This window comes from Mustelus asterias, chromosome 21 (genome assembly GCF_964213995.1).
Source record: "Mustelus asterias chromosome 21, sMusAst1.hap1.1, whole genome shotgun sequence".
NCBI classification, from domain to species: Eukaryota; Metazoa; Chordata; class Chondrichthyes; order Carcharhiniformes; family Triakidae; genus Mustelus; species Mustelus asterias.
In genome coordinates, this window is record NC_135821.1 from 47,467,072 (window position 1) to 47,539,160 (window position 72,089).

Genomic DNA, 72,089 nt, shown 5'->3' on the forward strand with positions numbered 1-72,089 from the left:
AACGGATGCTTGCAAGAATCTGAGCTGCACAGCCATGGTCACCCCCCCTTCCCTCAGTAAAGACTTTGTACCATGGGGACCAAGGCTTTAAATCAGATCACAGAAAGTCAGCAATAGCCTCCTCTGTGAAATACATCACAAGTCCTCAGAAATCTCCTGGGAGGTCCATCAAGGCTACTTCACCCACTCATCCAGGTACCTGCCACCTGAGTGATATCTCAGGAGGTGGAGTGTACCGCTCAGGAATTTGAGTAATCAGATATTGTGAATATATTAACCAATCATTTGGGCCTTCTGTTTCCTTCTTTGCCTTCCTACTCCTCCATTATAACATAAGCAAAGGGAGAGCTGGATGGAGAGCTATCTTTTTATGTTATATTATAATTGAGTATAAAATGGCTCTCTGCTGCAAATATGGTGCTGATGCCTTCAGTGTTTCCTACCTCAGGTGGTTGTGGCTGCACATAGACCTCAAGTATCTGAGTGCAATTTATGGAGATCCTAAATTAGTTACAATTGCAGGATACTCAGTTTTTGCAAGTTTGGAGTGCAGCCAGTTTTATGGGCGGTGATGCATTTAGACTAAGGAAGTGATAGACCACTGTAGATTGCGGAGATTTGGACGTACTGTACCCAAATATCTGTTATCTGTTAGGCAGCCTAATTGATTTGCACACCAGTTACACATCTTTGGGTGCAAATTCAGAGGGGGTGCAATGAAGGCCCCATATTTCTGTCAATAATACGTTTATCTGATGGCCATAAAAACCATCCTAAGATGTTTCACAAGGAAACAGAAAGCAAACAAGAGCTTGAATTTATCTAAAACCTTACATGACCTCAGGAAATCCTAAAAAGTTTTATAGTTATGGTTATAGGAAACATCTCAGCTGAATCGTACGCACAGGACCCCAAATAGCAATGACAATATAATCTAATTTTGTGATTTTAATTGGAGAATAAATATTGGTCAGCATTCCAGGCAGAACTCCCTACTCTTCTTCCAAATAACATCATGGCATATTTTATGCCTAAGAGGACAGATGGAGCCATAGGGGAGGTGATGGCCCAGTGGTATTATCGCTAGGCTATTAGTCCAGAAACTCAGCTAATGTTCTGGGCACCCGGGTTCAAATCCCACCACGGCTGATGATGGAATTTGAATTCAATCAAAAATATCTGGAATTAAGAATCTACTGATGACCATGAAACCATTGTCTCTTGTTTGAAAAATCTATTTGGTTCACTAATGTCCTTTAGGGAAGGAAATCTGCCGTCCTTACCTGGCTTGGTCTATATGTGACTCCAGAGCCACAGCAATGTGGTTGACTCTCAACTGCCCTCCAAGGGCAACTAGGGATGGGCAATAAATGCTGGCCAGCCAGCGACACCTATGTCCCATGAATGAATTAAGAAAAAGATTAATGTCTCATCCGAAAGACATCTGAAATAAATATCAAAGCGGGGAAGAAGCATTTGAGTGGTGGTCAAAAGCTAGGTCAAAGAAATGGGGAAGACTGATAGAAGATGATTATAGAGATTCAAATGGAGAACGGTTCAGGGAGAGTGTTCCGAAAGGAGCTTAGGCTTTCCCACCAAGAGTGGAAAATAAACAGAAGGTTGGAAATAGAGGATGGATTTGAGAATGGATATTAAGTTTGAGGAGATGGAAGAGATAGAATGAAGCCAAGCCATAAAGGAATGAGGACATGGATTGAGAATCGAATCTGCTTTCAGAGTCAGAGGTATTAATCACTGACAGGAGGTGTTGGGTGAAGCCTATTACAGGACAGAATATTGAACAGGTTAGAGTTTACTTGGAGGATGTAGGATAGGAGCTGAGCAAAGAAGAGCAAATATGAGTGTTGAAAGCAAAAACCAAAAAATCATACTAAACCCTGGTTAGGCCTCAGCCTGATTGACGTGTATGATCCTGGGTACCATGCATGAGGAAGGATGTCAGGGCCTTGGGGAGGGTACAGAGGGGATTTACCTTGATAGTAGGGGTTATGTAGAGAGATTGAAGAAGTTGTCCTCAGAAGCACATGAGGGGAAATTATTTCTTTGGGCAAGTTACCAGCAACCAAAGTTCATTTTAAATAATTGGCCAAAAACAAGTAGGGAACTCAGGATAAATTTCCTCACACAGAGCGACATTACGATCTTGAATGCACAACCTGAAAGAATGGTGGAATCAAATTCCACAGGAATTTCAGTACATATTTGATGGGGGTTAATCTAATCGTGAGGCAAACTCTGGACGTAGGGCTTACAAGCTGACAACAAAGCACCTTCTGAGCTATAAGATTTTATGGGCACTATAACAGAATAAGAGTATTTGGATCCGGAGGTGACATCAGCCCGTTGAAGGGTCACAGCAGTGGAGGGGTTAAGGAAGAGCTTGCTGCAGAATTAGACGACATGATCTTGATGACAGGCAGGACATAAGAAGTTCAGTACAGGGTTGAAAGGATGCAAATTCCGTGAGCGATCTTGAGCAGCCTGAGGGAGAGTTCAAGACCAGTGTAAAGCTCTGAGTGTGCTGAAAAGAAAGCCCTCAAGGGACTTTAAAAATGGGAACTGGAGAACTGGAGCAGCTTCCATAAAGCGTCTAAAGCTATTCCAATCTCTGTCACAGGTGAACACTCATGCATTTTACTTACAACTCAGCAATAGGTGATTCATAAATGGCCAGTCAGCCCCAGCTACATTTTTCAAGAGTGATACAGGCGTGGGATATTTGAACCACTCTCATGTGCACTGGAACACAAAAATATAAATTTTCTAACATAGCTTATCACCATTTTGACCACACACAGGAGACACATTTACTGTTTGCTGTAAAATCATCAACAATCTTTGCATGCACATTTAAATTTTCTGTAAAATTAGTATATGATCTCCATCCCCTTAGTTAGGCTTTAGTGGGGATCGCTGTGTACCACTATATATAACAACCTTATCCAGTCTCAGCACACATTTCATCATCCCTATCCACTTCCTGACTTTAGTCCTACCCCTTACTCATAGTAACTTATATAGTCCTACCCATATTTGACATTTATGTAATTGACATTCCATTCTGAGCATTCAGATACTGAAGCACCATGTGTTAAGGAGGCATGCTGCAAATGATTTTTATTCCAATGTTCATTGGTATAAAGTTTAGCAGGCACAGAGCAGAGCTGTTAATCCTCACTGTTTGGTCTGCTGTCAGAGGGTTCCTGATTTCAATTGGGTAAAAATCAGGTGAATGCAACTTTGGGCTAGTCATTTGGATGGCCCCAAGCAGTGAAGTTGAAATTTACTCCTGTTGCTGACAGGACAGGAAACACAAGCAGAGTTAGCGTCACTCATAGCTACTCCTGGACAACAGTTTCAACAAAACAGCAGAAGAATTCCAGGACACATGATAGTCTCTGACCCCCCCCGTGACTCGAATAATGTGAGGCAAAGGAACCAAAAGAGTTTTAAAGATGTAACTCGTCTGATGGCCAACAGGGCAAATCTCAAGTGAAGCCATTTCAACGATAGCACTCCAAGATTCTATTCCTGCATTGGGTTAACCGAGCTCAGACTGGAAAGCAATAAAGCCCAAGCTTCTTCCTTCCACTATCACTGTCTCCTTAACCCTTTCTCTCCTGTCCTCGCCTCACTTGCAACAGCATATTTGAGGAGCTAATAGACCTAATTGTCAGAAAGATTAATTCCATCTATTCCACTTCTTTGGTTGCTCACCCATCTCTTTGCCCTCTATGTCAAACCTCCAGCCAGGCTCATCCCTACTCTAGCAAGTCTACATCTTTCTCTAGCCTTCACCTACCTCCACTCATGCCCACTCCATGTCCATCTTGTTCGTACTCCCATTATCCTTTGAACACCATTCCCACTAAACTAATGATCATCCATCTTTACCTCCTAACCCCATCTGGAAGTTTACCATCTTTACCTCCTAACCCCATCTGGAAGTTTATATTATAAATGATTCCTCCTCCTCAAGTTCCCCCTCCTTTGCAAAACCACTCATATCAGCATCTCTCCTTAAATAACCCACCCAGCAAACATTCAGTCTCTGCAATCAACCACCCCATTTCATACATTTCACCCTCTCCAAAGTTCTTGGACATTTGCTGCCTCTGTAATCCTTGAACCTGTTCTTTTGTGACTGCCCTGAAGAGTGTGCCCGCAGTCATGCAGCATGCCCTCGGCACTCCACTGGAGTGAACCCGCCACCTTCCGATTCTGAGGTAAGGGAGTTACCGACTGAGCCAAGTTGGCACAACTCAGATCATTAAACAAAGCCCTTGCATTTTTGTGCGGAAGTAAAAACCCTTTTGAGATATGTTCCTCTGGGAATGATTTGTTCAGGAGCTGCCTTTGTGCCCTGGCTACGAGCAGCAAGTAACCATATTTCATTAGTATCTGATCAAAAAGACGCAGGGCTCACGGCTGTGAATGGGGCAGGAAATGGGAGCACAATGTAATCTGTGACAGCTCTGACTGTTCCTGCCGTGTGAATTCCAATTTCTGTCCACTTTCACAGCCCACAAGACATCCGCTTAACCCAGTAAGCCCTGAGTCACATCTCTATCTCGGTTTCCCCCCCATTTCTTCTGGTTCATAATGTGCCTTTGACAGCCATTCATAACTTTGCACTTCATGATGGTTCTTTGCATGAGAGCCAAGGGGAGTGAACCACAGAAAGCTATTCGACTGTGGAAGGAATCCCTGATCTGCCTGAGTCTGTTCTCAGTCAATGGATATGCTGACACTTCTCAGCATTGGATTATGAGAACCTAGTGCGCTGTTCAATCCCTCAGGCCTTTTCCAGAATTCAGTTAGACCATGGTAGATCTGTATCTCTATTTATCCCACATGGTTCCATATCCTTTTCTATGGCCACCAAGCAAAGATCTATCAATCTCAGGTTTGAAATTTTCAATTATTCTGACCTCATCAACTGTTTGGGAAAAGAGTTCCAGATTTCCACAACGTTTGTGTGAAAAAATGTTTCCTAACATCGCTCCTGAAGGGTCAAGCTCTACTTTTAACATTATTCCCCTCGTTCCAGGCCCCTCCATCAGAGGAAGTAATTTTGCTCTATCTACCCTATCAAATCCTTTCATCATCGTAACCATCTCAATTAAACCAGCCTTTAATTTTCTATACACAAGGGAATGCAATTCTTGCAAGCTTTACTCATAGCTTAACCCATTGAGACCTCGTATCTGAAATAACCCCTCCGAGGCCGGTGTCCCGTCACCAAATTTAAATGTATTTATATGGTCGGCAACTCTCAGACTGCTACTGCCTCATACAGAGTATAAGCCAGTAACCCTGACACATTATATACATGATGTGGAGATTATATACATGGGCAGGACTCCCTGATTAGACAAACTATTAAGATCTTAATCAGGGAGCTCGTATTCTAAGAGGTCCACATCATGAGCCTCGTTAATGTCATTACAGTATCATTCTGATTAATCAAAATTGCTCCTCCTCCAAGGTCAGTATATCCTCCTGAGACATGCTGCCCGGAACTGACCAAATGAGGCCTAGCAAGAGTTTTATACACCTGTGTGGAGCCCCAAGCTGATCTTGTTGAATTCTGAAACATTGGAATGACCACACTAAGAGCTGGCTGGTAGTGCCAGACTTGAGGGTGTGCCAGTGGACAATGGCACAAATCTCTACAGCTTGGGTTTCTGATCGCAATCTGACTCCAGTGAGGAAAGCATGGGGAGAGGAGGAGGAGCAAAGTGTGTTTTTTTTTTATTCATTCGTGGGACATGGGCATTGCTGGCTGGCCAGCATTTATTGCCCATCCCTAGTTGCACTTGAGGGCAGCTGAGAGTCAACCACATTGCTGTGGCTTTGGAGTCACATGAAGGCCAGATCAGGTAAGGATCTCCTTCCCTAAAGGACATTAGTGAACCAAATGCTTTTTTCCGACAATGGTTTCATAGTCACCAGTAGATTCTTAATTCCAGATTTTTTTTAATTGAATTTAAATTTCACCATCTTCCCTGGCGGGATTCGAACCTGGGTCCCCAGAACATTAGCTGAATTTCTGGATTAATAGTCTAGTGATAATACCACTAGGCCATTACCTCCTGTTTTCCAATAGAACAAAAGAAAACGGAGTCAAAATGAACCAGCAACCTGAAGTAGCAAACCAGTGACTATCCTTTAGGTGCTGCAATGTCATGTACAACTTCAACAAGATGTCCCAACTCCTGTATTCAATGTTCTGACTGATGAAACCAAGCATGCTGAATGCCTTTTTCACCACTCTGTCCACCTGTGACTCCACTTTCAAGGAGCTATGAACCTGTACTCCTGGATCTTTTTGTTCTGTAACTCTCCCCAACGCCCTCCCACTAACTCAGTAAGTCCTGCCCTGGTTCAATCTACAAAAATGCATCACCTCGCATTTATCTAAATTAAACTCCATCTGCCATTTGTCGGCCCACTGGCCATATATATGGCCAGTGGGCTGACGAATAGATCTTCCCAAAGTCTACAGTAAGCAGAATGAAACATGATCAACGTGCGGATTTGTGGATTTATTTTTCTTGTTGAATGTGATTTCATGTAACCAAATGGGATATGAGCACTGATGACAACACGTCAAATCAGGATTCTCTGTTGAAATAAATGTTTCCACCCAAGGGAAGCATCCCTTGATATAGACACCATACAGATTAAGCAATGTGACACAAATGGTGCACAATTGACCACCTCAAGGTTTCCACCAGGGTGCCTTCTGAATCCATGCAGTGTGTTCCACTTCCCAGAGTCACCCCAGCAAAACAAGATAGCATCTAATGGGCTTCTCCTAACAATACAAGCCAAGGAAAATGTCATGCCTTGTTCATTTTTAAACTGTAAAGAGCATCCTGAGTCACCAATATGGTGGACATGCGCAGTTCCAGCTTGCAATATCCCTTTGACTGATTCCGGTTTCTCCATTGAGATCGGAATCATAAAATCATAGAATCAGAAGAAGAGGCCATTCAGCCCATCGAGTCTGCACCAACACATTAGAAACATCTGAACTCCCACATAGTCCCATCTACCAGCACTTGACCCATAGCCCTGAATGTTATGATGTGCCAAGTGCTCATCCAGGTACTTTTTAAAGGATGTGAGGCAACCCGCCTCTACCACCCTCCCAGGCAGTGCATTCCAGACTGTCACCACCCTCGTGGTGAACAAGCTTTTTGCCGCATCCCCCCCTAAACCTCCTGCTCCTCACCTTTAACCTATGCCTCCTCATGACTGATCCTTCAGCTAAGGGGAACAACTGCTCCTTATCCACTCTGTTCATGCCCCTCATAATCTTGTACACCTCAATCAGGTCACCCCTCAGTCTTCTCTGCTCCGACAAAAACAGCCCAAGCTTACCCAACCTCTCTTCATAACTTAAATGTTCCATCCAAGGAAGAGCTGCCAGAAGACTCAGAGGGGCAAGTAACTTACTTTGGTAACAAAACTGGGCGAGAACTATTTAGCCTGGTTATCCACCTTAAATTAATTCCTAGCCTGAATCCCTGAAATCCCTTTATGTTTTTTGGACATCCCCACCAGCTGAGTCCATTGACAAATACCCATGGACACTGCAGCCCTACTTTTCCACTTAAAATGCATGAGGGATGGGCTGAACTATGAATTAAAAGGGAAACTGTTCCCTGGAGCCAACAGAAGAAGAGATCATGAGGGAATTTGAGCCTGAGGAGCTTTGCAGTCATTATTCTTGGTATTCTGCCATACAGTACATGGGCTTGTTTATAATTGGTTCAGGTCATGGGAGATCACAAGAACATTTCCAACCATAGACACTCCCTGAGGCTTCTCATCAAAGGGTTATGGTATTCCTCGTGTACGGATCTATCAATATCATGGATAGGAGGGTGAACAGCACAGGATGGAGCATTTAAAGATGAGGGTTGGCCCCTCTACTGGATTTATTTCTCCTCTTCATGTGGAAATGTGTATAAGAGCAGTGCAGAAACCAGGACGAAAAACAATTAAAATTAGAATATTAGAATATAGAATAAAATTAGAACGACAATGCAGAAGGAGGACATTCGGCCCATCAAGCCAACAATCCCACCCAGGCCCCATCTCCATAACCTCACGTATTTACCCTGCTAATCTTCCTGGCACTAAGGAGCAATTTAAAATGGCCAATCAACCTAACCTGCACATCTTTGGACTGTGGGAGGAAACCAGAGCACCTGGAGGAAACCTACACAGAAAACATGCAAACTCCTCACAGACAGAGACCCAAGGCAGGAATTGAACCCGGGCCCTTGGCACTGTGAGGCAGCAGTGCTAACTACTGTGCCACTGTGCTGCCCACGGTGAGGAGTTTGCTCACTCCTTTCCCATCCTGATCGGGCCTATCATCTTTGCCTTAAGATCACAGGCACAAAGGACACACTCCAAGCTGACGGTATCCACTTTAAATAAGCACATCAAGCTCCAATTGCATCATGACACGAATGCCTTTGGACTTAAAATAAAATTTATTATAATAAAACAGAATGTGCACGGATTGGGGAACTATCAGGGGAGCTCAAGCCTCAACCACTTCCCTTAGTGCTAAGGGTCACTCTTTTCCATTCCCAGAGACTGCCCCAGAGCAGGCTGGGTACGAGCTTCCCATTGACTTCCTCCGCACTTGGCAAGTAACCTACAAATGAGGTCTGGTTTTGGGCGTAGTGCCTGCTTCACTGCTGGTGGAGCACCATTGCTGCAGTCCTGCTCAAATTAGGGCGACATGGTGGCACGGTGGTTAGCACTGCTGCCTCCCAGTGCCAGGGACCCAGGTTCAATTCAACTCCCGGCTTGGGGTCACAGTCTGTGCAGAGTCTGCACGTTCTCCCCGTATCTGCGTGGGTTTCCTCCGGGTGCTCCGGTTTCCTTCCACAGTCCAAAAGACGTGCTGATTAGGTGTATTGGCCATGCTAAATTCTCCCTCAGTGTACCCGAACAGGCGCTGGAGTGTGGTGACTAGGGGATTTTCACAATAACTCCATTGCAGTGTTAATCTAAGCCTACTTGTGACACTAATAAGTAAACTTCAAACTTTAAAAAAACTTTCAGTGCAGTGCGGGTTGCAGAACGTGACAACTCATCAGCCTGCTTGCCCATTAATAATGAACAAGCAATTAAATAAGTCAGCACCAAATTATAAGAGTGATCCCAATCAAGTACAACAGAACATTGATAGGCTAGCAGAATAGACAGATAAGTGGCAGATGGAATTTAATAGAGAAGTATGAACTGATGCTTTTCGGTAGAGGTGATAAGAAGCTGCAATGTAGAATTAATGACACAGTAGTAAAGAGTGTGCAGCATCTGTAGGTTCAAGTGCCAGGTCATACTGAGAGAGTTGTTTGCAGTTGGGATGGCACGGTGGCACAGTGGTCAGCACTGCTGCCTCACAGCACCAGGGACCCAGGTTCAATTCCGACCTCGGGTCACTGTCTGTGTGCAGTTTGCACATTCTCCCCGTGTCTGCGTGGGTTTCCTCCGGGTGCTCCGGTTTCCTCCCACAGTCCAAAGATGTGCAGGTTAGGTGGATTGGCCATGCTAAATTAACCCGAGTGTCAGGGGGATTAACAGGGTAAGTATGAGGGTTTACGGGAATAGGGCCTGGGTGGGATTGTCGTCGGTGCAGACCTCGATGGGCTGAATGGCCTCCTTCTCCACTGTAGGGATCCTATGATTCAAAGCATATGGGACTTTGTTTCATAGATACAGACAATGGCTGAAATTCCCTGGCTGTTCATGCCGACTGGATTCTCTGTTCCTGCCGGAAGCGTACCCACTCCCTCTGGTTTCCCGGGTGGGGTAACATCATGGGAAATGCCATTGACAGCAGCAGAACTAAAGGATCCCACCACCTGCAAACAGCACGCCATTTCCCTCCAACAAGAAACACACGGAAACCAGGGAATCCTGCCCATTGAGTATAAAATAGGGAGGTTGTACTGAACCTTTATAAAACTCTGGTTAGGCCACAATTTTGTCTTTTAAAAAGCATTTAGATAGTTACATGGGTACGATGGGTATAGAGGGATATGGGCCAAATGCGGGCAATTGGGATTTAGCTTAGAGGTTTTTAAAAAAAAGGGCGGCATGGACAAGTTGGGCCGAAGGGCCTGTTTCTATGCTGTACACCTCTATAACTGGAGTACTGTGACCAGTTCTGATCACCATACTTTGGAAGAATGTCGGGGCTCTTGGAAGGTGTAGAGAAAATTTACCAGAATGGTTCCAGGGATAGAGATATTTAGCTCCAAAGTTACGTTGGAGAAGCTTTGGATATCCTCCTTGGAGGAAAAGAGATGGAGGGGATATCTGATGGAGATATACAAGATTAGATAAGTTTGGGTAAAGTAGATAAAGCTGTTCCCACTAGTTGGTAAGGCATGATCAAAGGGATATAAAGTTAAGGTTCTGGACAAGAGATGCAGGGGGGATTGTGAGAAAGAACTTTATCACACAATGAGTGGTAATGACCTCGAACTCACTGCCTATGAGGGTGGTGAAAGGAGAGGTGATAATTGATTTGATAGTCACTTGAGGGAAATAAAGTTGCAGTCCCAGGGGATGGAGCAGGGAATGAAACAGGCTACTTTCCTCCACAGAGAGGATGGCTGAATGAGCTCCTTCTGCGTGGTATTGACTCTATGTCAAAAAGAATTGCGCCTTTTTACTCCAACGACATGAATGGCAAAGGACAATGTCAGTGCACATTCAATTTTATGACAATAAAGGCCAAATTGAACACAAGCCAACCTATTCTTTCCTGACCCTGTATGTTCCCTCGGTGTCGACATGTGCCTTTCCTGCATTTATTCTAGTGCTTCCGCTGGGCACTTGGCTGTTCATATTGTACAGTTTGGGCACAAAGGATGTGGGGTAGGAGCTCACTGCAGAAATTGATTCCAATTTCATCTCCCTTTTCATCATCATCAATTTTCACAAGGAAATAATGGTGTCATTGTTTCTCCTCCTCCTCCTCACCATCACCTATGCCCTCCCTCCGCCGTTGTTATGGTGGGTTTTTAAGAAGGGAGACTCAAGTTCATTCCAGCCTGAATCGGCTAAATCTCTGTGTATTCAGCCCTAACTTGGGTGGACATCGTCCTTTGGGACTAATGGGGTAGGGAAGTGAGTTGATCTTTAAGGCTGAGGTGTTTCAGAGGAATGCTGTGACAGCAATGTTCGGTCACAAACAGAGCTGAGAACACCATGCCTCAAACTTATCATTTCTCACAGCAAGCGTAGAGTCTCTCCCCAGGAGCTTCATGGCTTTCTCCTCATAAGGTGTGACTTGGCAGCACGATGGCACAGTGGTTGGCACTGCTGCCTCACAGTGCAAGGGACCCGGGTTCGATTCCCGGCTTGGGTAACTGTCTGTGTGGAATTTGCACATTCTCCCCGTGTCTGTGTGGGTTTTCTCCGGGTGCTCCGATTTCCTCTCACAATCCAAAGATGTGCGGGTTAGGTGGACTTGCCATGCTAAATTGCACCTTACTGTTAGGGGGACCAGCTGGGGTTATGGGGATTGTGGTTAATGCAGACTCGATGGGCCGAATAGCCTCCTTCTGCACTGTAGGATTCTTTGATTCTATGATTGCACCTTAAGTCTTTGCTCATCTTTTGTCTATTCCTCTTGAAACCCTAAAAAAAATCCATCAATCTCGGTCTTGAAAGTTTCAATTGAGACTATTACCTCAGCCTTTGACGAAGAAAGTTCCGGATTTTCATGAACATTTGTGTGGAAAATGTGCTTCCTAATTTCACCCTTTAATGATCGAACTCTACATTCTTCAGGAGTTGCCCACCAGAGTAAATAGTCTGTCTGGGTGGAATATTCCATTTTGGAAAATTGGCATGTTTCCCACTGGGCAGTGGGGTGGGTTTGCACACCTAATTTTCTGCTTATCAGCTTACTAACTGTGCATCAGCAGGAGCTTGTCGAATCCCATGGCAGGGTGGACACGGAATTGCCCATCATGCCCTTAACTCGTGGGGTCGACAGCCCTGCCACTATGCTTACACTGTGCCTAAGCACACGTTCACTCTCCGCAGGCCAGGGGTTGCTTCCTCAACCATTAGAAGGGCCAAACCCTGTGCCCAACCGTTTAGCGAGGCCTCGCTGCTGATTCTCCTCCAGTCCAAGGAAAGGCGGGAGGTCCTCTTTCCAAGGGATGGGAGCAGGAGGGCCACCCACCTGACCACGGCCAGCTTGAAGGGTGTTGCCAGGGAGGTCTGTGCTTGTGACTCCCCCAAAAAAATGCCCTGCAGTGAAGGAAGAGGATGAATGATTGCATCCACTCCACCAGAAGAAATCAAACTTCCACTCACTATAAACTAACACTCTCTCGTAAGGACATCAGACAGTCTAAGGGGTACAATCCACAGGGATCTCTTGCATTAGAAAGATGGGACAGCAGCAACAAATGTCAGACACTTGAACATCAGCATCTCATGTAACATCCCGTTCAAACAATGTCTTCAGCCCTAACTTGGGAGGACTCAGCGCAGACAGCAGGCATGCTTCTGAACTCCTTTTCCATCTTTTCTGATGATAGTCCATCCAGCTGTCTTTCTGCAGACTCACAGCTACCCCACGAGAAGGGTGGCATGGTGGCACAATGGTTAGCACTGCCACCATGTTTGCACCAGGTGCATTGTCCATGCTAAATTCTCCTTCAGTGTACCCGAATAGGCACCAGAGTATGGTGATTTTCACAGTAACTTCACTGCAGTTAATGTAAGCCTACTTGTGACCAATAAATAAACTTTAAAAAAACAAGAAGAGGGAAGGATTCCAAACCAGAGGACGCAACCTGGAGTTACAGGATGTAGTTTGCTTCAAAGAGGAGGCTGTTCCTTGGGTTATTATTTTCCAGAGTCACTTTTCAACTGAATCATTCGACCTGGCTATCCAGGCAGTGGTGCTAATGTTCTACAATGAAACCAGCTTCCTACCTCCCCCTCCTACCCTCCAAGTCTCTCCTATAAGACCATAAGACCATAAGACATAGGAGCGGAAGTAAGGCCATTCGGCCCATCGAGTCCACTCCACCATTCAATCATGGTTGATTTCAACTCCATTTACCCGCTCTCTCCCCAATATCCTCCTCCATCCTCCAGAACTCCAAATTCCTATTCTTCCAATCACTCTCCTGCCTCCCATTTTGTTATTGGGAGGCAGGAGAGTGTTCCTGTTGATATTTGATGTTCCTGTTGTCCCATTGAACACTTCTCTGTGGATGTCCCCATGCCTCATGTTGACCTTACCCTCCCCCTTCTCAAGGCCACGTGCACTGTGACCTATAGAGAAAACCCCCCGGCCCCTCACCCCCCTCCCACTCCCTGCCACGGGATCATCTAATAGTCCACCCTTACCAGCTCCCAAATTAAAGACTGCAGATGCCTGACTATGACTGTGCCATCTGCCACCCAGTACCAAGGCAGCAACTCCAAAGGCCAAACCACTTAGACGACTGCCATGCTGTGCATTCTTTTAAAATTAATTTACGGGATGTGAGTGTCGCTGGCTGGGCCCAGCATTTATTACCCATCCCTAATTCCCTTCCATTTCAGAAGACAGTTGAGAGTCAATCACATTGCTGTGGCTCTGGATTCACATGTAGGCCAGACCGGGTAAGGACGACAGATTTCCTTTCCTAAAGACATGGATGATATTGGAATAGTGTAGATTAGAGGGGCTTTAGATTGGTACCACTGGTCGGCGCAACATCGAGGGCCGAAGGGCCTGTACTGCGCTGTAATATTCTATGTTCTATGTTTTAAAGGACACGAGTGAACCAGATGGATTTTTACGACAATCAACAATAGTTTCATGGCCGTCATTAGATTTTTAATTCCAGATTTTTATTGAATTCAAATTTCACCATCTGCCCTGGTGGGATTCAAATCCGGGTCCCCAGATCTTGGCCTGGGTCAATGGACAATACCGTTGACAATACCACTATGCCACTGCACTCCATAGACTGGGCATCAGCCTGCCAGGACAGGGACCAAGACACGCGTGCCATGCATTGACCAATCATGGTTCACATAGCCTCGGGACTGTCTTTTCATTCTGCCCTGTCATTGTGGCCTCAGACCCAGGACTGTCTTCACTCTCTCCCCCCCATTCTTTCAGCTCGCACATGCCCAATCATGTCTCTTCCTCCTCTGCCCTGCCCTGTGGTCTTGCCTGACAGTCAGCAGCCTTGGTGCTGAACCTGAGCTACAGTGAGACATGAAAGATAGACAAAAGCTGCATCTACCAACCTCAAAGTCATCGGTGAAGTGATGATCACCAGGTGCGTGCCACAAATTTCCAGTTGTGAATCAGACAGGGCGAATTATCTGCTGGTGGGGTGGGCAATTTAGTGAAAGAATCTGATTCCAGCGAGCTGAGCTTCAGTGAACATTCATGATATTGAAATGTATGCACATATAGTTCCTCACTTGGATCAGTGGGAAATTCAGCCCACCGTTAACCCACCATGCAAGTCAGGAAGGAAGAATTCTAACTTGTTTCCTGCCAGTGGGAAACTGACTTGCCATCATGACAAATTTTGTGACCATGGCACAGTGGCGCAGTGGTTAGCACTGCTGCCTCACAGTGCCAGGGATCCCGGTTCGATTCAGGCCTTGGGTGACTGTGTGGAGTTTGCACATTCTCCCCATGTCTGCATGTGTTTCCTCCGGGTGCTCCGGTTTCCTCCCACAGTACCGAAAATCATGCAGGTTAGGCGGATTGGCCATGATCAATGTGGAGGGTTACATAGAAACTAGAAGCAGGAATAGGCCATTCAGCCCTTTGAGCCTGCTTCGCCATTCATTATGATCATGGCTGATCATTAAATTCAGTATCTTAACTGCACCCTTCCCCATTGATTCCTTTAGCCCCTTCAGTTACAGGATTAGCGGGGAGGACTGGGCATAGCTGACTGCTCTTCCAGAGGGTTGGTACAGACTCAATGGGCTGAATGGTCTCTTCTGCACTATAGGGATTCTATGATTCTATGACCTCGTCCACCACAATTCCTGGCACTGATGGGAATTCTTCTCTCTATATCCACTTAACATAATTTTAAACAGATCACTCCTCAACCATCTAAACACAAGGGGAGAATTCTCCTATAAGCAGCTCTCTGGAGAATGCCATTTGTTTAATTTACCGAGAGAACTGTATCTATTCAGAGCGTGTGCTTCTTGCTGCCTGATTTTCCTGAATTCACCACACCCAGGTGACTGGAAGCCCATGTGCAGGTTGAAGAAAATCTCTCCCATAATATGCAAAATGCTCTTTGACTGCTTACACATCGGTTGTGCCCGTCTATCATGGTATCTGACTATATTTGATTCGATTTGATTTATTGTTGTCACATGTACCAAATTACAGTGAAAAGTATTGTTTCTTGGCGCTATACAGACAAAGCATACCGTACATAGAGCAGGAAAGGAGAGAGTGCAGAATGTAGTGTTACAGTCATAGCTAGGGTGTAGAGAAAGATCAACTTAATGCGAGGTAGATCCATTCAAAAGTCTGATGGTAGCAGGTAAGAAGCTGTTCTTGAGTCAGTTGTCATGTGATCTCAAACTTTTGTATTTTTTTCCCGATGGAAGAAGGTGGAAGAGAGAATGTCCAGGGTGTGTGGGCTCTTTGATTATGCTGACTGCTTTTCTGAGACAGTGGGTAGTGGAGACAGTGTCGATGGATGGAAGGCTGGGTTGAGTGATGGTCTGGGCTTCATTCATGACTCTTTGTGGTTTCATATCACTGAGTGCCTGTGTACATATATCAAGTTCAGAGGAGGGTGCTGCGCTGCTGCCTTCGCATATATACCGGGGTGTCAATCTAATAACACTCTGAAAGCCAGTTACCCTGCCCTCACTGTCTTATCACTGGCTTCAATTGGGGTCAAAACATTGTCAGTGGAGTTTCCTGTGAGGCATTGGGTCATTTTAAGAACTGTCCCGACCATTTAAAACTATTTACCATTCCTCTGTATTTACAAACAGATGCACAGCCTGTTGAATTAAAACTTATCAACAGGATGTCTTGCCAAATGGTTTGTTATATCAATGTGGAACCATGGGCGAGTCACGGAAGGGCCTTTTCGTTGAAATACTGGTCTGATTTCCCAAACCATCAGACTAAACAATAACCCATTACTGCCCTGATTAAAAAGACACAGCGGCACAGGAAAGCACAGCAAAGACTGCTGAGATTCCACGTCAGCCCTTCTATATCAAGGTTTAAATCACTGCAGCGCATCTCACTAATTAGGAGTCAGTGTTCCTGACTTTAGAAGATTGCAATCAATACAAGGCATAGTAGTGAGGAGGGAAATGAGACATGCAAAGATCATCCATTCCACTTTATCTGGCAACTCTCACCAATTTACCCTAGGTTTCAGCATTCTGTAAGATCCATGCATCGGTGCAGTGGGTCAGAGCTCCAATAAATTGTGCACAGGGTGACCGGGTGTCAATTTATAAACGCCATTTTCCACACAGCGAATTGTGCTTTCGGTACCTCTTAGGAGATGGTAGTAATCAGCTATTGAGCACCCCTCCAAAAGAAAGGGCAGCCTGGTGGCACAGTGGTTAGCACTGCTACCTCACAGTACCAGGGACCTGGGTTTGATTCTGACCTTTGGTGTTTCCAACTGTCTGTGTGGACTTTGCACATTTTTCCCGTGTCTGCGTGGGTTTCTTCCAGGTGCTCCAGTTTCCTCCCACAGTCCAAAGATGTGTGGTTAGGTGGCCATGCTAAATTGTCCCTTAATGTCCCAAGTTGTGTAAGTGAGGTGGACTAGGGGTTACAGGAATCGGGTGGGATGGGGTGGGCCTGGGTAAGATGCTGTGTCGGTGCAGACACGATGGGCCGAATGGCCTCCTTCTGCAGTGTAGGGATTCTGTGATTTTTCTATGAAGGAGAGTGACCTCCTCAAACACACTCCCACATTCATTGGAGGCAAAGTTATCTGCTTCAGTCACCAGCGCAGAAAGACCATAAAGAAAAGTAAAGTTAAAGTATATTTATTAGTCACAAGTAGGCTTGCATTAACACTGCAATGAGGTTACTGTGCAAATCCCCTAGTCGCCACACTCCAGCGCCTGTTCGGGTACACTGAGGGAGAATTTAGCATGGCTAATGCACCTAACCAGCACGTTTCGGACTGTGGGAGGAAACCGGAGCACCCGGAGGAAACCCACGCAGATACGGGGAGGATGTGCAAACTCCACACAGACAGTGAACCAAACCGGGAATCAAACATGGGTCCCTGGCACTGTGAGGCAGCAGTGCTGACCACTGTGCCAGAAGAAAATAAGGAAAATATCAAAGAAAAATGACAAGACACTTGCGTAAGTCCATACTGTCTTTACTCTTCTTACTCTCCACTCCCATTCATTCTGTTGTGCTGAGTTTACTGAAATGCATTCAAGTGCAGGACATGTGCATTTCAGGTAAAGGATAGGACTGAGTGGGGATGTGCTTCCCTCAGTGGTGAAAAACCTACTACATCAGCTTATGCCTTGAAGATTGACCCCTTGAGTAAGATGAGTTGTGGAAACTACCACTTTAGTTGGTGCCAACAGAAGAAAATTGGACAGGATGGGGGTGGACGGGCACATCGATGAATGTTTTGCAAAAGCAAATTGCAATGGCCGATTGAAGTACTTTAGTGTTGAAAGTTTCTTGCTTTATTTAATAGCAGCTCAGAGATTCTGTCAGTTAGTGCTGCCTAAGATTAGCCAAACCAACATAAAGGATCAAGCAGCCTGAGGGACAATTTCCAATGAGCATATATCCCGTTTCCGTGATCGTAATGCTGCTTTATAAACATCATGCTGAAAGATGGCTCTCGTCACTAAACTAGTCACACCCCCAAATCAAAATAATGAGCATGGCAAATCTCAGCTGATTGCAACCATTTAAGGAAACTCTTCAAATTGAGCTTGTTTACTCAGGCAACTAATAGACATATATCTTAAACATTTTACATGTCAAAACGTATTGGCCAGAATTTTACACTCGCCCCATCTCCACCACAGCCTCCCCCCCCTCCCTACCCTATCCCCCCACCCTCCAGGTGGGTTCTGCGGGATGAGCGTGAAATTGTATGGAGAGAACTTGCTCCAAGTTCCCACCCACCCTGACCTGGTAGACCCCTTCTGAGTAGGGGGCACCCTCCCCTTAAGGCCTGGTAACCTACAGACTTCCGTCCCCTCTCCCCCCTTCCACCCTGGGCTATTCCTGAAGGCTCAGTTTGCCCCCTCATTGCCCCCCATCTCTTCCCCGCTTGGACCCCTGACACTCAACCTTTCTCTCCGATTCCTGGGATTGAGGCTCAGGAAGCTTCTTGCAGGATCTCCTCTGACCACTGCAGCATTTTTCCTGGGGGAATTGGAGTCCTGCCAGACAATCAAGGTGGGACTTCCTCTCGAGTTGGGTGGGTGGGGTGCACAAGTCCCACCGACTGCCAATCAATGCTCATTAGAGTGTAAAGTGGGTAAAGAGGCTGGAGGGAGATGTTCCTCCACCAAGTCTTTGGATGAGGGAGTCTCAGCCATCCTAAAAATTCTGGCCATTTAATTTACTGGGAAACTTAACAGTGTACACCAGTAAATGAACCATAGAACTCAAAGAATCCCTACAGTGCAGAAGGAGGCCATTCGGCCGATCGAGTCTGCACTGACTCTCCAACAGAGCATCTTAACAAGACTCACCCAACCATTCCCCTTCCACCACCCCTGGCCTTATCCCCATAACTCTGCACATTTACCATGGCTAATCCACCTACTTACACATCTTTGGGCACTAAGGGGCAATTTAACATGGCCAATCCACCTAACTCAAATAACCTGTGGGAGGAAACTGGAACACCCGGAGAAAACCCATGGGGACACGGGGAGGACATGCAAACTCCACACGGACAGTCATCCGAGGCCGGAATTGAACCCGGGTCCCTGGTGCTGTGAGGCAGCAGTGCTAACCACTGTGCCACCACGCAGGGAGAAACTAGAATGCAAGAGCACACTAGCTAGAAATATAAAAGTAGGTGGTAAGAGTTTCTCCAGGGATTTAAAAAGGAAAAAAAGTAAGTAAAATGAGTGTTGGTTTTCTTGAGAGTAAGTCTGGGGAATTAATAATGGAAAAAAAGGAAATGCTGGATAAATTGAACATCTGTCTTCACTGCAGCAGACACAAGTAATCTTCCAGAAATAAGTATGAATCAGGAGGTGAATGGAAAGGAGGAGTCTAAACTATTGCAATCAACAAGGAAGCTATGAAGTTGATTACTCTCTGCATGCCTATCTCATCATGTGAAGTCAACACCACTGGAAAAGTGAATTATACAACATCCGTTGTCAGCCCACTAAATTCCGTGAAGGATTACCAAATTGAACTTTTATTCTGGACTCTGGAACTCACCTGAATCAATATTGATTTTCTCTGTGGTCGCTGTACCGTAAAACTTTATTTTCTCTCTCCCACTCTTTACTGTCTGAGTGTGGAAGTGATGTTCTGAATCCTCCTTCCCACGTTTTGAGTGTGTGAAAATAAACTAACCCTTGGAGTCCATTCTATCTCCAGTTTGTTGTGGGGTTATTAACAGAAGTATTAATATTTGCCACTCCAGGTGATGGGTAAACATTTGACAGATGAGGTATAAAGCAAACTTGTCCACTTTGGGTGGCACGGTGGCACAGTGGTTAGCACTGCTGCCTCACAGCACCAGGGAACCGGTTCAATTCCATCGTCGGGTGACTGTTTGGAGTTTGCACATTCTCCCCATGTTTGTGTGGGTTCCCTCCAGGTGCTCCAGTTTCCTCCCACATTCCAAAGATGTGCGGGTTAGGTGGATTGGCTGTGCTAAATTGCCCCTTAATGTCGGGGGAACTAGCTACGGTAAATATGTGGGGTTGTGGGGATAGGGCTTGGGTGGGATTGTTGTCAGTGCAGGATTGATGGGCCAAATGGCCTCCTTCTGCACTGTTATGACTCTATGATTTGGCAGGAAGAATGGAAACACAGCATATTATTTAAATAGAGAGAGACTACTGAACTCTGCGATAGGGAGAGATCTGGGTGTCGTGGTACATGAATCACAAAAAGTTAGGATGCAAGTACAGCAAGTGATTAGGGAGGCAATTGGAAAATTGTCATTTATCGCAATATATAATGCAGGATGTTTTGTTACAGTTCTACAGGGTGTAGGTGAGAACACATCTGGAGCAATGCGCACAATTTTGGTCTCCTTATTTAAGAAAGAGTATCAATGCATTAGAAGTAGTTCAGAGAAGGTTCACTCAATTGATACCTGGGATGGTGGATCTTATGAAGAAAGATTGGACTGGCTGTGCCTGTATCCATTGGAGTTTAGAATATTGAGAGGTGATCTTATTGAAACAAATAAGCTCCTGAGGGGTCTTGACAGGGTGGATGCTGAAAGGGTGCTTCCCCTTGTGGGAGAGACTAGAACTAGGTGGCCCAGTTTAAAATAAGGGGTCTTCCATTTAGTCATGATGTGGAGATGCCGGCGTTGGATTGGGGTAAACACAATAAGAGTTTTAACAACACCAGGTTAAGGTCCAACAGGTTTATTTGGTAGCAAATGCCATTAGCTTTCGGAGCGCTGCCCCTTCGTCGGATGGAGTGGATATCTGCTCCCAAACAGGGCACACAGTCACAAAAAATCAAGTTACAGAATACTGATTAGAATGCGAATCTTTACAGCTAATCAGGTCTTAAAGATACAGACAATGTGAGTGGAGGGAGCATTAGGCACAGGTTAAAGAAATGTGTATTGTCTCCAGACAGGACAGCCAGTGAGATTCTGCAAGTCCAGGAGGCAAGCTGTGGGGGTTAGTGATAGTGCGACATGAACCCAAGATCCCGGTTTAGGCCGTCCTCATGTGTGCGGAACTTGGCTATCAGTTTCTGCTCAGCGACTCTGCGCTGTCGTGTGTCGCGAAGGCCGTCTTGGGGAACACTTACCCGAAGATCAGAGGCTGAATGCCCGTGACTGCTGAAGTGCTCCCCCACAGGAAGAGAACAGTCTTGCCTGGTGATTGTCGAGCGGCGTTCATTCATCCGTTGTCGTAGCGTCTGCATGGTTTCCCCAATGTACCATGCCTCGGGACATCCTTTCCTGCAGCGTATCAGGTAGACAATGTTGGCCGAGTTGCAAGAGTAGGTACCGTGTACCTGGTAGATGGTGTTCTCACGTGAGATGATAGCATCCGTGTCGATGATCCGGCACATCTTGCAGAGGTTGCTGTGGCAGGGTTGTGTGGTGTCGTGGTCACTGTTTTCCTGAAGGCTGGGTAGTTTGCTGCGGACAATGGTCTGTTTGAGGTTGTGCGGTTGTTTGAAGGCAAGAAGTGGGGGTGTGGGGATGGCCTTGGCGAGATGTTCGTCTTCATCAATGACATGTTGAAGGCTCCGGAGGAGATGCTGTAGCTTCTCCGTCCAGGGAAGTACTGGACGACGAAGGGTACTCTGTCCACCGTGTCCCGTGTTTATCTTCTGAGGAGGTCGGTGCGGTTTTTCGCTGTGGCACGTCGGAACTGTCGATCGATGAGTCGAGCACCATATCCTGTTCTTATGAGGGCATCTTTCAGCATCTGGAGGTGTCTGTTGCGATCCTCCTCATCTGAGCAGATCCTGTGTATACGGAGGGCTTGCCCGTAGGGGATGGCTTCTTTAACGTGTTTTAGGGTGGAAGCTGGAGAAGTGGAGCATCGTGAGGTTATCCGTGGGCTTGACCTGATACGCTGCAGGAAAGGATGTCCCGAGGCATGGTGCATTGGGAAAACCATGCAGACGCTATGACAATGGATGAATGAACACCGCTCGACAATCACCAGGCAAGACTGTTCTCTTCCTGTGGGGGAGCACTTCAGCGGTCACGGGCATTCAGCCTCTGATCTTCGGGTAAGTGTTCTCCAAGGCGGCCTTCATGACACACGACCGCGCAGAGTCGCTGAGCAGAAACTGATAGCCAAGTTCCGCACACATGAGGACGGCCTAAACCGGGATCTTGGGTTCATGTTACACTATCGGTAACCCCCACAGCTTGCCTCCTGAACTTGCAGAATCTCACTGGCTGTCCTGTCTGCAGACAATATACATTTCTTTAACCTGTGCCTAATGCTTCCTCCACTCACATTGTCTGTATCTTTAAGACCTGATTAGCTGTAAAGATTCGCATTCTAATTAGTATTCTGTAACTTGATTTTTTGTCTCTGTGTGCCCTGTTTGGGAGCAGGTATCCACTCCATCCGACGAAGGGGCAGCGCTCCAAAAGCTAATGGCATTTGCTACCAAATAAACCTGTTGGACTTTAACCTGGTGTTGTTAAAACTCTTACTGTGTCTTCCATTTAGGACAGAGATGAGAAGAATTGATTTCTCTCAGAGGGCCATGTGTCTTTGGAACTCCCTTACCTGGAGAGCGGTGGAGGCAGGTTCATGGAATATTTTTAAGACAGAGGTAGATAGATTCCTAACTAACAGAGGAGTCAAAGCTGACCAGCGATAGCTGGGAATGTGGAGTTGAATTCACAATCAGATCAGTCATGATCTTATTGAATGCGGAGCAGTCTTGAGGAGTCAAATGACTTACTTCTCGTTCCTAATTGGTATGTGTAATGATGCATGCTCACAGACTCCGTCCGCCATATGAAGGGTATTTATTAATAAGGGAAAATTGTACAGAGGCTGACAGCCCCTGCCTATCCTGGAGCACCCCACCAGCTGCCCCAGTCCCTACATGTCTTCTACGTGTCTTCAGACTGTTTTCTGCCTAAGATAGGACTCCACCCCCTGGTGTGAATAGCCACTCTTGGTCCCAATTGGTCCCTCAAGCCGGGTGATCCTCTTCTGCTGTTTTGCCCTTAAAGGGACAATCACCACAATCACCACGGTCACTGGGATTTTGCCGCTCTGTCCGCCACAGGAATCAGAGCGGGTGAGGGGCGGACAATGGGAAGCTCCATTGACCTCACACAGGATTTTCCAATCTTGAGTCGAGCGAAACCATAAAATCCCGCCCAGTATGTTTGTATGGAAATATATTCTATTACGCCGCCTGCTTGGGCTAGTTCATTTTGCATCCGTGGTTACACAAAGAAGTTTGAATGGAATCTTGAACCATAACCTCACTTCAAAATACAAACATACTTTCAAGTGCACTTTGCACCCAGATTGCCAATTACTGCCCAAAGCAGAAACTCTACCAATAGGGTCTTAATGTAGCAAAATGTTTCAAACCCTTTGAACTGCATAAGGAGATATTAGGGTAGGTTACAAACTGCTTGGTCAATGGGATGTGTTTTAAAGATATTAAAGGAGGAGAGAGAGGCAGCAGGGGGAAAGATTTACGGGGTGCAGAGGCTAAATTCTAAAACTTTACAGGGAGCTATCATTTCAAGTTCATTTATTAGTGTCATTAGTTGCTCAGGAAAGAGTTTAAAGTTTATTTTTTAGTGGCACAAGTAGGCTTACATCAATACTGCAATGATGTTATTGTGAAAATCCCCTAGTCGCCACACTCCAGCACCTGTTTGGGTACACCGAGGATGAATTTCGCAAGGCCAATGCACCTAACCAGCACGTCTTTCAGACTGTGAGAGGAAACTGGAGCACCCGGGGGAAACCCACGCAGACATGGGGAGAACGTGCAGACTCCACACAGTGACCTAAGTCAGGAATCGAATCCGGGTCCCTGGCGCTGTGAGACAGCAGCCATTGTGCCACCATGTTAGCTTGGGCATGAAGACACTTCTGCAGATTGGGCTGTTCACCTCACATGCAAACCTGCATGTGTTCTCAGTCACTAACAAGAGCAACATCTGCACTCGAGGTTACCTTCTTTCAATACAAATAAAGCACTCACTTGGTTACCTCAGCAACAACAGCGAAACCTCAAAAATGACCTAATATGGTGGCACAGTGGTTAGCACTACTGCCTCACAGCGCCAGGGACCTAGGTTCAATTCCAGTCTTGGGTAACTGTCTGTGTGGAGTTTGCACATTCTCCCTGTGACTGCGTGGGTTTCCTCCGGGTGCTCCGGTTTCCTCCCACAATTCAAAGATGTGCAGGTTTGGTTGATTGGCCATGCTAATTTTCCCCTTAGTGTCTCAGGATGTGCGGGTTGGGTAGATTAGCCATGTTAAATTTCCCCTTAGTGTCAGGGTGATTAGCAGGGTAAATATGTGGGGTTAGAGGGATCGGGCCTGGGTGGCATTGTTGTCAGTGTAGGTTCCTGTGGCAGGCGCTCTGATTCCTGTGGCGGGCAGAGCGGTAAAATCCCAGTGACTGTGGTGATTGTGGTGATTGTCCCTTTAAGGGCAAAACAGCAGAAGAGGATCACCAGGCTTGAGGGACCAATAGGGACCAAGAGTGGCTAATCACACCAGGGGGTGGAGTCCTATCTTAGGCAAAAAACAGACTGAAGACACGAAGAAGACATGTAGGGACTGGGGCAGCTGGTGGGGTGCTCCAGGATAAGTGGGGGGTGTCAGCCTCCGTAGGGCCGAATGGCCTCCTTCTGCACTGTAGCGAGTTTATGAGTCTATGACCCCCCCACCCCCACCATTCCACATAAATACACCAATCAACAAGTAGCAAAGAGCACCCACTGAGTTACAAATGCATACACAGCCAATTAAGAACATAGATGCCAGGAGTGCTTTTGGGATCTTTGGTGCTGGAACTCAGATGTCACTTATGTGCTCAGACGGAGCAATCGACCCTCAGCAATTGGATGTTATTCTCGGATTATGACCACTCTCGTTGGTATTTTTTGAGTTTTGCCATCTACATCTGTTCCCACAACTTCACACATACAATCTAAAATCTCGGGCTATTTTAAGTCCTGCTATTTTTATGTCATGTGAGTGTAGCGTTGTGTCCATTAGTTTGAATGTTATATACAAACGTCAGCTAGCCATGCTTAGGAAGGCATGGGAAACTGTCCATCTGAGGAAGGGGTTAATTCCTTGCGAGTCCAAGGTAATATATAGCTGTGGATTTTATTTCCCTGCCATGGGGTTATGGCCAACTCTTCCTACGATAGTTTATGTTTTCCTGGCTGTATAAAAACCCAGGAAAAATCAAGAGTGAGAAAAGATCATTTGACCCTTCGACATTCAACAATCTGATTCCCCTACTTGTCCTAATCATGAACCTCTTCTTCCCACTGCATCAACTCCAGGTGACCCGAGTTAATCATCCCCACCTCAAATAACTTCCCAATCCTCTGAGATTTCTCTGGAGCACTTTGGTAAACTTTATCTCTTTCTCTGGATCTTCACCATTGGAAACTAGACCCTTGGGATTTTCACAATATCGGTGGTTAAATTTGGAAATCAAGAGGCTGCCTTATGATCGGACTGACCTTCCGCAACCCAGCAACTCCCTTCCCACCCCCAGTAAGCCCCTGAATAAGAAGTCCCCTCTCCGGCAATGAACCACTGGATTCGAGAACAAAGGGCGAAAAGGATCCATAGCATTTGCCATCAAACTTTTTGTTTCAGGAATTGCTTGCTCAGAGGCAGACAGCTGGAGCTACACAATTTACAGTTGGTGTTGCTGGAACTGTCATCCTGAGAGCAGTAGACAGAAGTTGTTAATGGTGGTGATTTCCTTCCTGTCGCTAGCAGCAGTCAGCCATACAGGACTCATACATTCCTGTCCAACTACATCTTCCGTTAAAAACAATATAACTTTTGATTTTGCAGCGGACATCAGTGGTGACGTTTGAAGGAGGTCTCCCTTTAAATGTTTCAACTCTGAGAAAGTGGAACATTACAATCCTGAAGGACGGGTGTCAAGTTACAGCGTCCTGTCTCTTTTTTTATACTTTCTGCTGGTAAGTTATTGAATTCTACTCTCTATTAAGTTAGTGGATGAAGGATGGTGTGCTCAGTAAGGCAGCACATTATTACAGTGTTACAGAACAACCTGAAAGAAATCCTCTGAGTAGGAAAAAAATGAATTATTTTATCTCCGCAGGGTTGAAAGTTCAAGTGCTCTTTTAGTTTTAAAAACTGGGTTTGCTTTGTCCAGTTAAATAGGTAAAGACTAACACCATGTGTGTTTTTTTACATTTGATTGATCGTTAAAGATAAGTTGAAGTTATAACACTGCTTTTCCAATTTATGTTTTCAATGCTGAAGTCTTTACCAACTATTTTGGAGCATTTGTCAATATTGCAGGATCCAAATTCATTATCAGGATTTTTCTTTTGTTTCTTGAACAGAATACAAAACAGGGAACACAGTTGTTTCGATTATCAGACCTTTGGGGAGGGGTTCTCCTACTTGTTCGGATTTCTACATTTTCTTCTCGTTTTGTTAATCGACTAATACATTATTTTTATTGATGTATAATATCTTAAAGAAAGTTTCTGCCCGTAATAACATCAGGTAGCCAGTTCTGTTTTTCAGTTGTTGGTTCTTTGGAGGATGTACATATTTACAAGTGATCCCTGAAAGTGTCAGGTGTGTGTGTGTGTGTGCGTGTCTGTTTGTGAAGGGGTGGGTGTCGATATCTGTAGGAATTCCCAGGGAATGAGCCAAGATCTAGAGGGGGGTCCGGAATTTCAAAAACAGACTTAAACCACTGTAAGTGTCAGGTGAACTACCCTTAGCAAAGGATAGTTCATCCAGACCCACTGTTATAGATACCTAACAGAACAGATATGGGGAGGATTGGATATATAATCACAGAGTTTACAGCATTCCTCTATTGCCAGGCTAACTCGGTCCAGCTGTCACCAGGCACCATGTTAGGCATCATTACGGCAAAGAAATATTAAATGGTCATTCTGATGTGCTGCTTTATTCACCCATGAGTCACACAGCAATGGCTTCTGACTCCACACAAAGGAAAAGTTGATAAGCAGGTTGGCAAATTTATCATTGCCATTTGTTCAGATAGAAATAATGCTTTTCCTGATAGCCATAGGGCTCTACGAATCCACCCGTTTTACAGCAGTGGCCTGGGAAGAGGAGATATTGAGTGGATAATATTCATCTAACGTAGTGAGTTGTGCACAAACCAACCTCATGCCATTTTACAAAGAAAGCTCAATTCATAATTCTTTCATCGCATAGCATATGACATGCTGGGAACAAAACTGGGTATTTAGGAATAGCTTAACATATACCAGCAATTATTAAAGGACTGTTAGTTGTCCTTACAGTTGGGTCTTTTTTTTTTGCCAGTTGCTCAATTCCAAGATCATATATTGCAAGCTATGAAGGAGGAGGTTCCAGCAATGAAGGCTAGCCCTCTGATAAGGAGAGAGCCATTCAACAGTAAAGTCTGACTATTTTTGACAATGCTTTCCATGAAGCAGAGACTGATCATCTGATCCGTTCATGCACATTGTTAGATAAGCTTCCCATCACCTCGAGGATGTTGGAACCTTTCTAAGCTTTACACACAAACTGTTATATGTGGGGCTCAGAGTACATCTCAAGCCTCCAATCCCCAAAAGCACAAGGCTTTTCATTAATGGGAAGCACGGTGGCACAGTGGTTAGCATTGCTGCCTCACAGTGCCAGGGACCCGGATTCAATTCCCGCCTTAAGTGACTGTCTATGCGGAGTTTGCGCATTCTCCCCATGTCTGCGTGGGTCTCCTCCAGGTGCTCCAGTTTCCTCCCACACTCCAAAAATGTGCGGGTTAGGTTGATTGGCCATGCTAAATTGCTCCTTAGTGTCAAGTGGATTAGCAGGGTAAATTGGTGGTGTTATGGGGATGAGGTCTGGGTGGGATTATTATCAGTGCAGGCTTGTTCTGCCAAATGGCCTCCTTCTGCACTGTGGGAATTCTATTCTATTCTAAATTATCCATAGTTCCAATCACAATCTTATTGCACCATGGGGTAAATCACAGTGCCATGTTTTAGCAACTTTTGTTGAAGACTTCATATTCCCTCATTAATCCTTTGAGAATAACAGTAAAATTCTTCAAAGCAGAAAGAGAACTAGAAGTACTTGTGTTTGTTCTGATAGCTCTGGGCTTTAGGACCTTCTGGTTCTCAGTTACATAGAGAGACTGGATAAGCTGAAGTAGATCTCCTTTTAGCAGAGAAGGTTAAGGGAAAATTTGATCGAGATGTTCAAAACCATGTATGTTTTGAGAGTGTAAATAAGGAGCAACTATTTTCAGTGACTAAAGTGTACTGAACAGTGCACATTTAAGGCAATTGATGAAAGAACCAGAGGCTTTATGGAACAGCAACTTGTTATTTCTGGAAAGCAGTCCCTGCAAAGGTCGTGGGAAGACATACACTAAAAACTCAAAAGGGAATTGGATAAACACTTGAAATGAAACCAGAAAATGTGCAGCGATGGGAAAGAGCTGACACAGACACAATGGGCTAAATGGCCTCCTGTTCGGTATCATTCCATGGTTGTATAATGATAACCTAATTTTATGGCTGTGTTGATTGAGTCATAGGCTACGCATCAGTCATGCATTAAGAGGGTTTACACAACAAAGATGTCTTTGAGAAACACCAGAGTCAAACTTTCACTGGAGGGAGCTGACTACGGATTATTATTGCTCCAACTCCGCCATCTAAATCTAAAGCATTTTACAAACTCAGACACAGCATGTAAGAACTTAATACTTACAGCCAAAAATCCCACCATAATGGGTGCTTGACACGAAAGCATCATCGCGATGAACAATTATGTGAGACAATAGTGCACAGAATGGAAGAGCAGAGAAACCCAAACGTTAGTTTTGAAAGTGTATTCAGCCTCGCTGACAGCAGAGTTCAAAGTTAGGTTCCACACTGCTTGGTCCACTTTCAATAGTGCATGGAAGTGATCAATTCACATTAATTAACATGGCTTTTTTGCCAGAAAGGGACTAAAGGCTATTTCTGGATGGTATGATCACTGTCAAATGCAGCACATTTCTTTGATAGTTGGATTGTATCTGATTTGATTTGATTCGATTTATTTGATTTGATTTATTTTTATCATATGTATTAGTATACAGTGAAAAGTATTGTTTCTTGCGCGCTATACAGACAAAGCATACCGTTCGTACAGAAGGAAAGGAGAGAGTGCAGAATGTAGTGTTACAGTGATAGCTAGGGTGTAGAGAAAGATCAACTTAATGCAAGATAGGTCAATTCAAAAGTCTGATGACAGCAGGGAAGAAGCTGTTCTTGAGTCGGGTGATACATGACCTCAGACTTTTATATCATTTTCCCAATGGAAGAAGGTGAAAGAGAGTATGTCCAGGGTGCGTGGGGTCCTTAATTATGCTGGCTGCTTTTCTGAGGCAGCGGGTAGAGTAGACAGTGTCAATGGATGGGAGGCTGATTTGTGTGATGGACCCTTTGTCGTTTCTTACGGTCTTGGGCCGAGCAAGAGCCATACCAAACTGTGCTACAACCAGAAAGAATGCTTTCTATGGTGCATCTGTAAAAATTGGTGAGAGTCGTAGCTGACACGCATTCTGATTACAGCAATGATTTTAAAAATGCAATTTAATGTGTAATTTCACTAGAACAACAGCTCGCATGGGTAAACAGGTAACTGCTAGAATTGGAGTTTTATTGGAGAGTTTTCTTTCAACTGTTTAGCAGTAGGTCCCATTTGCAAGCCTTATCCTTTAGAATAGACTGCATACTAACACTTTTGCCATTTGCTTTAAAGGTCCGTACCTGAAGGTATGTTGCAATTATAGTTGCAGCATTGTACTTGTTGGAGTTAAAGCATTCTCATGCTGTATAATCTTAGAAATTAAGCACAGGGCGCAGTGGTAAATTATTTATTTTAAGTAAAAATTGTGCTAAAATAATGAACATACGACCAGGTGAGGATATGTGGAAGGATTCCCCACTTTTGTCCCATGCCTTGGTTGATCATAGCAGGATTTAGTGAAATCTATAAGGAAGAATGTGCCAATTTAGTGAATGTACGTAACTATCTATGTGTTGATTGCAAAAAAACTCAGTCAGTCTCTCTTGAATGTAAACATGCAAAAAATTAATCCAGGTAAAGATATTAAAATATTGAAAATGGTAAAGGTAAACACACATTCCAAACATCGCAACACACACGCGCACACACACGGCACAAGGCAAAGGTATAAAGAGTTCACCGATTGTAAGTCCTTTGTTTATGTCCATGGCTGAGGCAATTCATAAGGATCAGAAGCATAAGACCCAGGAGTAGGAATAGGCAAGTTAACCCCTCGAGCCTGCTCTGCCATTTAATACGATTATGGCTGATCTTATCCCGACCTCAACTCCACTTCCCTGTCCATTCACATAGCCCTTCAATCCCTCGCCAATTAAAAATCTCATCCACCTCTTCCTTAAATTTACGCAATGTAAATGAGAATAATGATCAATGGATATTTTTCGGGCTGGAGGAAGGCTTGTAGTGGTGTTCCTCAGGAATCAGTACTGGGATCCCTGCTTTTCCTAATATATATTAATGATCTAGATCTTGGTGTGCAGAGAAACATTTCAGAGTTTGTGGATGACACAAAACTTGGAAGTATTGTAAACCGTGAGGCGGACAGTGTAGAACTTCCAAAGGACATCGACAAGTTGATGGAGTGGGAACATAGGTGGCAGATGAAGTTCAATGCGGAGAAGTATGGGGTGGTGCATTTTGGTAAGAAGAACATGGACAGACAATATAATATCAGCAGTAAAATTCTTAAGGGGTATAGAAACAGAGGGACCTGGGAGCATCTGCATAAATCATTGAAGTTGGCAGGACAGGTGGAGAGAATAGTAAATAAAGTATATAGCATTCTCAACTTTATTAACAGGAACATAGAGTACAGAAGCAAGAAGTTATGCTGAACTTATACAAGACACTGGTTAGACCTCAGCTGGAATATTGTGTACAGTTCTAGACACCGCAGTATTGGAAGGGTGTGAACGCATTGGAGGGAATGCAGAAGAGGCTTACAAGAATGGTCCCAGGGGTGAGAAATTTTAGTTCTGAGGATAGAATGGGGAAGTTGGGCTGTTCTCCTTTGAGAGGAGAAGGCTAAGAGGAGATCTGATAGAAACTTTCAAAATCATGCGGGGGCTGGACAGAATAGATAGGGAGAAACTGTTCCCGCTCATAAAAGGAACAAGAACAAGAAAGCACAGATTTAAAGTGATTTGCAAAATAGGCAAATGTGATGTGAGAAAAATGTTTTTCACACAGCGAGTGGTTCAGGTCTGGAATGTAATGCCTGGAAGTGTGGTGGAGGCAAGTTCAATCGATGCAGTCAAGATCAAAAGAGCATGCGATGGTTATTTGAATAGAAACAATGTGTGGGGTGGGGTGGGTATGGGGAAAAGGCAGGAGAATGCTTGTTTGGAGAGCTGGTGTAGACACGATGGGCCAAATGGCCTCACTCTGCACCGTAACATTTGTGATATATTTCATCATTTCCTGGCACTACTGACTACCATATGAAATGCCACATCCCAATCAATAAGAAAATCAAAACCTTTCATCTGACCATGCAATAAAAATGTGAAAGAATTCCTAAAACTCTGAAATCTTTTGCATTAGAAATTTACAAGCATTAATTTACAAGCTTAATAAGTTACATTACAAAGATACAAATATAAATTTGTTACATGTATAAACAATTGTGTGTGGAGATTCTAAAATGGCCATGGAATCTACATCTATCAATGGAATGTTGGCATTTATCTCAAGTAGGTTCAGAATACAAAAGTGAATAAGTGATGCATTTGTTGTACAACGTTTTATTCAGATGCCACCCAAAGTGTAATGTTCAGTTTTCTGTATCGCGTTAGGAAAGATATATTGGCCTTGGAGGTGAGTTCAAGGCAGAGTAACCAAAGCTACACATTGGGCGGCACGGTAGCACATGGGCGGCACGGTAGCACAGTGGTTAGCACTGCTGCTTCACAGCTCCAGAGACCTGGGTTCGATTCCCGGCTCGGGTCACTGTCTGTGTGGAGTTTGCACATTCTCCTCGTGTCTGCGTGGGTTTCCTCCGGGTGCTCCGGTTTCCTCCCACAGTCCAAAGATGTGCGGGTTAGGTTGATTGGCCAGGTTAAAAATTGCCCATTAGAGTCCTGGGATGTGTAGGTTAGAGGGATTAGCGGGTAAATATGTGGGGGTAGGGCCTGGGTGGGATTGTGGTCGGTGCAGACTCGATGGGCCGAATGGCCTCCTTCTGCACTGTAGGGTTTCTATGAAAAGTTAGTTTTAAAGTTTATTTATTGGTATCACAAGTAGGCTTACATTAACACTGCAATGAAGTTACTGTGAAAATCTCCTAGTCGCTACATTCCAGCGCCTGTTTGGGTACACTGAGGGAGAATTTAATATGGCCAATGTACCTAACCAGCACGTCTTTCAGACTGTGGGAGGGAACCGGAGCACCCGGAGAAAACCCACGCAGACCAAGGGGGAACGTGCAGACTCCGCACAGATACACCAGGGCTTTAAGGGTTAAATTATGAAGCCCAGTTACATATTTCTAGTTTGCATTCCTTTGAGTTTAGAAGGTTGAGAGATGGTCTGATCATAGTGTGTGGAAAAAGGTTCGATTGAATAGATACTGTGAAACTATTTCCTCTGATGCAGGAATCTGAAATATTTAAAATTAGAGCTTGCTCATTTAGGAATGGAATCAGGATGCATTTTATTCACACAATGTTATTGGCAATTTGGAACTCTCTCTCTTCCAAAAAGACTGTGGAGTTTGAAACAGCTGAGATTTCCAAGACTAAACTTTTTTTTGTCAAATGTACTATGATAATATAATGTTTGTCGAAAAAGACAAGTCAGTGGAGTTGAGCTATAATGTAACTATGATTTAATTTGGGCGGCGCAGTGGCTAGCTCTGCTGCCTCATAGCACCAGGGACCTGCATTCAATTCCAGCCTCTGGTCACTGACTGTGTGGAGTTTGCACGTTCCCTCTGTGTCTGCGTGGGTTTCCTCCGGGTGCTTCGGTTTCCTCCTACACTCCAAAGATGTGAAGGTTAGGTTGATTGACCATGCTAAATTGCCCCTTAGTGTCAGGAGGATTAGCAGGGTAAATACGTGGGGTTTTGGGGATAGGACCTGGCTGGGATTGTCTTTGGTGCAGGCTCAATGGGCTGATTAGCCTCCTTCTGCAATGTACAGATTCTATTCTATGTTTCTAAATTGAATGGAGGAAGAGGTTCAAGGGTCAGAACCCCTTTTCCTATGTTCCAAATAAAATTACAGCACCTGCTCTTGAATTATAAATTTAGTGATCAAATCCATAGATTTACTGCAATTGCAAAATGAGATATTCAAATTAAATAAAAATTGATGTGAATGCAGAAGGGATTGCCAATTCACTAACATGCAATTTACACTAACGCACTGCTAACCTCTCTATCTAGTACAACTAACGATTAAAGGTGAAATAACTACCATTTGTGGATTATGTGGTTGAATTAATGCAAAAACATCACCAATGATCGGCAACAAGTGACTGTTTTTATCATTGGCAGGAAAGAGACCAAGAAGATGGGAGACTGGAGTTTTTTGGAAAAACTCCTCGATGAAGTGCAGGAACATTCAACTGTGATTGGCAAAATCTGGCTCACTGTCCTCTTCATATTTCGGATTCTGATCCTGGGCACGGCCGCAGAGTACGTGTGGGGTGACGAGCAGTCAGACTTTACTTGCAACACACAACAGCCAGGTTGCGAGAATGTCTGCTACGACAAGGCTTTCCCAATCTCGCATGTTCGCTACTGGGTGCTGCAGATCCTCTTTGTGTCAACGCCAACACTCATCTACTTGGGCCATGTGATGCACATATCGAGGCAGGAAGAAAAACTGAAGCAGCAGGAAGAGGCACTGGCGTCCCTGTCATGCAAAGACAGCCAGACTGAACTCATTGTGAAAGAAATTGCAAGGAAGAAGTTAAAGTATGGCATTGATGAGGCAGGGAAGGTGGAAATTAGGGGAGCACTGATGTGCACCTACTCACTCAGCATCCTCTTCAAAATGTCATTTGAACTGAGCTTTCTATTTGGCCAGTGGTACTTATATGGCTTTGTGATGCCTGCCATTTATGAATGTGTAAGACAGCCCTGTCCACACAAAGTAGATTGTTTTATATCTCGCCCCACAGAGAAGACCGTTTTCATTTTATTTATGTTTGTGGTAGCTGTGATATCGCTTGTGCTAAACTTTCTGGAAATGTTCCACCTCATTGGCAAGTGTATTATCAGAAGCATTCATACCAGTTCCAAGAAACAACTCTATCTAAAATCATCTGACTTTCCGGTAGCTCACTATGCTGAAAAGGAGTCAATACCAATAGAATACCTGTACCCACCAGTGGAAGGGACTCACGGACCTTACCAGAGCTGCAATAAGTCCTCCACTGAGCAGAATTGGACAAACTATAATACGGAGCAGATATTGGCAGGCCAAAAGGTCAACCCGACGCCACAAGGGCATTTGCCGCAATTTAACTTCTTGAGTGAAGTCCCTGATAAAGTAGACCAAAGCTCAGTTCAAGAGCAAAGGCCGACTAGTCCAGTCAGCAGTGTCGGCAGTAGGAGAAGGGACAATGACATTGAGATCTGACATCAAGTTCTGAATGAGCAATATTTAAGAATGGTTATGCTTGACAAATCAGTTTTTCGGGACCTTCAGATACGAGTCGATGAGAAAAGTTGAATAAGTATCCGATGTGGATTTTAACACACTTGACGTATTTTAGGTACAGTACAAAGATGGATGCCACTGAGCTGAAGGATGGACAAATATATGTCTCAGACTCAATCACTGCATGGAGTTATTATTACATTTGTAATTTATTTCCCACTTACTGTGAGGTTTCTTATTTTTGTGATTGATGTTCTGAGGTTGAACTGTGCATTTGGACTGAATGAAACATAGCGGCAAGTTGGAGCAAATCAAGAGTTATTCAGCGCGCCCAGAAGGTTTTATTTAAATATGCTTCTAACTAATACACATTCCTCCAACATGTGCCAGTAATCCTCAAGAAAATGTTTGTTGGAAAATGGCAATGTCTTATTTATACTTTTTAAATTTTCTTTGGCATCCATATTGTAAATATATTTTTCATCCTTCTTGTTGGGTGCCTCCCCTGTGCCATTTCCTGACTGAGATTCTGGTGTGTGTGATAATCGGTGCCAGGCCTTTACCAGTGCTGCTCTGTAACCAACTAGCAGAAGGCATGAAAGAATGGAATTAATTGAACTGCTTTTGGGAGCTCAATTTAGTACCACTCTCACCCACATCCCCAGCCATTAACACACTTGAGGTGGGGAAAACTGTGTATTTCATTCAATCAGGGGACAATTCCACATTCAGTAAAGACTCATCACGAGCAAGAACATAACAAGGGATAGTTAATAACATAAAACACATCAAGCTTGGTACGAACAGATTTTATTTTTAGCACGAGTAGAATGATACATGATGTGGTGCTGGCAACATATTATTATCAATGGTCTTAGTTACATTGAGCCAAGACAGAGACTAGACTTTCTATTCGATAACAATGACTGGGTGGATTTCCAATCTTGTGCATACTTACAATTGAAGACTTATTCAATATAATCAAAACCTGAAAGAAAAAAAGCAGCTAAGGTGAAGGCGACATTGCATCAATTGTCTAGTCACTTTTAAAATTCACGTTGTTTTTGATTTAAGGAATAGCGGACACCGGGGATTGGGAGGCAATAAACTGGCTGAAAGCATCACAAACTATTGGAGCAAGTATGAGGCATTTTATAACCACCACCTCGATCAGAACCCCAAGGTTATATCCTTGTAACTATTTTTTGGACAGTTCCCCATGTGAATTATTACTCTTTTGTAGGGTGGGTTTTATGCTGACAGTGCAGTCACGGACTGTAGTGTGTTCCATATTCCCAGTTGATGGTGACTATCATACAAGAACATGTATGTTTAAAAAGACATTCTAGTCAAAGTTTATTGAGAAATAACCTATGGTTGGAACCAGAATTATTACAGTTAATTATTGAGATACAATGACTTTGGTGTAATAAACATATAACAAAAATAGACAGGCAACACAAAGTATGTTATGTACAAGTAATTTTGAATTTTTTTACACTCTTAACAAGGTGTGTATTAAGGAATAAGACAACTAAAAGAAAGTGAAAAAAAAAGACATAATGAGATTATTATGAAAAAGAACAAAAAATTGTCACCCTTTAATAATCAGTCCTTAATTTTTCCCTGGTCTCCAACTCTCTGCTGGAGTCTCCCTTGTGCAACATTTTGTTTTTGCCTTGTGTCCTTCCTTCAATTCCAAATACATGCTCTTTCTCATTCTCTACATCCTGGTGTTGAAATCAAAACTCCTTACAATATCGCCCACTTGTTCTGTCCAAATACATCAAAACCTGTGGAACTTCTCACCTCCCTCAGTCTTCTTTTCTCCTGAAGTCTGCAGTATTTTCGTCACCGTGCTCCATCACCTATCGTTGAGTTTGCTCATCTCTTTCTAAGAATCCTTACAGCGCAGAAGGAGGCCATTCGGCCCATCGAGTCTGCACCGACCACAACCCCACCCAGGCCCTATTCCCGTAAACTTAAGTATTTACCCTGCTAACCCCCCTGACACTAGGGTCAATTTAGCATGGCCAATCAACCTAATCCACACATCTTTGCACTGTGGGAGGAAACCGGAGCACCCGGAGGAAACCCACGCAGACACAGGGAGAACGTGCAGACTCCGCACAGACAATGACCCAAGCTGGAAATCGAATTTAGAGCCCTGGCGCTGTGAGGCAGCAGTGCTAACCACTGTGCCATCTTGCTGCCCATAACATGGTGATGGGTCTTTCATGTAGACTCCTGAATAATATATTTTTAAAAAATCCCTACTCAATGCAGCACATTTTCTATTTTAACCTTGGGGGAGTGATCTTGACTATTATGCAATAGAATTGGAGGAAATAATTGACAGCATCACATTTCTAAGGAAAATGGCAGACTTTATTCTTATTTATAGATTTCTTTGTTGCATTGTTTCCATATTTATACATTTATTTGTTGCATAATTTGAAATGCCACCAGAGGCTTCTCAGGCTCCACTGAAGCTCTATGGTTAAGATATAATACGCAGAAGCGAATCGCACACCAGCACTTTTCTCAGCCAAGTACTAACTTCCTGTCAGCTAATGCCATTACAAATGCTTGTCAGCATCATATTCTCAGCAGAAAAAAAACTCCATGACCAGAATGAGGTAAAATTGACATAAATCTCAATGAGTGAAGGGGCCTTGCACAGGTCATCAAGAAATAAACATGGCTGTGTGCACAGTCAGACTCTCGGGTTAACACTTGAGAAAGCTGTTTTATGACCACGCTTAGTTAAACGCTTAGTTTAAGCGTTGTTAACATAATCCCAGCCAGTATGTAGAAAAAAGAGAACTGGAGGGATGAGTTCTGTATGAGGGTTGGTTTAGCTCAGATGGCTGGGCAGCTGCTTCATGATGCAGTGATGCCAACAGCATGAGTTCAATCCCCGCACCAACTGATGTTATTCACCTTCTCCACCTTGCCTGAGGTATGATGATCCTCAGGTTAAATCACCACCAGTCAAAAGGGGAGTCTCTCAAAGGGGGGGAGAGCAGCAGTGGTCATCTGGGACTATGGTGACTTTATTAGTTCTGTAAATAATCAGGCGATTAGTACAATTATTTGTTAAAGTGTATTGTGCAAGTTGAATTTTGTTTTAATTCTTGGTGCCATTTGAATTGCTGACCAAAATAAAATTTTTCAAAATGAAATTGCCAGTCATGTAATTTCTGCAGTTCTTTTTGTTGTTGTCTGGTTTTGTTTCAGTCTTTTACTTGTCCAAGGATTTTATTTTGGATCTGGGCAGCCAGTCTCCTGGGTGGAGTCGACACCAGTTCCCATGGAACTGTATTTGAGATTGTTACAGTGAAATGATCCCAAGGATTGCACAGAGGATTAGCACACTACCCCGCTCCGAGCCTCGGATTTTCAATTTAGCCCTGAACAATACAGAGAAAAAAAATGAAAGATTGCACTTATACCAGCACCAGATATCTCAAGCAAACCTATAGTTTTGCAGCCAAAAAAGTACTTTTTGAAGTTATCGTAGAATTCCTGCAGTGCAGAAAGAGGCCATTCAGCCCATCGAGTCTACATCGATTCTCTGACAGTGTGTCTTACCCAGGCCCATTCCCCCGCCCTATCACCGTAACCCCACACATTTACTGTGATCCACCTAACCTGCACATCTTTGGAGTGTGGGAGGAAACTGGAGCATCCGGAGGCAACCCAGGCCGACACGGGGAGAACATGCAAGCTCCACACAGATAGTCATCCAAGGCCAGATTGGAACCTGGGTCCTTGGTGCTGTGAGGCAGCAGTGGTAACCACAGTGCCACCGTGGCCAGAATCTTACCACTATTCACGCTGGTGGCACTTTTCCATCCTGTAGCAGTGAACAGAGATTTGGCTGGCCACCAAATTCCCCGCCCTCACTGCTGCAGGAGCATGGTATGAACGGGCAGTAAGATCGTGCCCCATGTTGTTGTGTAGGACACACAACTGCCAATTTACATACCTTAAATACCCATGGTGTGATTATACCTGATAACCTGCTTTTTATGCGATGTTGATTGAGAGACAAATATTGGCCAGGAATTGGATGATAATTCCTCTGCTCTTTTTCAAAATAGTGCCATAGGATCCACCCAAACAGACACATGGCTCAGGTTAACATCTCATCCAAAAGACGGCACCTCCAACAGTGCAGCATTGTACATGAGTGTCAGCCTTCATTTTTGTGTTCAGGTTCTACAGTGGAAATTAAGCCTTGTGATTCAGAAACGAGAATGCTACAAATGGAGCCACGGCTAACACTTGTGGATTGAAGTCTCTTATTTCATAAGAACATAAGAACATAAGAAATAGGAGCAGGAGTAGGCCATCGAGCCCCTCGAGCCTGCCCCGCCATTCAATAAGATCATGGCTGATCTGAAGTGGATCAGTTCCACTTACCCGCCTGATCCCTATAACCCCTAATTCCCTTACCGATCAGGAATCCATCTATCTGTGATTTAAACATATTCAACGAGGTAGCCTCCACCACTTCAGTGGGCAAAGAATTCCAGAGATTCACCACCCTCTGAGAGAAGAAGTTCCTCCTCAACTCTGTCCTGAACTGACCCCCCTTTATTTTGAGACTGTGCCCTCTAGTTCTAGTTTCCTTTCTAAGTGGAAAGAATTTCTCCATCTCTACCCTATCCAGCCCCTTCATTATCTTATAGGTCTCTATAAGATCCCCCCTCAGCCTTCTAAATTCCAATGAATACAAACCCAATCTGCTCAGTCTCTCCTCATAATCAACACCCCTCATCTCTGGTATCAACCTGGTGAACCTTCTCTGCACTCCCTCCAAGGCCAATATATCCTTCCGCAAATAAGGGGACCAAAACTGCACACAGTATTCCAGTTGCGGCCTCACCAATGTCCTGTACATAAAAATCACATGTGAATTGAATTTCTTCCAATTTCTGAGCTCTTTGTGAGAGCTTCCTATGCACAAATTGCCTCCTGTGTTTTCAAACATTGGAACAATGACGAGACTTCAAAAAGGCAGCACGATGGCACAGTGGTTAGCACTGCTGCCTCACAGCACCAGGGACCCAGATTCAATTCCTGACTTGGGTACTGTCTTTGAGGGGTCTGCACGTTCTCCCCGGGTCTGCGTGGGTTTCCTCCGGGTGCTCCAGTTTCCTCCCACAGTCTGAAAGACATGCTGGTTAGGTGCATTGACCATGCTAAATTCTCCCTCAGTGTACCCGAACAGGCGCCGGAGTGTGGTGACTAGGGGATTTTCACAGTAACTTCATTGCATTGTTAATGTAAGCCTATTTGTGACACCAATAAATAAGCTTTAAGTACTTCATTGGCTGCAAAGCACTTTGGGATATACTGAGGGCAGGAAACATGTATCATAAGTGCAAGTTATTTCTTTATATTCTTTACCCACGGATCCATTCTAAGAGTTGATCATTTTAATATTAAGTATTTCAGTTAATAGTTTTTAGACAAAGTTGCTGTCGCCAGTCCTAAACTAGTTAATTGCTCTCCCATCTTAATTTTAGTTTAATTTGAAGTCATTTTCTCTGTAGACATTTGCCATTTTACAGGATTAGTTCTGAGTGGCCTCCTTGCAGTGCTAAGAGGCCCATGTTCCTCCAGTTCCTCCAATCTCTTCCTCGGTCGCATGAATTTTTTTTCCATTCTTTCATGGGATTTGAGTTTCACTGGCAAGGTCAGCTTTCATTATCCATCCTTAATTGCCTTTGGGAAGCTACCTTCTTGAACTGCTGCGGTCCATCTGGTGTAGGTACACCCTTGGTGCTGTTAGGAAAGGAGTTCCAGGTTTTGGCTCCAGTGACAGAAGATATAGAGGGGCAGGCTATCTATAAGGGCTGGAGGACAAGTGGAGGCATGCTAGTCTTTGCAAGCTGTTGGGCTCTCTGGTGAGTGTGCCGCCAGCCAGCAGTGCAGATGATACTACTTACTGAAATCATTCAAACAGAAAGTATCGTAAAATTTGTTTGTGTCCTGCCTCGAGGGCTATGGGAGCAGGCAGTTCGCCAATTGCAGCTCACACAGCCTCAAATGGACACTGACCAATATATAGCCATAAGAATACCATGTTGTGGCATTTTCTTACAGTCACTTGGGATATAACTTCCTCACAGCAGTCAGGAAGTTGAGCAGCCACCCTCTATTTGCCACCCTCTGCTCTACCACTATGTTCCCCACCCCTGTCTGCTTCACACAAGCATTGGCAAACATCCTACCATCCCAGACCTTGGGGGGGAATTTTCCCATCCCACTTGTCACGGAAATCGTAGCGGGCAGGGGGCAGACCATGCAAAGATCCATTGATCTCGGCTGGGATTTTCCGGATTTTGGGCTGAGCGCAGCCAGAAAATCCTGCCTCTGCTGTCTGAAATTCCCATTCTAAATCCCATCGGCTTCCTACATTTTGCCGATCCTAAAATTCCTCTTGAAAATATAGTTCTTTGATCTTTCTTTCAATTATGTCCCTAAACTCTTATCTTAATCCCTCCTCTGTAAAGCATCTTAGGTTTCCTTGATACACTAACAGCAGTATCCAAATACATATTGTTGTAACAAGTTAGGCTTCATTTATTGAATTCATCCAACTGATGGATTTATGGAATTTGTGTATGATCGTCCACAATATGAAAGTGATGTGCTGTCTCTGGAGCCCCAGGAGAAGGATTTGCCCGTGTTGTTAAAGATCTTTGTGACTTTTATGTCAATTTTGGGGATTGGAATCTAACTTTCACACTCGGCTTCTCAAATATATGGACTTGCGAAGCAGAATCCAGAAGAAATCTAAATGTCATCCTGATGCACCATCAATTGAGCAAAGACTAGTTTGTATGCAAGAACAAATAGGCTTTTATTAGCAAAAGACTTGGAGCACACCCATGCCGATGAACTGGTCCAGACTGAGGCAGGGGGATGGGGAGCAGTCGCCTTTATACCTGGACCGGGTGGGGAGGAGTCTCGGGTAGGGCCGGCAGGGATGTGTCCAGGCATGTCACGTATTTGAGTTTCACTGGCAAGGTCAGCTTTATGTCATGTCATGCCTGGAATGTGTTGCCGGGCAAGGTGGTGGAGGCGGTCACACTGGGAACGTTTAAGACTTATCTAGACAGCTATATGAACGGAGTGGGAATGGAGGGATACAAAAGAGTGGTCTAGTCTGGACCAGGGAGCGGCGCGGGCTAATTGTTCCTTGTTTCTCGTTTCAAGGCTTCATTCTATGATCATCTTGCTGGTGCCAGTACAGAGCGAGACTGCGGATAGTTGGGAACCTGTCTCGGGGGCAGGGAATTCATATGGTGTTCGTGGAAGTGGAAATGACTAGGGTTGGGAAGCATTTTCCGATCAGGGCCATTGTGATCTCCTGGACTCGTTTCGATCGCCTCAGGGGGTCGGAGAGGAATTTCCCAGATTTTTTTTCCCCATATTGGCCCTGGGGTTTTTCACTCTGGGTTTTCGCCTCTCCCTGGAGATCACATGGTCTGGAATGGGGGGGTGGGGGTGAGTTAATAGGTTGTAATGAACAAAGCATCGTAGCTGTGAGGGACAGCTCGGTGAATAGGATATTGGTATGTAGATAGGCTGGAAAATTGGGCGGGGATCCTGGATTCAGGATTCAATCCTGGACCGGGGAGCGGCGCGGGCTTGGAGGGCCGAAGAGCCTGTTCCTGTGCTGTATTGTTCTTTGTTCTTTTGTTCTTTGTATACAGGTAATAAGCTAACAGTGGTTTACCACACACCCCACACACAATGGCTGCTAACTCAAATCAAAAACAGATACAAGCAAGGTACTGAACAAAGACACGTCCTTTGAAGGAAAGTGACGTGATTTGAGGAGTTAACAGGTGGATTCAATTTGAAGTAAGGCTGATACATTTTTTTGTCCATTTGTGGTACATAGGCATCGTTGGCTGGCTAGCATTTACTGCCAATCCATAGTTGCCCTTGAGAAGGTGGTGGTGAGCTGCCTTCTTGAAATGCTGAAGTCCAGGTGCTGTGGGTTGACCCACAATGCCATTGGGGTGGGAATTCCTAGATTTTGACCCAGCGACTGCGAAGGAACAGCCGATATATTTCCAAGTCAAGATGGTGAGTGGCTTGGAGGGGAACTTGCAGGTGGTGGTGTTCCCATGTATCTGTTGCCTTTGTCCTTCCAGATGGAAATAGCCGTGGGTTTGGAACTTTTTTTTATTCATTCCTGGGACATGGGCGTCACTTGCTGGCCAGCATTTATTGCCCATCCCTAGCTGCCCGAGGGCAATTGAGAGTCAACCACATTACTGTGGCTCTGGCGTCACATGTAGGCCAGACCAGTAAGAATGGTGGATTTCCTTCCCTAAAGGACATTAATGAACCAGACGGGTTTTTCCAACAATCGACAATGGTTTCATGGTCATCAGTAGATACTTAAATTCCAGATTTTATTTTTTATATCGAATTCAAATTCCACCAGCTGCCGTGACAGGATTCGAACCAGGAGATGGGCTGAGTTTCTGGATTAATAGTCTAGCGATAATACCACTAGGCCATCACTTCCCCTAGACCATGCTATGCAACATGGCAGAATTAAGTGCCATCAATACAGCCTTTTTGTAATGTTATTTCCCTGATATAGAGATAAGGAATTTGTTGCACTGAAGGAAAGGAAAACATGTTCTGGGACATCTTAAATTACTTTTCGTCAATACTTTTGAAATGTGGTCACCGTGGGAAAGTAGGACAAAACTGCAGTCAATTTGTGCACAGATGGCCCAACATGCAGAGATGAGATACATAATCAGACAATCTAACGATGAGGTATAAATATTGGCCAGGACGCTGGCAGAAGCTCCCACACTCTTCTTCAGATTCTGAATCGTTTATATCCACCTGCAAGGGCAGGCAGAGACTCAGTGTAGAGTCTCTCCTGAAGGGCCGCACATCTGACAGTGCATCACTCCCTCAGTACTGCAGTGAAGTGTCAGCCCAGATGGTGGCCGGAACTCTACCACCTCACCAGCCACGGAATTGGCGTGGGCGAGGGTCCGACAACCGAAATCTCCGTTGACCTCAGGCGGGAATTTCCGGTCTCGCCCAAGCGAGGCCGCAAAATCCCACCCAATGTGTTCAAGTGTCTGAATTGAGGCTGGATGGGATTGATGATGCAAGAACGATTGCAATGACCCTTTCAGTATTTACGCACAATAAGGTCTTCTGTGAGACTCAACACCATGGTAACGCCACTGCGTCATTTTACTAAATGATTTTGAGTTTGTGAGTTTGCACCTCCAGAAAAAATATTGCCATTGGCAAAGAAATCACTTTTGTTCCAAATAACAGCAATGTCAGCAATCAAACAACCATAAATTTACAAAACAAATCATAAAGTGAGATTAATTTTCTCCAAAATCAATTTGACACTTGGTGTGTCGAAAGGAGCAAAAGTTATTTTCTGACAATCTTTTCCATTGTTTTCATGTTATGATAAGTCTTGGAGTGAGCTGAATACTAGTCTCACATATCACAGATATTAGTTTGTGTTTAAAATGTGCTTCAACAGCTGTGAAATGACTTCTTCTTTGAATTCCAAAATCAACACACTCTTGCTAGAATTTCCCCACTTTGTTTTCTTACAGGTCATGGGGTGACCACCAGACAGCATGTTTCACAGCGTCGGTCACCTCCACCCTTATAATAAGGTGCAAGGTTCATCGCTCATGTGAGTATTGAACGAATAACATGTTTTTCTTGAAAGATGTCTGGGGACAATCTATCACAGGCAGGCAATAAAACAATTAATCTACATGCACTTCATTTCTGCTGGCTCAGCGAGCAGGAACCTTTTAATGGTAAGGTGCAATGTTGTGGATAACAAACAGATAAGGACCTGCCCTCAAGGCCCTGCACCCATCACCACCCCCAACCTCTCCTTCTCCCCCATCTACAGAATTTTGAAAGAACCTAGGACAGGTGGGAATGAAAAACTGTTTAAGGGTTGTGCTCTATTGTGTTCGAACCTGGGTGAACCTCCATCTTAATTTTTGGAGTGCTTCTTGTCTGTTGTACTGAATAAATGCCAAGCACAAGGGCTGCTCACGTATCTAGCATTTAACGGTAAGCATTAAGGGAGTTGGACACTTGTGAGAAGTCCAGACCTATGCAAGCTCCTAGGGACGTTGCCTTGGACTGCCTTGCCAACCCTCCAGGACTGGAGTCTCCAGGAAGTGCATCACCTCGCAGATTAAATTTTTAAAAGGTGTTGCATTTTGGAGGATCAAATTTAGTTGTGAATTATGCTGTAAGTGGCAGAAACCTTAGGAACATTAACAATGGGATCTGGGCGTGCAGGTCCACAATTCCCTAAAAATTATACAGGTGGTCAAGGTGTTTAAGAAGACATATGGCATGCTTGCCTTCATCTGCCGGGCATTGAGTACAAGAGCTGGGAAATCATGTTGCAGTTATATAAAACCTTGGTTAGTTTGCATTTGGAGTATTGCGTGCAGTTCTGATCACCACACTACCAAAAGCATGTGGAAGCTTTGAAGAGAGTGTGAAGAAGGTTCACCAGGATGTTGCCTGATCTCGAGGGTGTTGACTGTGAGGAGAGGTTGAATAAACTAGGATTGTTTTCACTGGAAAGACAGAGTCTGAGAGGAGACCTGCTAGAGGTCTACAAAATTATGAGAGGCATTGACAGGGTGGATCGTCAGAGGCTTTTTTCCAGGGTGGAAGTGTCAATTACAAGGGGGCACAGGTTCAAGGTGAGAGGGGGAAAGTTTAAGGGAGATGTGCAGGGAAAGTTTTCACGCAGAGAGTGGGGTGCCTGGAACATGCTGCCAGAGGAGGTGGTGGATGCAGGCACATTAGTAACATTTAAAAAGCATCTGGATTGGTACATGAATAGGAAGGGAATAGAGGGATATGGACCGAGTAAGGGCAGAAGGTTTTTTTAGTTTAGTTAGGGCATCATACTCGGCACAGGCTTGGAGGGCCGAAGGGCCTGTTCCTGTGTAATACTTTTCTTCGTTCTTCGTTCTTTGTTCTTTGAATTGAAGATCAGTCTCCAGCATACACTGCTGCTTGAAATCCTGAAGATGAATCATCGGGACATTAAAAAAATAGTTTAAAAAAGAATTTCTTTGAACATTTTGCTTTTCCTCGATATAAAAATATTGCAAATGGGGAGAAAAGGCTGTTTGACTGACAGTCAAGCACCATCCAATTCGGTAATGATTATTTCTGCTTCCCAGTTGGTATCACAAGGATGGATGTGTTGGCTGATGAAGCATGTGGTGGGAACTTCCACAGACTAGTACTGCCTTGTACAGGTTCAAGATGGGAGCTATGGAATGGGATATAACATTTTATCATGAGCAATGGCTCGTTTACAGGCAGTGTCAAGACTGCACCCACACATTGGGTAAGAACACCTGAGCCATTTGAATCAAAGCTCCATCCTCTTTTCAATAGAAATCTCTTGTAGAGGCCAAAGATGCTGCAATATGATAGTTACTCAAAGCTAGAAAGTTTTCTTTAGTTAGTGGGCTATTGCCATGTGAATGAGCATCGCACCATCCATAAAGACACCTCAAACAACAAGGGGGAAGTAGCTCCTACAGAGAGCCGGCATAATCATGGCAGGCCGAATGGCTGCCTTCTGTAACCATTCTATGATTGTATGAATTCAGGAGAATGAAAATGTAACTCTGATTCTTTATCCCACAACTTATCAAGTGATGTTCACCAGACCTACTGGATAGTGCAGAAGACTCTACAGGAAAGATTGAAAGAAAGCCAGAAATGGTTGTAGATGCAGCATTGAATGTGTCCAGGTATTGTAAAACAAGAATAAATAAACCAATAAGATATGCTGAAATACATAGGCAAGCCAATAGAGTACAAATGTGGGATTGTCATACTAAAGCTAGTTAGTACTGCAATCAGATGACATATTGGATGTAATATTGAGTTGTCCAGGGGAAACATCTGGCCAAAAGGACACAAGGGAAACATCTAACTGGCTCAAGAATACATAAAAGGGTTATGGTTTGACACGACATAGTTAGGAGGAAAAGGCAGAAAAACTTGAGGTCTAACTTCCTTCGGTCTTGTGCCTCAGGATTGCCCATTTATTGGACATAAAACAGTGGCAATAGAGAGCAGAGACTCGCTGTGAACATCACATGAATTTCTGACTAAATGTAGACAGAGGCCACCGTCTTGAAACTGAAAGTGAGAGGGTGATGTCCAAACTCTTTGGGAATAGAGATGTGGGGAAGAGCATCCTCCTTGTATCACTAACCAATGTGAACTTTCTGTTCAGGACCAGATTCAGGGGCTGGAGGTCTTTTTTTGACCATATGTTACCATTCACTGTCCCCAGCACATTCCTTCCTTTGTTTCAAGTGCATGCCACATTCCGAATTGGGAGGCAGATTAGAGTCGGGCTAATAGTATGCACCTGGAAATAAAGATGACTTCAGGCCTATTCAGCTGAAATGTGCTTTGATCACACTCCTCATAACTAGTGCTCAGCAGAGAAAGGAGTTAAATCGGCCACATGGCTCTTAAAGAGGTAAATAAGAAATGAATCTTTTTGCAATACAAAGACACAAAAAGTGAAAAGCTGAATTATCCCTGAGCACAATTTCATGTTAAAACATGAATGCAGGCTACCACCTGATCGTAATTAATTACTGATAATTGTTGATATAAAAAAGAACTGAAAATGATTAACGCCTGAAGAGATAGGTTAGAGGAGATGAAAATAGACGATCAGCCATGATCGTGATAAATAGTGGAGCAGGTGTGAAGGGCCGAATAGCTTTCTCCTGCTTCTATCAGAGGGCTGGATATAATGCAATCCGTTGCAATGGAAATCATGGTGGCCGGGCCTATATAATCATAGGAGATGCCACCCCACTGGCGGCAGAACGTTCTCCCAGCAAGGTAGAAGGGCTCGATCTTACCGCCCGCCCAAGCCACGCTCCCGCTGCAGCGGGAGAATTTGGTGACAAGCCAAATCTCCTTTCACTGCAGCAGCACAGGAAAATCCAGCTGGCGTGAACAGTCGGAAAATCCCGGACTTAGTGTGCAATGGGCTGACACGGGATTCCTGGCTGCCAGCAATGGGATGTCAGTTAACTCCATCAATGATCCTATTGACACCCATTATCCCTGAACCTCCTGCAATTTAGTGGTGGCTCAATAGATTTAATGGGAGTCAGACATTGCGGGTTGGGGGGGGGGGGGGGCGGAGGCTGTCAAGGGCATTCATTTTCACCACCCCTCTTGAGTTCAGCTCTATTGTCAGGAGCTATAAGTCAGGAGCTGAGTGATCCTGGTGGAATCCAAACTGAACATTAGTATGCATGCAACTGCCACTTGGGGACACTGTCAATGACACATTCCGTCACTTTGCTGATGATCAAAAGTAGACTGATGGGATAGTAATTGGTCCGATTGGATTTGCCCTGCTTCTTGTGGACAGGACATAACTGGAAGACTTTCCACACTGTCGGGTAGATGCCAGTGTCGTAGCTGTACCGGAACACGTTGGCTAGGGGCATGGCTAGTTAAACATAGAAAAATAGACGATAGAAGCAGGAGAAAGCTATTCGGCCCTTCGCACCTGCTCCGCTATTTATCACGATCATGGCTGATCGTCTAACTCAATAACCTAATCCTGCTTTCTCCCCATAACCTTTGATCCTGTTCGCCCAGCTGCTATGTCTAGCCGCCTCTTGAATACATTCAATGTTTTGGCATCAACTACTTCCTGTGGTAATGAATTCCACAGACTCACCACTCTTTGGGTGAAGAAATGTCTCCTCATCTCCGTCCTAAATGGTCTACCCTGTATCCTCAGACTGTGGAGCAGGGGGGGGAGTGCGTTGTCAAGGGCGTTCATCCTCACCTGCCCTCTCGAGTTCAGCTCTACTGTCCATGTTTGGAGTAGTTTTGGAGCACAAGGCTCAAAAAGGAGGGGGTCGAACTGTTGGGTCAAACTAAAGGAAGGAACATGAGGTGGGCTCAGCACGGTTGGTAAATCAGAGCATCATCTGGTTTTCTTTCTTTCTCCCCCTTCATCCAGGACCAAAGGAAGTCGCATACCCCAAGGAACGGTTACGACCCGAGGACTTTGACTAGAGAGGACACGACGAGATGAATGTTTCACCTGTAGCCTGTGGAATACTTAGCCCCACGCCATGTGGGTAGTCACCTTGCATCTTCTGACCAAACCTTAGGCGGGGAATGATCCCGTCCTGCCCATCACAGAAATCGTAGCGGGGGGGGGGGGGGGGGGGGGGGGGGGGCGGGGGGGGTGAGGGGAACCATGCAAAGATCCGTTGGCCTCGGGTGGGATTTTCTGGTTTTGGGACAGCTGGAAAATCCCATCCTAGGTAACTTTGGGGGCTTAACAACCGTGAGTAAGGAAACTTAGAGGGGCTTAGTTTGGTGAAGTACGAGAAGCAGTAACCTGTTTTGTTATTGACCACATAAGAACATCAGTTGAGCCATATTTAGTTTGCTGTATGTAATTAAAATATTCTCATTATTCAAAACTTGAAACCTGTGTCGATTGCATTGTTCATCACCCTTCAAGCACGGTTCAGAAGTGTAAATCCAGACCTTCGACCATAAGTGAGTGAGTTTGGTCATGACCAATGGGGCTGAATGACCCTCACACGATTGGAAACACCCTACAGCAGTTTCCACCAAACCCCTAGTTGGTGAGCCTGAATAATGTTCCCAAGTTTGGGTTCCAGTTGAATTTTGCTGCCACAACACACTCATTTTAAATGGTAGAAAGTCAACCAACTTCAGCACCTGGCTGGGAGGTGGGGTGGGTCAACAAATCTGGGGGTAAGTGTGGATTGACAACTGGCTGGAGTTTGACTGCCCCTTTAAGGGCTGTTCGTTAGGCTGCTCAGCATAAAGTACAACAAGGGCAAATCCTAAGATAGCCATTGGAACATTAAAGTGAAAAGAACACACAATCACTGGAGGAAGTGTAATTTGCAGGGTGATACCTGAACTGAGAGATTAGACCATAAGGCATAGGAGCAGAGGTAGGCCATTCAGCCCATCGAGTCTGCTCCGCCATTCAATGAGATCATGACTGGACTGATATGATAATCCTCAACTCCACTTTGCCATTTTATCCCCATAACCTTTCATTCCCTTACTGATTAAAATTCTGTCTCTCTCAGCCTTGAATAATATTAATGACCCAACCCCTACAACCCTCTGCGGTAAAGAATTCCATAGATTCACTGCCCTCTGAGAAAAGGAATTCCTCCTCATCTCTGTTTTAAATGGGCGACCCCTTAATCTGGGATTAAAGTTTAAAGTTTATTTATTAGTGTCACAAGTAGGCTTACATTAACATTGTTACTGTGAAAATCCCCCAGTCACCACCTGTTTGCGTACGCTGAGGGAGAATTTAGCATGGCAAATGCACCTAACCAGGACGTCTTTCGGACTGTGGGAGGGAACCGGAGCACCTGGAGGAAACCCATGCAGAACGTGCAGACACCGCACAGACAGCGACCAAGCCGGGTCCCTGGCGCTGTGAGGCAGCAGTGCTAACCACAATTCCACCATGCCACCTCTCTGACAAGGGGAAGAAACACCCGAGTTTCCTCCCATCTTTCCTCACCTAAACTTTTCATTGTAACCCTGTAATATACCAGGGGTTAAACGCTCGGCCTTTTGGCTAAGATCAAGTGTAGTGTCGACATGCTGTACTTGGTTGAAGTCATTAGGTTACATTTTAGCTTCATTTGAAGCAATTTTTAAAAGCGGCATCTCGGCCTTTTGGCTAAGATGCAAATGAGATCAAGCCTTGGAGGAGGTGCAATGCCTACTCCAATCAGCTTGGATCATGTAGATCAAGCCCAAGACAGGAGGCGAGAGCCCTGTCTTGTCAGCTTGGATCGGGAATGTCTCACTTGTTGAGACTCTGAATTGGACTTGATTTGATTGAATTGGTTTTTTATAAAAAACAGATACTACAGAAAATAAACTTATAACCCACCAAAAGGTGTCATCATACAACAATTTTTAGTGTCATAAGTAAATAAAGAAAGCATTATTGTAGAATACATCACCTAATAAAAAGGTTAAGATACCTTTCTTTAAAACAAATTTCCTGTTATGTGAGAAGGTGTAGGTTTTATTTTCATTTGAAATCCCTGGTTAGTGTCAAAACATTGCGAAGGTTTTCTTCTGCAAGCCATGTGAAGTGTGCTGAGGGAAATTTGGCTGGAGTATTGGAAATTTTGAGATTCAACAGCTGAAATCTTCCTCTGTGGGGAGCGGGGTTGGGGGGGGGGGGGGGGGCAGGGGGGGGGGGCGGGGGGGGGGGGCGGGGGGGGGGGGGGGGAGCACAGGCAGGTAATAACATTGAAAATGAGTGTAATAAAAACACTGCTTTGCTTATGGCCTGGCCCGTTACTATTGCTGAGTTACACATGCAACAGTTTGTGATGTGATGGAAATTCCTTGATACTGTATAACCTTGCACGCACTCACTAATTGTATTGTATAATGAATTGTGTGCTACGGTGCGCTTACTGTAATTGTGGAAAATATTAATCACTCGTTCGACCAAAGAGAACTAGCTGGCGATTTAGTTCATTTACAGAATGCTTTTGCTACTTTTATAATGACCGTTATTGCATGTAGTTAGTTCCACGGTTTAGGCAGGTACAATTATTAGTGAGAAATATGTGATACTTAAGCAGTTGTAAATGTGACCAAGCATGGGGAAAATTGCAGAATTAGTGTTATATTGTTGGACACATTCTCAATCCCAGTGCCTTTTCAAACCCTCTATAATCGTCAAGTCTTAGGAACATAGGAGTAGACCATTCAATCTCTTGATGCTATTCCACTATCCGATTCGTTTTTTTTTATTAAAGTCCCTTTAACATCCCAAGTTGCATTCGTGGGATATGGGCGTCGCTGGCTGGCCAGCATTTATTGCCCATCCCTAGTTGTCCTTGTCCAGAGGACCATTGAGAGTCAACCACATTGCTGTGGCTCTGGAGTCACATGTAGACCAGATCAGGTAAGGACGGCAGATTTCCTTTCCTAAAGAACATCAGTGAACCAGATGGGTTTTTCCAACGATCGACAACGGTTTCACGGTCATCAGTAGATTCTTAATTCCAGATATTTTTTATTGAATTCAAATTCCACCATCTGCTGTGGCGGGGATTCGAACCCGGGTCCCCAGAACATTCGCTGAGTTTCTGGATTAATAGTCTAGCGATAATACCACGAGGACATCACCTCCCTTAATGGTCGTGGTTGATTGGTATTTTAACTCTATCTGCCTGCTTTTGTTTGGTAACCCTTGATGCCCTTGCCTAATAAAAATCTATCCATTTCAGTTTTAATACTTCTGGTGGACACCACACCCACCGACCGCCCCCCCCCCCCCCCCCCTCCCCCCCTCCCCCCTCCCCCCCAACCCCCTCCACGAACTCAATAGTTATCATTTTGGAGGGCAAGAGGTTCGGATTTTCACTATTTATTGTATAAACAAGCGCTTTGTGGTATTCATTGCTAGGTAGCCTAGCCCTAATTTTAAGGTTAGGGCCATTGTTTTGAAGCTTATCACCAGAGGAAATATATTCTGCCCATTAAATTATTTAATAATCTTAAACACTTCAGTTACATGACTCCTTAACTTTGTATTCAAGGGAATACAAATCTAGCTTATCAACCTGCCCATATTATTTAACCCTTTTAGCCCTAGTTTCATCTACAGTGCACCCCCTCGGTGTTATATATTGCACTTTTAGGTTAAAAGAACATGAACTTATAGCAAGTGAGGTTGGGTGCAAACAACAACACTGATTTATTGAATAGCTGTTAATTCCACAAAGGCTTGATCGAGACCAAGGCAAGAGCCCACAAAACAGTCAATGACATTACAGACGATGCACGTGACTAGACACTAGTGACAGCGCAACAACACAACAGCCCCAAGTGTATAACACTCAGTATATCCTTTCTGAAGTGCAGTGCCCAAGGCTGAACATAATGCTCCAGAAGGGGGTGTAACCAGAGTTCTATGCAGCACTGACATAACTTCCACTCCTTTGTATCTGAGTCTTTTTGAGATAAAGGCCAACTGATCTTTTAAATGAATAGTTGTACCTGTCCACTAGCAGTCAATAGTTTCTGTACTTGGATCACTAAGTCTCTCTACTTACCCACAGTTCCTAGCTTCTTGCAATTCATCCTTCATGGAGTCAAAGTGGATGACCTCTCAGTTCCCAGACTCTTTAATCTATCCAGTCCCTTTTGCAATTTTTGTTCCAATCTACACCATCTACCATGCCATCTAGCTTAGTGCCATCAGCAAACTTAGTTATAGTTCTGTCCAGTCAAGAAGTCATGGAATGATAGAATATCAGCAGAGAATGAAGCCACTCAGCCCATTGTGCTTATGTCTGTTCTTCAATTGTTCACCCAATGAGTCCCAATCCCCTGCACTTTCCGCACACTTCTGTAAAATTATTTCCCTTCAAATATTTACCCAGTTTTGAGTTTTACTATTCTGCTTCTAGCATCTCTTCAGGCAGTGCATTCCAGGTCACAGCTACTCGATCTGTGAAAGAAAAAGTTTCTTCATGTTGCCTCTAGTTCTTTTGCCAATCTCCCAAAGTCTGTGTGGAGATGTCAATGCTCAGCAAGAGTGCTTCGGTAACACAACCACTGGCCAGACTATCCAAGACCTGAAGCTGGGCCTTCGGCAGGCAGTGAGAACACCATAACCACACTTTGTCCTCAGCAAACTAACTGGCGCAGGAATATCGGTCCATGACAGTATAGCTAGGAGGTACCACACAGCCTTTGTGATGACGAACGATGAGATTTTCCCGGAAATTGGCAAAGGGCAGGAAAAGCAGTGTTGAAGCTGGCTTTCTCTGCCATATAGCCTGGGACTTTGGGGAAAAACCCTTAAAGATCAGGTCCCACAACACATTGCTGGCAAGGCAATCTCTGATTCGTCCATCCCACCAGAAACTTAGACAGCCGAGGATTGGGCACCATTTTTAATGGCAGCCCCAGCACAGGGAGAGCAAAGCAGTTCATCCTGGAAATCCCTGGCATCCCCAGCAACCCAGTAGTATCCTGACATTGCCCTTCAAAGGAGAATCAAAGTGAATTCCTGAGAGCTGTGGTATCTTGATTTGGTCCCAAGAGAAGTGCAATGTCAGGTTACTGCTGGCATTTTCCCCAATGAAACAAACCAACAATTGTATCAATTGATTCCCTGGACAGAAAGCTTTGGTCGAATGTGTATTGTTTTCCTGTCCCTCGTCCAGCTGGTATTGCGGAACAATGGGAACTCTTGATCTTGAACATTATACAATGTGTGAACTGTCTTCCAATGGACTCTATCATCCCCTTGATCGCATCAAACCAGTGGATGCCATTGCCTCCCAGTCAATTTGGAATCAGCGATTAGGTGGTCAACGTCTCTGGGGTTGGTTTTGGTTTAGCTTTTGAAAAGTTTTGTCCTTTCTAGTCTTGGAACCAACAGCCTATGCTTTAAACAGGGTCCCTTTTCCCAAAACCGGGATATTCCCTGATGACCCTTCACTGATAACACCGCACCCAGTTTCTGGCCCTTGGCTGGAATTCTACCAGCACACCCACCCCAATTCCGGGGGAGGGCGAGGCTCGGAGAACGGCATTCTCCATTGGCCTTGGGCGGGATCATACAAACCTCGGACGGACGTGCTGGTAAAGTTCCACCCCAGACAGAAATTTAAATTTCCTCTGCTCTGATCAAATTTTGAAATGTATTTCCTGGACTGTTGCATTCCAATTCAGTGATTAGCTGAAACCAGCAGAGAGGGACAGATAGGCCAAAGAAACTCCACAGATTCCACAGCACCAAACTCACCACATAATACTCAATTTGTTGAGCCTGAAATTGATGGGCTGGGCAGGTGGAACAGAATTTAAGGTGGGAGGTTGTTTCATCAGGATTCTAGTCCTTTTTTAAGTTATCAAAATCCACTGGAAATTAAGACAGATTTCCTTTTGCAGTTTTGCTGAATCTGGAAGAATGAGATTTGTAGGTATGATGGAATCCCATCTGAAACCTCGGCAGTTCCGCTGCCTCCGTAGCCTTGCCTCCTGGCACTAAGAAGACTTGCATGATGCAGGAGTCCTTGAATAGGTGCGGGCAGCATAGTGGCACAGTGGTTAGCACTGCTGCCTCATAGCACCAAACTTCGGGTTCAATTCCGGCCTTGGGTGACTGGGTGGAGTTTGCACGTTCTCCCTGTGTCTGTGTGGGTTTCCTTCGGGTGCTCCAGTTTCCTCCCACACTCCACAAAGATGTGTAAATTAGATACATTAACCAAAGTAAATGTGCAAGGTTATGGAGAGAGGGTGGAAGGGAGAGCCTGGGTGGGATGCTCTCTCGGAGAGTCAGTATCGACACGATGGGCCGAACAACCTCTTTCTGCACTGTAGGGATTCTATAGTTCGAGTAGGGCCTGCTTCTGGTGGAAGTGAGACTTGGAACTACATCAGATGTCTTAGGAATATCTCATTTGATGATTCATATGTTTTATTACTATAACTTACAGTTTTGGGAATTGAATTTTTAAATGCAAGATAACTGGATAACCTGGGTTTGAGAAACTAGTAAACATTCCCTGAAGAATTACAATTCAAAGGATGGCCCATATTTACTAAAGAGTTCGAGGTGTGAAATCAATAAACAGCTTCATAATGGAGCCAGTGAATTTGGTAAAATTACTTCTGTCCCCATTAAAGATATAAATTATTCATGTGGGTCCCTGAATCAAAGGGATGGTTTAAAGGTAAAGTTAATTAGTTTAAATCTCTGTCTGGGACAACATAGGTGTGTCACATTGCAGGGTTTTTTTCCCCCCAGTAAATCTGCCAGGAACTCTAAAGCAGCTGACAGAGAGATATCTGAAACCAATGGCGTTTTTAAAAAAGTTTATTTATTAGTCACAAGTAGGCTTACATTAACAATGCAATTAAGTTACTGTGAAATTCCCCTCGTTGCCACACTCCGGCGTCTGTTTGGGTACACTGAGGGAGAATTTAGCATGGCCAATCCACCTAACCAGCACATCGGGCGGCACGGTAGCACAGTGGCTAGCACTGCTGCTGCACAGCTCCAGGGACCTGGGTTCGATTCCCGGCTTGGGTCACTGTCTGTGTGAAGTTTGCACATTCTCTTCGTGTCTGTGTGGGTTTCCTCCAGGTGCTCCGGTTTCCTCCCACAGTCCAAAGATGTGCGGGCTAAGTTGATTGGCCAGGCTAAAAAAAAATTGCCCTTAGTGTCCTGAGATGTGTAGGTTAGAGGGATTAATGGGTGGATATGGGGGTAGGGCCTGGGTGGGATTGTGTTCGGTGCAGACTCGATGGGCCGAATGGCCTCTTTCTGTACTGTAGGGATTCTATGATTCTATGATCTTCCGGAGGAAACTGGAGCATCTGGAGGAAACCCACGCAGACACGGGGAGAACATGCAAACTCTGCACAGACAGTGACCCGAGCCGGGAATCGAACCCGGGTCCCTGGCGTTGTGAGGCAGCAGTGCTAACCACTGTGCCAACTTTGACTTGTAGTCACTAAACAAGAAGGTAGTAAGGCCCATACTTGGACTGGGTAGCCTACAATCATGAGGTGGTAGAGAACAGCTAGAAGATTTGCTTAATGGAAGGACTCCAGGAAATAGCATACCTCAGAGAATAGCGGGAACACAAAGGAGAATCAAAGTGAATTTCTGAGAGCTGTGGCACCTTGGTTTGATCCCAAGAGAAGTCAAGGAACCCTCAAGATCCTGTAAAATATAAGGAATTCTTCTTTGGAAATAAATGGCATGGTGGCACAGTGGTTAGCACTGCTGCCTCACAGCACCAGAGATCTGGGTTGAATTCCGGCCTCAGTCACTGTCTGTGTGCAGTTTACATGTTCTCCCCATGTCGGCGTGGGTTTCCTCCCACGATGTGTGGGTTAGGTTGATTGGCCATGCTACAATGACCCTAGTTTCAGGGGGAATAGCAGGGTAAATGTGTGAGATTACGGGAATGGGGCCTGCCTGGGTGGGATTGCAGTCGGTGCAGACTCGATGGGCTGAATGGCCTCCTTCTGGACTGGAGGGATTCTATGACTATGAAATAAAAATAGTACGGGAAGTGGAAGTTGAGATTTTCATGTATAAATGTTTACAAAACAGTGTTAACCTGTTTTGTTTATCTCTTGTGGAATAAAGGTATCTTGTTTAAAACATGAAATCTAGTAGTGTAATTATTTTAGTTAATTTGAATTTCTTTTTAAAGTTACTGGTCTTCACCAAGATCAAAAGAGATGTCAGTTTTCCATCTATAAGCAATTGTAGAAGGAATGATGGCTTTTGGGAAAGAGGCAATGCAGAATTCATGAAAAATTTACACCCATGCTCATCTTCAGTCAATAAGATATCATTACAAGATAACCTGAGCGTTTGTACCTTCATTTGCCATATCTAATGTGAGCAACATAACAGGGTTAGTTCCCCAGCACTGAGAACTCCTGTTGCTCAAAGTTATTTACGGGGAGGTCATTATGTTCTGTCTGCCACATCTCAAATAGTCCGCTGTCTTGTTTAGATTGAATCTATACCAAAAACAGCTTTGTAACATTCATGAGTCCTGCTATTTGTCAGTTGTTCTTTGCCCACATTTTTCACAGGACATTTGAACTTGCAGACCACAGTTTCCCCAAATGAATAGTGAGCCTTAAAATGACTCTCGCCAGGCACTAGACTCAGAAGTTTGAACAATCCTGTAAGTAAGTATATCATTGGGCTTCAGCTTCTCCAATATAACTACGTAATCTGCTGGTATGATATTAAAAGGATACATACAACATTACTGAAAGCGAAGAAACAGAAAAACACAGCAGAACAGCTCCTGCATTATCGGTGTGAAAAAGTATCATTGAAAATATGGCCTTTATATATGCAACTTTGAGAAGATAATGACACAGTCAGGGTATGGAATACAATGTATACGTCAATGGTTCTGTTTACATGAGAAACAATTGTCCAATTTTGTTCCTATCCCTATGAAATCGCCTCTGGGAATAATTACAGATTTTGTTCTTGTCAGTTAGTACCATCTGGCTGACCTCAACTTGAGCAACTGTCTGACCTTCAAGATGAGATACCTCTGCTCATTCAGTTTTATACAGCTTTATATAGGGCATATATAGTTTTACAGTTTATAAAGATTTATACAGGACAGCATGGAGGCACAGTGGTTAGCACTGTTGCCTCACAGTGCCAGGGACCTGGGTTCAATTCCGGCCTTAGGTGACCATCTGTGTGGAGTTTGCACATTCTCCTCTGTCTGTGTGGGTTTCCTCCCACAGTCCAAAGATGTGTGGGTTAGGTTGATTGGCCATGTTAAATTGAGCCTTAGTGTCAGGGGGATTAGCAGGGTAAATAGATGAGGTTATGGGGATATAACCTGGGTGGGGTTGTTGTCAGTGCAGGCTTGATGGGTGGTATGGCCTCCTTCTGTACTATAGGGATTCTATGCTGTAAATCCTTTGTGAATTTGAATGATGGTAAAAATCTTCAGTCAATGAAATCCACCTAATTATTTAATTAAGTTGAGTGATTTTTCAAAAGCTACAATTCTACGACGGAATAATTTAACACATTCTGCCCTGCCGTCTCTTCAAAAAAGTCATTCAATTTTTCCCAATTCTCTACTGTTTCCCCAGCCAATGTTCCTCCTTCAAGTAATTATCCAATTCCCGTTTGAATATTATTATTGAATCTAGTTCCACCACCCTTTCAGGCAGTGCATTCCAGATCACACCAACTCACTACATGTTTTAAAAATCCTTTCTGCCGCCTCTGGTTCTCTTCCCAATTGCCTTAAGTTTGTGCCCTTTAGTTACTGCCTCTTCTGCCACTGGAAACATTGGCCAGGATTTTCCAGCCCTTCCCACCAATGGGATTTTCCGGTCTTGCCGAACCTCGCCGCACTGGATTCCCCGGTGGCACAGCTGGCGAACAGAATATATGGCCATAAGCTTTGGCAGGACCGGTAGATCCTGCCAGTGACGAATGGTGAGCCGTCTCCCTGTTGGAAAACCCGGAGAGGGGCTGGAAAAGCTTGGCTGTTATCTCGTTATTTAGTCCATCAAACCCAATGATGCTGCACATGGGCCTGGTCATGTAACAATTGTAAAAGTAATGCACATGTTGTCCATTTAAGATACTGCATGTATATGGCTGCACATAATGTATAAAGGTGTAGCGCATTAAACTAAACGCTTAATAAACTTGACTGATAATATAACGAAACACCCGTACCTGTATTGGGTAAATTTTGCATGGTTGATTTGTGGTCATTTTAATTTCAGCAATGCAGGTGCTGTGATAGTTAATAAACTGCTGGAGGGTAAGGTAAGGAACTGTTAGGATTTGAGTCATAATCATGGAAGTTGCAGTGGAATGAGTGGGCAGCCTGTTCGGAATGTGAATATTCCAGCTGCCTCTTCACTCCCTATTCCTCCCATTGGCAGGCCTGCAATAATGACCACATTGTGGGGGATACGCAGACCAACACAAAGCAGGGCACTGCCCCCTTGAATACTGGAAGGTTCATCCAGGCTGTGAACCATTGCTTCAGCATCCTGGTCATCAGCTTGTTCCAACTGGCAACATGACCCTCAGTTAATGTGTGTTTGCGCTTGTGATTGGGTTGCGTAGGGGGGAAGTCATGAACCAGGGTGGGCAGTGGGTAGTCTATGGAGACTTGGGGGCACAAGTTCAAGATAAGGGGGGAAAGATTCAGTGGAGATGTGCGGGGCATGTTTTTTACACAGAGGGTGGTGGGGGCCTGGAATGCACTGCCAAGTGAGGTGGTTGAGGCAGTTACGTTAGTCACATTTAAGACTTATCTTGATGGGCATATGAACAAACGGGGAGTAGAGTGATATAAGCAGTTGGTTAGATAGGTAAACATGATCGGCGCAGGCTTGGCAGGTTGAAGGGCCCATTCCTGTGCTGTACTGCCTTTGTTCTTTCGTTGAGACTGAGCAAACCGCAGAATGAAAGGACATGACGGCTGCCAAGATAATGGGCATTCATCATTTCCCCTCCTTGTTAATCAAGAATCTATCAAGCTCTGCCTTAAAAATATTCAAAGACTCTGCTTTCACTGCCTTTTAAGAAGGACACTCATGGCCCTCAGAGAAAAAAACATCTCTCCTCATCTCTGTCTTAAATGAGCATCCTATTATTTTTAAACAGTGACCCCTAGTTATAGATATACCTTAGCAATAACACCGATCCATGGAGGACACCACTTCCTTCAATCTGAAAAATAACTATTTATCCCCACTCTCCATTTTCAATCCCTTAGTCGATTTCCTATCCATGAGGACACTGTCACTTTAATCCATCGGTTTTCATTTTGCTACCAAGTTTGTTAATGGAGCTCACGAAGTATAATTTAATCCGCAGGGGAATAGAGATTTGTATGCCAAAAGCAATTTGAATTTTAACTTTGTTTTCGACTTTTTCCCAGCATTATACTCCAACCTTGAACTTGACGCAATCTTGTAACAATACAAGAAAGTCAGAAGGATAAATTCAGCAATCCAACGCAGCCAGCGGGCAGCTGCATTCGAAGGATCAGGACTGTCGTGTTATTATGCTACCCATGGAAAATAATAACCTCCCTGGGACTCCAGGATTGACACATCCCAGTTCAGGAGAAGCACAAATGCAATGATTACAAACAAGCTGCCCATTCGTCCTCTCAAATACAGGTGGAGCATTGATTGGGGACATTGCAAACAGTAACACAACGATTGTGTCAAATTCAATGTTGGAGAATAAGGCTGGGAAAAATTCTAAAAATAATTACGCGGGCCAGGATATTTTAGACAAACTGGTCTCCATTTTCCAAAGGACTTTGCTCTACTGCACAGGTTCCATGTTCACAAATCCTTCCATTGCCTCACCCCTCATTCTCTCTGTAACTTCCTTCGACAATCCTCCAGGGTCCACAAATTCATCTTCCCTCTGGAGCATCCCCTATTTCAATCATGTCACCATGGCGGACATGGCGGACATGTCTTCAGCTGCCTCAGCCCTAAGCTCTGGAAGTCCCTCTCTGAACCTCTCAGTCACTCACCTCCTTTAAGGTACTCCTTAAAATCTAGCTCTTTAGCCAAGTCCAGTTCTCCTAATATCCCCCTATGAGGCTCAGCGTCAAACACTTTTCGTTAATGCTCTTGTGAAGCACCATGGGCTGGTTTTGCGACATTAATGGCATATGTCGAACATAGAATTCCTACAGTGCAGAAGGGGGCCATTTGGCCCATCGAGTACGCACCGACTCTCCAAGAGCGCATCTTACCCAGGCCCATCCCTCCCATCCTATCCCCGTAACCTGGTGCATTTACATGACTAATCTACCTAACCTCTACATCTTTGGACACTGAGGGATAATTTAGCATGGACAAACCAACTAACCTGCACATTTTTGGACACTAAGGAATAATTTAACATGGCCAACCCAACTAACCTGCACATCTTTGGACAGTTGGAGGAAACCGGAGCACCTGGAGGAAACCTACACAGATATTGATACAGGTTGTTGTTGTTTGACATCAGGGGAGGAAACAGAGGTTCACTCCAATACAAAAATCGTAACAGAAATATAGATACCTGCGCTACTAAAGTAAATGCAATTTTATAAGAAATTCTACCATCATGTCGAAACAATGAGCAGAATCTTGTGGAGACAATGGGAGTCGCATCAACTGGAGAGGCAAATTCTGCATTACCTCTTTTCAGAAGGGCCATCACATCTTGTTTCACTCAAAAAGGATTAAAGACCTCGGGGGTGTAAGTCCTGCCCACTAAGAGCTGCCCGCCAATCAGAGCAGCGCTACTGGGCTAGCTGTGATTAAGTCACCATGCAGCTTGAGTTAATTGCATCAGAAGAACATTAAATCCTAAATAATAAGAGATAGACAGCTGGTAACCATTACCACAGAAAGGACAATCCTCCACTAAATGGCTTATGTGCATGCAAACAAACCTCAAAAGAAATCAGGGACAAAATGAGTTTTTTTGTTCCCACAAAGCGGAGTGGGTCTCGGAATAAACTCCCAGCAAACCAGGTTTAGCAATGTTGATTAGCTCCTTTTTTTAAAAAAAACTGGCTCAAAAGTGGGTTGAAGGTTACAACAACAAGCAGAAATGGAAACAATCCTATATTCTGTGTGACCCAGTGATTACAGTCCTGTCGGAATGATGGAAATATCATCTGTGGAAAAAGAGTGGTCAGGTTCCAATACAACACAGGCTGTAAAGTGAGATTAACTTCCTGGAGGATTTCACTCAACTACCTTCAAGGGAGAAATATTGTGGCATTGTCTATATGTTGTTCAGGAAAAATAAATAAGTTATGAGAGTTGATGCGATGACTCGAATGACTTTTATCAATCTTATATTTTCTGTCAGCCTTATTGGCTTAGTGGCAAGACTCTTGTCTCTGAGTCGTAGAATCAAAGAATCTTTACAGTGCAAAAAGAGGCCTTCGGCTCATCAAGTCTGCATCAATTCTCTGACAGAGCATCGTACTCAGGCCCTCTCTCACACTCTATCCCCCTAACCCCACACATTAACCATGGCTAACCCCATCTAACCTATACATCTTGGGACACTAAGGAGCAATTCAGCATGGACAGTCCACCCAATCTACACATCTTTGGACTGTGGGAGGAAACCAGAGCACCCAGAGGAAACCCATGCTGACATGAGGAGAACATGCAAGCTCCACACAATCAACCGAGCCAGAATTGAACCCGGGTCCCTGGATCTGTGAGGCAGCAGTGTTAACTATTATGCCACCATACTACCCCTAAAGCTGTATATTCAAATTCCACTCCAGAGACCTGAGCACAAATTCGGACAATCCAGTGCAGTACTATAAGACCATAAGGCCCAAGAAAAGTAGTGGAACGTGATAGAATTGATAATTAAATCCAATACTCAAAAAGGTTAGAATAAAGCTCTATTTGAACATGCAGACAGAGGAACATCCATCCAGGACAGAATCATTTCGCATTGCCATCACTCCTTTCAATCTCTGGAAGCATTTTATTTCTCTGTTCTGCAATCTCCTGCCAAATAAAGGAATTCATTCTCTCAGATTGCATGTTTATCTACTTAACTGAAGAAGTAACAAGCCAAACTCACATAGCGATAAAGGTTGCTATATCTGTAATTGTTAATTTTATAGCCCGCAGCTGGCAATCTCAGCAATGTCCTGTGCAGTGATATTCAAGGTTAAATGAGATGCCAACAATGAACATCATCTCGCAGGGAAGGTTTGCTTTGTGAGGGAGTATGACAGCTGCCTTGGTATGGATAAGAGTCATGATAAAAGCATGACTGGGACTGAAAAAGGGCATATGCTGAAAGAGGGATGTTGTTCCTGAACTCCCTTCATAATTAAAATTCAAGTGTGTGCATGTATCTCAGATAGGACTTAAATCTGGGTGGCACAGTGGTTAGCACTGCTGCCTCACAGCGCCAGAGACCTCAAGTTCGATTCCCGGTTTGGGTCACTGTGTGAAGTATGCACGTTTTCCTCATGCCTGCGTGGATTTCCTCCGGGTGCTCCGGTTTCCTCCCAAAGACGTGCTGGTTAGGTGCATTGACCATGCTAAATTCTCCCTCGGTGTACCCGAACTGGCGCCGGAGTGTGATGACTCGGAGATTTTCACAGTAACTTAATTGCAGAGTTAATGTAAGCCTACTTGTGAAACTAATAAATAAACTTTAAATACCACACGAGGGGTGTGATTTTCCAGCCGCGCTCATCCTAAGACCAGAAAATCCTGCCCGTTTATTTATTAGTGTCACAAGTAGGCTTACATTAACTCTGCAATTAAGTTACTGTGAAAGTCCCCTAGTTGCCACACTGGCGTCTGTTTGGGTACACTGAGGGAGAATTTAGCACGCCAATGCACCGAGCTAGCACGTCTTTCGGACTGTAGGAGGAAACCGGAGCGCCTGGAGAAAATCCCACCCGAGGTCAATGGACCTTTGCATGGTCCTGTCCCACCTGCTACGATTCCCGAGTGGGATGAGAAAATTCTACCCAGGATCATTTACATCCATCTTGGAGAGCAGGCAGGGTTTCTGTTGAATTGCATATCTCATAGACAGCAGGTCAACAGTGCAGCATTCCCACATTACTGCACTGGAGTGTCAGCCTTGATTTTGTAAGTCCCTGGAGTGGGAGTTGATCCCACAACCTCCTGACTCCGAGGTTAGGGTGTTACCGACTGAGTCACAAGGCAGGCAGATTACAGTGTTCCCGGCAGCTTAAGGTTATCTGTGTCAGTTTTGCAAAATGTCAGTCTTGACTTTCCAGATTTAACCCACTTAAATGAGTGGGTAAGCATCAGGGTTAAAATAACAGCAATTGGGAAATCTCAGCTCCATTGTCAATGGGAATTGAGGTTAATTCTGGACAAACAATTCTACATTTTCATTGAATTTAAAGAAACTCTTTTTCATAAAATCAACAATTTAGGAAGAGGTCATTTAGCCCATTGAGCCTGCATTGACAACAATCCCACCCTATCCTATCCCCATAACCCCACATATTTAGCCTCCTAATACCCCTGACATCAAGGGGCAATTTATCATGGCCAATCAACCTAACCTACACATCTTTAGATTGTAGGAGGAAACCAGAGCACCCGGAAGAAACCCACGCAGACACGGGGAGAATGTGCAAACTCCACACAGCCAGTGACCCGAGTCCGGAATTGAACCCGGGTCCCTGGCACTGTGAGGCAGCAGTGCTAACCACTGTGCCGCCCCACTGTGCCACCGCGCCGTCCTATTTTCTCCTCACAAATACAGAAAACCAGTGAGTGGTGCAGTGGTTTAAGGGTCTACTCATTCCTTTAAGGCAGGATTAATGGTAAGGATCTTGTGCTGGCAAAAACTGATCTAGGCTGCAGTTGATGGTCCTCGGCAGATGAATCTCACAAGCTTGCGAGCCAGAGTTCAATTGATGCCTGGGTAGCTCAACTACTTCTGGATGAGGCCAATGGAATAAGGAAGAGTTTACCAGTAAATGTGTGGGCATTCCAGTGCAACGTTCCAGCAGAAATTTGTGAACTAACTCCTTATACACAAAGTACTGCCCAGTCTGGCAACAGAAGCTATTTTAGGAAGGGCTCCGGATCAGATGACAATGCACTACTTGAGTTTCATTGTGACCGAAGTCTTTGGTCTTTTGAACTGCTTGAGACTATTTTCTTGCAATTGTTCTGATTTATCCATTATTCCCAAGGAACACGGTCAAGGTTATTATTCTCCATGGGGTACACTCCTAGCTAGCCTCCTCTTCGGAGTTGTTGCTGCGAACGCAACAAATTCCAGTCATCTACGGCATGTTTTGTAAAACTGCTCAGCAAACTGTTAACTCATATGCAAGGCACTCCCAGTCTTCTGTCATCCCATATGTAGCACGTACCCAACTGTTTCTGGGTGTAACATATTCCTAGCCACCTGTCATCCTCCATATAATACACCATCAACTGTATGTTACTTTGTATTCCCCACATACCCAACTAACTATTGTCTTCTGTGTAATCTACATCGAGTCATTTGCTATTCTAACATCCTCTAATTTTCAGTTATTATTCTCGTCGTAATGTATACAGGCATTAAGGCAGCTTTGCAAAAGTATATTGTTACCAGAAATAGGAATTTTACCAAGGGCGTAATACACTCTGAACTTACAAAGGCAATAATAATAAGCAGTTGCGTTTATTAATTTCATCTTGTGAAATGCCACAGTCGCTTCAGAAACGACTTTCATTCTAAAAGTATTATTTTTAGGCACTTATTTTTGTTGGAGTTATTCCAACGCACCTCTAGACAAGCTGGTCCCACAACCTTCCTGATCAACGAAAGTGACACTCAGTATTGTAAACAAACCATAACCCATAAAACCTTTGTCAAATGAGGTCAGATTGCAGGTGGATGGGAATGTGGAGCAGCTCAGCGAGACATTAATAAAGTAACTGTCATTGTGGTGTAATGGGAGTAGCTATTTGCTTACAAGCACTGGAATCATTGAGATGTTGTGCAACAGAATAAACCAGAGGGTAACAAATTAGCTGCTCATTTTGCATCAATCCTGATTTTTTTTCCAACTGGCTTAGAATCCCTACAGTGCAGAAGGAGGTCATTCGGCCCATCGATGCTGCACTGACCACAATCCCACCCAGACACTGTAACCCCACATATTTACCCTACTCATCTCCCTGATACTAGGGTTAACTTAGCATGGCCAATCAACTTAACCCGCAGATCTTTGGACTGTGGGAGGAAACCGAAGCACCCGGAGGAAACTCACGCAGACACTGGGAGAACGTGCAAACTCCATACAGACAGTGACCCGAGGCCAGAATTGAACCCGGGTCCCTGGTGCTGTGAGGCAGCAGTGCTAACCACTGTGCCACCGTGCCGCCCCGGCTTCAAGGTGAATAAAAGTCTGAAGAAATATGAAACGCCCTGCTGATTTGCTGTCAGCAGTTTTAGGCAGAGGTAAAGTTGCCATGGTCCCAGATCGAGGGGGAGAGCTGACCAGTGGTGATTTTAACCTGAGGATCATCACACCTCAGGTGAGATGCAAAGCATTCATGAATAATTCTCTCCCTTGGTTTTGGTTTATTCATTGAGGGGGGAGTCTGGGCATTGCTGCAAAGGCCAATATTTATCACCCATCACAACAAAAACAGAAAATGCTGGAAAATCTCAGTAGGTCTGACAGCATCTGTGGAGAGAGAATAGAGCTAACATTTTGAGTCTGGTTGACCCTTCGTCAGAGCTGATATTTATTGCCCATCCCTAATTGCCTCCAGAAGTGGCGAGCCACCTTCTTGCATACAAAGTGGCTTGCTCGGCCACTTCAGGGGCAGCTGTCTCAGATGTCAGGATTTTCCAGCCCCGCTGTGGCAGGACGCGCCTCAGGGGAAACACAGGCCAACCAAAAGTCTATTGACTTTCAGTGGAACTGGAATATCCTGGTGGCTGGCGGAGCCAGAAAGCCAACCACAGCGCTGCAGGTTTGGAGTCATATGTAGGCCAGACCAAGTAAGCATGGCATTATGTCCTAAACGTTGTGTGATTTCAAGAAGGAATTAGATATAGCTCTTGGGGCTAAAGGGAGCAAGGGATAGGAGGGAAGGGGGGATCAGGAAATTGAATTTGATAATCAGCCATGAAAAAAATGAATGGCGGAGCAGACTCGAAGGGTCAAATGGCCAACTCCTGCTTTTATTTTCTACGTTTCTGTGTTTTGAAAGGACACTGGTGAACCAGTTGAGTTTTTACTGCAATCCAGCAGTTTCATGGTCACCCCCATTACTGACACTAGATTCATTTAATTAACCAAATCTAAATTCCTCAGCTAGTATGGAGACATTAGAACTCATATCTCCATAATCATTTATCCAGATCTTTGGACTTAGTCCAACAGAATACCCAACATGTTCCAACTCTCCTATAGATCCTCATCCGCTGCGTTAAGTCTGGCTGTGTGGGGTTTAGCTGCCTCTTTGGCACTTTGTTCAAATAACCATTCCTCAAGTTAACAATCCAGAGAATTGAGTGCGGGAAGGTTCTTTAATCATTTGGGAGTTACAGCTGATCCTGCTCTTAACTGTAGCAATCATGCATGCACACTTTCCAGCAAAGATCAGAAATGAGATCAAGAGCAGTCCTTTTTAAATTCTCTCCCCTTGTTTGGGTTTATGCGTTGAGGGGCTTGGCCTCCAGAAGTGGTGAGCCACCTTCTCACATACGAGCATAAGAAGTGAAAATTCTGGCTGATTATTGTTCTCCCCTAGCCCTGATACTGCAGCCAATTGCAGCAGCCCAGCTGAGGGCAACCAACTCGACACATTCCCTGATTCAAAGGTGGAATCTCCCTGGAAGGAATGACATCCCTTCAAATTACCATTAATGGCTCTACACCTGTTTTTAAAATTCAAGTTCAAAATCAAGGCTGACACTCTACTGCAGTACCAAGGGAGTGCTGCGCAATCAGAGATGCTGTTTTTTTTGAATGAGATGTTAAACAGAGGCTCTGTCTGCCCACTCACGTGGAGAATGAAAGATTCCACCACAGTATTTCGAAGAAGCCCAGGGCCGGAATTCCTGCCCCACCGTCGCTTCAAGCAAGGATGGAGAATTTGGCGCTCTGTTCAATGCAGCGGGATGGGAAAATTCCAGTTGCGAGTGAAGTCGGAGAATCCATCCCAGATGTTTCTCTCTGATGTCCAAGGCAATACATATCCGGTGACCAACATCACAAAAATAGATTGGTCATTATTATATTGTCATTTGTGGGACCTTGGTGTGTAAATGTTGCCTTGTTTCCCTATATATTACAACATTGATCAGATTCCAAAGGTGGGTGTGAAGCAATTTTTCGATGTTTTGAAATCATGAAATGTTCCCTTACAAATGCAAGTCTTTCTTTTCTTTCCTCTAATTCTAGCTTGAAGGACTACAGCTACTCATCTGTTCTCTTCTGTTGCAGAGGGTGGAAGATCAGGAACCGTGACTCGATCTGCACACACAATACATTCCCACAGTGCTCTTTACTTCACTGCCAGGAGCACTGATAAAAAAAATTACCTCCCTTACATCCAAAGCTGCAGGAACTATAAACTGATGAGATTGAGCAAATTAATAGTGCGCTGCTCCCAGTAGTTTACAGGACAATCCAAAACACAAATGTCGCTAAGATTTGCTCGGGGCAATTCTTCCCCAGAAGGAAAAAAAACAGTCAAACAGGAATATAAGAATACTGATCCGAACTGGTCTTGCATACCTTAAAATGGAACACCAGTAAAACGGGGAAATAAGAATACTGGTCTGATCTGGTCTTGTATATTTTAAAATGGAACACTAGTTAAAATGGGGAAATAAGGATACTGGTCTGAACTGGTCTTGTACACATTTAAAATGAAACACCAGTAAAATGAGGAAATAAAAACACTGATCCAAACTATATTTTTTCCTTCTGGGTCTATTTTTAAATTTGTTTTCATTTCATTAAACCTTATGAAGCCAGTTTCTTTGGGAATGTGAGTAAATTCAGACAAGTAAGCAGAAGCAGCCCAAAATTGTTTGAACCAGGAAAGGTCAACTTTCCCTCTGTTTACATCTGATAAATTGATTTCTTTCAAAATGGCTGACTTCATAGAGTCAAGGGACTTGTCTGTTTACATTCGAGAAAGCAAACAGAAGTTTCATTAAGAGGCCGCAGTGACCTATGCTCCATCTAATAGGGGTCAGCGTCAAAGACATGGAAAATCACCAGGGGGGGGGGTGGGCAAAGCTTTTTGCTCTGACTGAATAATTCAAAAGAAAAATGTAAAAGACGGAGCTGGAAAGGGGCTCGGGGATCGTGCTGCCTATTGTCCCACGTGCCTGGTTTTTGAAGCAGGCTGCACAGAAACTTTGCACTGCATGCTAATTTAAATTTCAGCCAGTGTTGCAACTTTCCCAAGATCGTAGCAAGCTGGCTTGAGTTAAAGTTAGCCGGCGCTACTTAAATGCAGCCTACATCTCAAGTGCATTGTGGTGACTTCTTGTACTGGAGCTCATTCTAAAAGTCATCTTAAACTGAGGACCACTGAATAATGTCACAACCTGGCAGTGACCGGGCTCCAGGATGTTCTGACACTGCGCTGCAGGAGTTAGCAAAAAGAAAAGGTGTCATCTGTCCAGAGGAGGCCAGCAGGTCCTCCAGATAAATATTGGGAATAGGTAAGTAACCATAATGGTCAATGGCGGACATTTAATCCATAGGATCTGGATGCAATGCTGGAAGTAGTTCAAAGGCTTCACATGAGTGGTCAATGTTAACTCCGACACCTCCACTGAGGATTTTAAACCAATTAGTTTCAAGTAAATCATACAGTTACCCCTCAGGTGGTCAATCTAAGATAATTGTCAATCATTTAGGAGTGATCTTTGTTATTCACAATAAATGGTTATGGTGGAAGAATCACTTCACACTATAAGTAAGTTATAAGTGTATTTATTAGTCACAAGTAAGGCTTACATTAACACTGCAATAAAGTTACTGTGAAATTCCCCTAGTTCCTCTAATCTATAGGCTCAAGCTATTTTATTGTAAACCTCTACTTCAGAGCTGCCAGCCTACAAGGAGCTCAATCCCTGAAGTGTTGCAGCTATTCCTATTTATAACACAACCAGTGTTACAGCTTTTACTGGCAATTTTCTTAACAAGGTGACTGACGCACTCTGATCATGATGTGGAGATGCCGGCATTGAACCTGGGTGGGCACAGTAAGAAGTCTCACAACACCAGGTTAAAGTCCAACAGGTTAATGGTGTCAATAGTGATTCCAAATAAACCTGTTGGACTTTAACCTGGTGTTGTGAGACTTCTTACTGTGTGCACTCTGATCAGTAGTACATTGACAGATTCCCCTCTTTTCTTTTTAAACCAAAGATCTGAAATAAAAAAGTAACATTTTAAAGAATGTTCTTTTGGATTTAAACAGAAATAAATTATCTCACATTTTCAATTCTATGAATCTTGCAACTCCTTTATCAAATACATACGCTATTATAAAACAAAAATTAGTTTTTTCATTTCATTATTTTAACATAATATGCCCCTTTTCAAATACATTAAGTAATTTCTTTGAGCAGACATTTATTTTGGTAGAACAGTCAGACAGATGGTGACTTGTGTCAACCTGCTGTATTTTGGAGATTTCCCTTCTCTCCAACATTTCTTTTATGCTGGCTAGGTCTAATCTTAGCCTTTTCTCTGTAACATTCTGTGTTGAATGAACATTGCCCCAAAGAGACCGATTGTCTACATAACATTCTATGGGTAAACTGATCCCACATTCTCCCCTATACAAAATATCCAATAATATATTGGACAAGTAAACCCCAACATCCAGTGCTTCGACCAATGCCAGTGATTCAGCAGCTAATGTGCTTTTTACAACTCTTTTTATTTTCTTGGCCTCCCAAGCAAATGGATAACACTTTTTTCCCCCCCACCAAGAATATGATGAACCCTGCTGTGTTAGAGTATCCATTTGGGAATTGGCATGTGAAGCATCACTAAAAATAACCAACCACATATCTTTTGGCTCTCTCAAGGCTGAACATACATCGTTCTGAATGTAACTTTTTAAGTGTTTTATTTGCTTTCAGAATTTCCTCAACTGAAACATGTTTAATCACGGTACTTAGCTCTAACACATCATTGCTAGCGTTAGGTTTAGTCTGAGCGCACAACCAGTTCAATTGCCCCATCAAACTTCTCAGTTGTTCTGTTTCTTCCTTGGTAGCTGGATCCTCCTTTTGTGAGGATTGAACCAGAGTTATAGGGATATGATTAAAGCTTTCAAGATAAGACTGTTGATTCAGTGTCCCTCCTAAATTGTTTTACTTAATATCCAAATCTATGTATTTAAAGACTCTGAAGCCTGACTTCCTACCTTGAATTCTTCTGTATCTTCTCAATTACCCCTTGTTCAAAATCAACAGAGCCTCCCACAGGAAATAATTAACACGCATGATGAAAATTCCAGCTACTTTCTCCTTATGGTACCAGTAGAATTCTGTGGGGTCCGCCTTCAACTGAACACAACCTGGTTTTAACAGGACAGACCTCACAGAAAAATGACATACTCTTGAGGCATCATTCAATCTGTAAATACACTTGTTCAACTTCCAGAGCTTTCCGTCTACACCACTAGCTTCTTTGGGCGGTTTTAAAAGAACTTCTCTTTCCACCTTGTAACAATGCAGCCTTTATGTCAATCGACTTACACTTCCAAGAATATGATGTCAAAATAGCCAAGAAAATTCTCAAACTTACTTTCCCTGAAGTAGGCGAGTCCACCCAGATATCTTGATCCACCTAATCTCTCTTCAAAGCCTCGGGCTACTAATCTCACTTTGGCTTTTGTGGTGAACCATCGTTGGTTCACCACTGGGGTTTGTTACCATGTTACTGTTGGGCTAGGGTGTTATTACTGTGGGGGTTGTACTATGTTGTTGGGTTAGGGTGTTTACCTGTTATGAGAGTTATCGTGGCACATTCCAGTGGGGTCCCGCCTCCGGTGGCAGGGTATAAGACCCCCTGCTCCGGCAGGACCCCTTCAGTCTGAACTGGTGTATTCGTGTTAGTAGTTCCCTTGTTACTTTATTAAAGCCTTCAATACCGAAGCCTTGATTCCATGTGCTTATTGACGCGCATCAATTTAATAAAG

The 72,089-nt window shown here is 44.3% G+C and overlaps 1 protein-coding gene across 1 annotated transcript; it reads left to right on the forward strand.

The window, feature by feature from the left end:
* The first annotated feature begins 25,844 nt into the window (after window positions 1–25,844).
* Window positions 25,845–37,875, forward strand: LOC144509239 (gap junction alpha-4 protein-like). The gene is made up of 2 exons (XM_078237795.1): window positions 25,845–25,937; window positions 33,575–37,875. Exon 2 carries the CDS (start codon window positions 33,591–33,593, stop codon window positions 34,662–34,664), a length of 1,074 nt encoding a protein of 357 aa, XP_078093921.1. The 5' UTR covers window positions 25,845–25,937; window positions 33,575–33,590; the 3' UTR covers window positions 34,665–37,875.
* Window positions 37,876–72,089: the final 34,214 nt, after the last annotated feature.

What these genes read in the sequence shown, in the direction of transcription:
- LOC144509239 (XM_078237795.1), top strand. Translation starts at nt 33,591, where the DNA reads ATGGGAGACTGGAGTTTTTTGGAAAAACTCCTCGATGAAGTGCAGGAA.